The following is a 72,089-nucleotide window of genomic DNA, read 5'->3' as shown; positions in this document are numbered from 1 at the left end:
CAGTCCTAATGCCTGCTCTTGTGCTGCACAAACAAAAGCTTCAACTCTTAGCCAGATACCCAGCTCTAAGCCATTGCTACATTGCCCAGCTCTAAGCCACATCTGCTATATCCTGAAAGAACTTTCCATGCATTTTCTTCCCAGCCAGTTCCAATTCCCTTTCTCTGTCTATACGTTTACCATGCCCAGCTTTGGTCTCACATACTTCCACTTCATTGGCCACAACCTTGAGCATCCACTCCTCACCTCTAACCACATGCTCCTTCAACGACATCTCCTCAGCTCTAGTACAATCTTTTACATTTATCAATCCTCTCCCACCATATTTCCTCTTTTAATACAGCCTAGTTACACTACTTCTAATGTGGAATATACCAAACATTGCTAAAATATTTTGTTTTGATATCCATGGTATACAACTCCTTCCCAGACCATTCTAAAATTCCTGCACTGTATCTCAAAACACTGACTACCCATACATTCACTGTTTTCATCAGGTTTCCTACATACAATTTCAACTTCGTAATTACAAGGAAGAATATGACAGAATCCCACAAACATGAATAATTAAATGCCTGAGAATGTATAAAATACCAAGCAAGATTATAAATTTAATAGAAAATGCAATGAAAACATGGACACTTGAACTGACGGTTGATGGGCAATACATAACAGAGATTAGAATACAAAGTATCACCACTATTATTCATTAAAGCTATGATGCCCCTTAACAATGTACTAAGAAAATGCCAAGCCGGATACAAATTCATGAATATAGATGAAGGAATGAACTACCTAATGACATAGATGACCTGAAGGTATTTGAAAAAACTAAGAAGGAATTAGAGACACTAATAAACACAACCAAAATCTTCAGTTAGGATATCTGAACGGAATTCAGCATGGAAAAGTGTGTGCTCCTGATAATGAGAAGGGGAAAACTGGAAGCAATGGAAGGTATGATACTACCCAGTCGAATGAAGATGAGGACACTAGGTGAACATGATAGCAACAAATATGTGGGTGTTCTGGAAGCAGACACTATCAAAACAACAGAAATGAAAGAGAAAATTAATAAGGAATACCTAAGAAGAGCAAGGAAACTCCTCGAAACGAAACTATATAGTAGAAATCTAATTAAAGGTATAAACACATAGGCAGTGGCACTTGCAAGATACTCTGAACCATTGATAGGACGGATCAAAGAAGAACTGAGACAACTTGACAAAAAAACCCAGGAAACTCATGACAATGCACAATGCACTACACCCAAAGGATAATATTTACCAACACTATGTGAAAAGAAAAGATGGTGGAAGAGGGCTAGTTAGAATAGAGGTCTGCGTAAATGACACAACAAAAGAATTAGAAAAATACACTATGCAAAACACTGAAAGGATAATTATGGCAGCAATAGACACTGAAAAAAACAACAACAACAACAATAACAAAAAAACAGAAGAAATAAGGGATAAGACAAAAAAAGTAAAATGTTAAGAAAAATAGCTAGATGGACGATTCATAAGGATGACAAAAGATAAGACTAATGAAAACACTTGGACATGGCTACAAAAAGGAAACCTTAACAGAGAAACTGAATCTCTAATAACAGCTATACAAGGCAATGCGATTAGAACCAACCACATGAAAGCAAGGATCAACAAGACAAGGAAACAGCAATTGCAGACTCTGCGGATAAATACACAAAACAATAAACCACATAATAAGCGAATGCAACAAACTAGCCAAAACGAATATAAAAATAGAAATGATCAAGTGGGGAAGGCAGTACACTGACAATTATGCAGACAACTGAATCTTGGACATCCAGACAAATGCTACAAGCACAAAACGGCAGCAGTACTTGAAAATGAAAGTCACAAACTCCTATGGGATATGGATATACAAATGAATAAACCCATCCACGCAAGCCGACTAGATGTCATACTAGTTAACAAGAAGGAAAAGACTCGCCAGATTGTAGATTTTGTTGTCCCAGCAGACCATAGAGTGAAGGTCAAGGAGATGGCGAAGCAGAGCAAATTCACTATACTGGCCAGAGAGGTCAAAGGAATATGGAAGATGAAAAATGTCAGGATAGCATCACCAATAGTAGGAGCTCTAGCAACTATACCGAAAAACTTTGAAAAGAGAATGGGAGAGATCGGAATCAAAGGGATGGCTGATAAGATACAGTGGATAACAGTAATGAAAACTGCTGAAATATTAAGGAAAGGAAGTAATGAAATATTTGAATGCGGAGATGAATACACATGAACTACAGACACAAACTGGACATGCAGAAAATGCTACAAGTGTAAAACATAATCACATGGAATCACAAAAACTTGACTGTGTGTGTGTGTGTGTGTGTGTGTGTGTGTGTGTGTGTGTGTGTGTGTGAGAGAGAGAGAGAGAGAGAGAGAGAGAGAGAAGGTTAAGGAGGATGGTAAGACCGCAAAGAGAAAGTGCTATCCAGACCTCCACTGAACGAGTGCAAATTTGCCACCCAAACTCCAATGAAGACCAATGGTCATCACCAACGAGAAATCAATGGTAAGCGGCTGTTATGATAACACAAATCCATCTGCAATGGTTATCGACAGTGGTGAAGAGTACTAGAAATCTGGGGAGATTTGTTGTCACTCAGACTCAAGAGAATGCCACGAGTTTTTCTCAAAGAGAAATCTTTGATGTGACTACTCCTAGTGAGTAAATAATAAAAATATAATTAACATCCTGCCTTACTTAAAACAGGATGTGAACTTGCTTGAAAGAAGTTTGAAAAGACAATTGAGTGCGAAGAAGACAGAAAAACAACTGAATGAAAAGAACAGGGTGGAAAGAAATGGAATAAAAAGTGTGCTAGAGGAAATAAAGCAAAGAATTGTATCAAAACGTGCAAAGATGAAGAGATACGACGATAGAATTGAACAAACAGAGGTTGTTTGGTCTAGACAAAAAGAAGTTCTGAGAGAAACTTAATAAAAGGTGAAATTCCTTAATGGAAATACAAAATTCTGAAGAATGCACAAATTTATAGTGTTAAAATGGAAAATAGCGGAAGTGCATCGTGTTTAAAAGACTTAACCAATGAAATAGAAAGTAAGTTTAAGCAAACCCAAGACGTGATAAAAGTAAACAGGGAAAAAGTTCAAAACAATGTAGAATTTTTTCAAATTGGTAGGCCTAAAGGATATTGGATGCTGTTCAAGGATATTGGATGCTGTTCAAGGATATTGGATGCTGTTCAAGGATATTGGATAAAAAAAAAACTTACCTAGTTTCATGAAAGGATTACATCTGAGTATTTGAGGCAAAAAAAAAAAAATCCAAATGAAAACTATAAATTACTTTAAAAAAAAACAACAACTTTTTTAAAGGAAAATATACTTTTTTATAAAATATTTTATTTAAAAAAATCTGGAAGAAAGTTAAAATATTTGTTGCAAAAATTAAATAAGAAAACTCTTATAATTTCAAATGTAAATTTTACGTTATCTAAGAAGTAAATATTCATTAATCAGAAGAGATTTGTTTTTAGTTGACACAGGCTACAGGACCAATTTGTTACGCAGCATTAGGAAATAAAATTTTGAACAGAATGTTTTCAATCGATATTTATTCAATAATGCCCCAATTTTCCTACTTAGCAAAAATGGACGAATCTTTTTAATTCATAAAAACATATAATAATACATAATAAAAGTAGCGCTCAACAGAAAATTATGCCTTACGTTAGCTGACTATAACCAATAATTTATGTAAAATATAAACAAAAAATAATGAATGACAGTGTAAAAAATATTATTTCCGAAAGCAAATCCACTACTTATTTGATTATCCACCCCAACCAACTCTCAAATCAAAAGACAAAAAAAAAAAATCTTTAATTTCAAGCAAAAAAAAAAAAAAAAAAAAAAAATCCAACCATCTATCGGAATGGTTAATTTTGTAAAAGAAATTATTTGAAAGAAAAATTAGTAAAAGTTCTTGGGTTTGTATTACTGTACACATAGATTCGAAAAAGTTGTCACAAAACAAATATATAACAAGTAAATGTTATCAAAGGCAAGATAAGTTACTTTTCTACCTAACTGGATATATTTTTCGTGTTTTTATTCAATGTAACATGTTTATTAAGCTCGAAAAACATGCAGTGTTTACCGATGTATTGGAAAATTCAAAATGGCGCCCGACTGTCTCTTTAATACGGTAAGTTTGGGAAAAGATGTTATAAATAATAAACTAGACAAAATACTATTAAAAAACAACCGAATATATGTCAACTTATGTCACGGTAACATATATTGAGCGAATTTCTAACAGTATTTTGTCTAGTTTATTATTTATAATACCTTTTCCCAAACTTACCCTCTCCGAGAGAGAGTCGGGCGGGCGCCATTTTGAATTTTCCAATACATCGGTAAACACTGCATGTTTTTCGAGCTGAATAAACATGTTACACTGAATAAAAACACAAAAAATATATCCAGTTAGGTAGAAAAGTAACTTATCTTGCCTTTGATAACATTTATTTGTTATATATTTGTTTTTTGACAACTTTTTCGAATCTATATGTACAGTAATACAAATCCAAGTTCTTTTTTTCTCAATTTTCTTTAGCATCTATTTGGTTAATTATGTTTAACCAAAACAGGAAGTTTTTAATATCAGGAACCAAATCTGAATTAACACCGTGTAGGTGGCACTTTTAATTTTGCATTCTTCTAATTTACCGTTTTCTTTGATAAAAAAAGAAATAAAAATAATATTAAATTATTATTAAATAATAAATGAAGAAATTAATAAAGTAATTGGATGTTTAGTAAATTAAACATTCTAAAGTTAAATAGACACCTTTTTTGAAAGAAATGGAAGAGTCAACAAGGGAAATAATTCAATATGAAGTTGAGAAGAGAGATAATTCAGTATAAACTGGAAAGGGGAGATAATTCAGTATAAAGTCGAAGAAGTATACACTATTTTGAATTCAGAACAAAGGAAAGAAATTGTTTCAAAAGCCTGGCAAATTCTAGCGAATTCATATAAAATAACGTTTAGATCTATTTTTGTTCGTATTAAAAGGTGTTTTGAAGGTAAGTGAAAAATAGTACACATTGTTTTGATTTGAAGTTCACTTAAAATGTTTTATTAATAATTTATTTCGTTTTAACTACTTTATTCTTGTCAGCATTTTTTCCCCCGAAAGAGCGCATACATCTTGGATTCCAATTATTTCAAAGTCTTTTAAAGAGAAATTAAAATTTACCAAAATCAACAAAGATTTGTCATATTTTTTTAAAAACGTAATTTCTGTTTCGATTTTTGCCTGTTTATAAAATATGTGGGTCCTTATGCATTATAATGGAATTTGAAATTAATGCATTTTATGATAAAAAAAACACGGCACTAGTGCAGAGAGTGATCCGGACGTAAATAATAACGTGATTATTTAAAAAGCCATTCTTAACATGGGGAGGGGAGGGTTTTTGGTACCTATTCTATACTTCAACCTTACAGTTGAAGAAAAAAAACATATCATAAAACTTTAATTAAACTTGGAAATACGATTTTAAAAATAGCACGGATCACTCTCTGCACTAGCACCAAAAACACAATTATGTGCTTACGTGTCATGTCGAGATTAACAAAAATTATAATAAATGATTGCAAGTAAAAATAATTTGTTTTGAATTAAAGAATTGTGTGGCATTTCATGATGTTGAAAAGTTCTTAAAATCTGTGGAAAGGAATTGCAGTCTGTGAGTTTGACAAAATAATTGTGATCTGACATTTCAAAATAGAATAATATATATATATATATATATATATATATATATATATATATATATATATATATATATATATATATTACGCTAGAAAAATGCGAGCATGAAAGATGGTTAAGCTTAAACATGGAAAAATAAAGGATTAGTTGTTAAAACTGGAAAAGAGAAGGACAAGCTATTCTAGTAAAAAATATAATAAATTTATAACTTAAAATATTGCAGCATTAAGAATTTTTTAAAAATCAATTTATAACATTATATAATCAATTTTTGATACTGCAATATTTTAAGTTATAAATTTATTATATGTTATACTAGAATATCTTGTCCCTTTTCTTTTCCAGTTTTAACAACTAGTCCTTTACTTTTCCATGTTTAAGCTTAACCATATTACTTTTCATGCTCGCATTTTCTATTGTAATCCATGATTTTTCCAGGCTTCCAGTAAATTCACTTGTTCTTTGTTGAATTTCAGTCTTATATTTTGCCCCCATAAACATAGCATGCACATATGTAATAACAATGTATGACACTCGTCTGCTTTCAATAAAATCACCCATTATCTCCTTTTCGTTCTTTCATTCTCTCTGTTTCACTTGTTACTTCTCTTTTTTCAAGAGCGGTGAATCGGTAGCAACAGTAGTCGCTGAAACGACGTGGTTGCTACGGAAACTAGTCATAAAAAACGTTGCTCACCTCTTTACGACTTTTTACGATTTTGAACAACAATAAATTCATCATAACTTTTGTTTTATTGAACGAAAATTGAATTTTTTTTTCCACAATATAGCTGAGAAAGTGATCTATGAACTGGGTCGACCTAGACGAGAGTACCCAAAATGGCCGACCAGGACTGAGATATGACACGTGACCGGATGTAATGGAAGAAATATCTCATGTATTTAATTTAAGCCGTCGTTTCGTATCTTACAAGTACATTCAAGTGCCTATCAGGGTTGCCAGCTTGGCTTTTTTTTCAATTCTGATAATTTTATATAAATATTTATTAAATATAGATTATTAAAGAAAAAGTTACAATAAAGTATTTGTTGTATATGTTGTAAGATACGATGTTGTAAGATACGAAACGACGGCTTAAATTAAATACATGAGATATTTCTTCCATTACATCCGGTCACGTGTCATATCTCAGTCCTGGTCGGCCATTTTGGGTACTCTCGTCTAGGTCGACCATGAACTGTAATAATTTTTAAAAATTTGGTCAGAAAATGAGTGAGCGGTGAAGCTTAAAGCAGTTCTAAATGACTAATATTGCCACTGAACCATATATTCAAACGTTACCATGTTTGAATGATATTTTTAAGAAAGAGTTCTAGCAGATTTTCTACTTGATTATTTTTAGTAATATTTAAAAAAATTTTTAAAGTCAGTATGTAATATTGTTTTTACCTTAAACGCATTTATTTGAAATCTCACTATACTGCACACGCACCAATGTTTACTATTTAGGCTAAATTGAAGGGACACCTTTCCAATTTTGATCAGAACCTCTGGAGTCGGTAACAGAAGTGTTATAAAGTTCCGGTTGGATGTCGAGTAGAAGATTATATTCAAAATATTTTTAAATACTTTATTTTATTATCAATGTTTTAAAAAGTTTTTTTTTTACTACAATAAAAAATAAAACAATTTATTTAAAAAATACAAAATTTATTTTTTGAAACGAGATTACAAAAAAAACATTTTTTTTTAGCAAGATTTTCTTTTTAATGTGAGGTTGTTTTTTTTTCTAATAAAATTTTTCCGGCTTTAAGTAAGCCTTTTTTATGTTTGTAAAAGTAAAAGGCATTTTTATAATGTTTGATGAAAGAAAAAGATTTTTATGATAAAAAGAAGATATTTTTATGTTTATTTTTTATGTTTGTAAAATATATTTCTTATAATTCTTATATATCAATTTATCACGAAAAGGATTTTATGATAAAAAAAGATATTTTTATGTTTATTTTTGAAAAAATAAATATATTTTCAAAATAAAGACGTTTTTATTTAAACATCTTTGACAAACATAATAAAATTATATATGAACAAGTTTCTGATGAGCCGTTCCACTTAAGTTAACAAATTTACCAAACTTCCATTACTATCGATTACTATATTGTCCTTTTGACTACTCTACACTCTTTAACCCTTATCCTTGAGTGGCCTATCGGCCTTGATAAGTGGTGACGCCTATGTAAAAAAAAAAAAAAAAAAATTTTAAAGTTCAAATAACTCTCTACATCTAATCAGGACTTTATAACACTTCTGCCCATCCATACTTACTTGAGAAGCCAGCATCAAAATTGGAAAGGCGTCTCTTCAGTTTAATCATTATTTATTTACAATACAAATGAGAAAAGATGTACATTTTTCTATCGATTATTTAGTAATTAGGTATGTGCAAAATGAATGGCCGATGCCCAAAATATATCAACATTTTAACCTATCCCTTCACTTTTATATATATATATAAATACATTTCTCCACAATATATTTGTAATAATATGATAGAACCGTGCTCTTGCTGCATTATTATAAAAGATCGTAAATGAGTTAGGCAAACCCCAGTCTCTGACCATGAATATTGTCATTTTTAATATCTAACATAAGAAAACTGCTTATCAGTGATAATTCTGAAGTATCAGCTCTGTAACAAGTGTCATTGCTTGCTAACAACCTCAATTATTGTAATCACATCCATCCCATAGTGTAATTTTTTTCAGACACTTTTTATATGGAAAGTACAAGAGGGCGAACTTGGTGGATAATATTAGAAATATATCTCTGGTGTATTACATTCCACCATAAAAGAGGTGCCGATTGATGTTGTTTCTTGGGGCTATTAAGAACTAACATGAAATGGTTTGGATTTGTAGTTAAGACATGATTTATCCAAAGATTGTTGAATTCACTTTGCATAATATGCAAATTTACTGGGTATAATTTTCAGGGGTGGGAGAACTTCATAGTGCAAGTTCCAACAGTGGACCAAATTTTCCACATTCGATTTTTGTTTTTGTTCTTTTTCTAGGTTGTAACCTCGGAGATTAACAGATGCAATGAATTTCATAAACTTTTATCTATACAAGATTAATTTCCTTTTCCTGCCACATCAAGAAATCTTCCAATATTTTTGTTATGTGACCTTGGCTTTTGATCATCTATTGTTATTTTTTTTAATTAAACAATTTCAAAGCGGTTGATTCTAAGAAAACCTACATTTCTTTTGTATGAATGAACAGGTTGGATTATATTTTATTATCCTGTAATAAATATATATACCAAGACATATCTATGGTTAGAATGAAAAGGCAAAGAATGGTTTAAATTATTCACACCATAGAATATTCTATATCCTTAGAAAGTCACAATTCGCCCATTCATGGCGATATGTTGCATCATCTTTGCTGTTGCATCAACTATTAGTCTCTTATTTTTAGACAGGGTTCAAAAAAGTCTTAAATTTAATAGTTCCCAAACTATCGGCCAAGCCCTGTTGCATCTATGTACTTGTTTTTCCAGTACTTTAATGAAATGGGCTTTGATGAATGCATAACACTTGTCTCCTCAACATTATACTCTTGATCAAGTAAACAAGTAGCAAAATCCCACCTTTTCACTATCGAGGTCTCTAGCTGCAAGAAAGCCTTTTGTTCTAATAGTTTCTCACCTTGGGTTGCTAAACTTTTGTTCTAATAGTTTCTTACCATGGACTGCTAAACTTTTGTTCTAATAGTTTCTTACCTTGGGTTGCTAAACTTTTGTTCTAATAGTTTTTTACCATGGACTGCTAAACTTTTGTTCTAATAGTTTCTTACCTTGGGTTGCTAAACTTTTGTTCTAATAGTTTCTTACCATGGACTGCTAAACTTTTGTTCTAATAGTTTCTTACCTTGGGTTGCTAAACTTTTGTTCTAATAGTTTCTTACCGTGGACTGCTAAACTTTTGTTCTAATAGTTTCTTACCTTGGACTGCTAAACTTTTGTTCTAATAGTTTCTTACCTTGGACTGCTAAACTTTTGTTCTAATAGTTTCTTACCTAGGACTGCTAAACTTTTGTTCTAATAGTTTCTTACCTTGGGTTGCTAAACTTTTGTTCTAATAGTTTCTTACCATGGACTGCTAAACTTTTGTTCTAATAGTTTCTTACCTTGGGTTGCTAAACTTTTGTTCTAATAGTTTCTTACCTTGGACTGCTAAACTTTTGTTCTAATAGTTTCTTACCTTGGACTGCTAAACTTTTGTTCTAATAGTTTCTTACCGTGGACTGCTAAACTTTTGTTCTAATAGTTTCTTACCTTGGACTGCTAAACTTTTGTTCTAATAGTTTCTTACCTTGGACTGCTAAACTTTTGTTCTAATAGTTTCTTACCTTGGACTGCTAAACTTTTGTTCTAATAGTTTCTTACCGTGGACTGCTAAACTTTTGTTCTAATAGTTTCTTACCTTGGACTGCTAAACTTTTGTTCTAATAGTTTCTTACCTTGGACTGCTAAACTTTTGTTCTAATAGTTTCTTACCTTGGACTTCTAAACTTTTGTTCTAATAGTTTCTTACCTTAGACTGCTAAACTTTTGTTCTAATAGTTTCTTACCTTGGACTGCTAAACTTTTGTTCTAATAGTTTCTTACCTTGGACTGCTAAACTTTTGTTCTAATAGTTTCTTACCTTGGACTGCTAAACTTTTGTTCTAATAGTTTCTTACCTTGGGTTGCTAAACTTTTGTTCTAATAGTTTCTTACCATGGACTGCTAAACTTTTGTTCTAATAGTTTCTTACCTTGGACTGCTAAACTTTTGTTCTAATAGTTTCTTACCTTAGACTGCTAAACTTTTGTTCTAATAGTTTCTTACCATGGACTGCTAAACTTTTGTTCTAATAGTTTCTTACCTTGGACTGCTAAACGTTTGTTCTAATAGTTTCTTACCTTGGACTGCTAAACTTTTGTTCTAATAGTTTCTTACCTTGGACTGCTAAACTTTTGTTCTAATAGTTTCTTACCTTGGACTGCTAAACTTTTGATCTAATAGTTTCTTACCTTGGACTGCTAAACTTTTGTTCTAATAGTTTCTTACCTTGGACTGCTAAACTTTTGTTCTAATAGTTTCTTACCTTGGACTGCTAAACTTTTGTTCTAACAGTTTCTTACTTTGGACTGCTAAACTTTTGTTCTAATAGTTTCTTACCTTGGACTGCTAAACTTTTGTTCTAATAGTTTCTTACCGTGGACTGCTAAACATTTGTTCTAATAGTTTCTTACCTTGGACTGCTAAACTTTTGTTCTAATAGTTTCTTACCTTGGACTGCTAAACTTTTGTTCTAATAGTTTCTTACCGTGGACTGCTAAACTTTTGTTCTAATAGTTTCTTACCTTAGACTGCTAAACTTTTGTTCTAATAGTTTCTTACCTTGGGTTGCTAAACTTTTGTTCTAATAGTTTCTTACCTTGGACTGCTAAACTTTTGTTCTAATAGTTTCTTACCTTGGACTGCTAAACTTTTGTTCTAAAAGTTTCTTACCTTAGACTGCTAAACTTTTGTTCTAATAGTTTCTTACCTTGGACTGCTAAACTTTTGTTCTAATAGTTTCTTATCTTGGACTGCTAAACTTTTGTTCTAATAGTTTCTTACCCTGGACTGCTAAACTTTTGTTCTAATAGTTTCTTACCTTGGACTGCTAAACTTTTGTTCTAATAGTTTCTTACCTTGGACTGCTAGACTTTTGTTCTAATAGTTTCTTACCTTGGACTGCTAAACTTTTGTTCTAATAGTTTCTTACCTTAGACTGCTAAACTTTTGTTCTAATAGTTTCTTACCATAGACTGCTAAACTTTTGTTCTAATAGTTTCTGACCTTGGACTGCTAAACTTTTGTTCTAATAGTTTCTTACCTTGGACTGCTAAACTTTTGTTCTAATAGTTTCTTACCTTGGACTGCTAAACTTTTGTTCTAATAGTTTCTTACCTTGGACTGCTAAACTTTTGTTCTAATAGTTTCTTACCGTGGACTGCTAAACTTTTGTTCTAATAGTTTCTTACCTTGGACTGCTAAACTTTTGTTCTAATAGTTTCTTACCTTGGACTGCTAAACTTTTGTTCTAATAGTTTCTTACCGTGGACTGCTAAACTTTTGTTCTAATAGTTTCTTACCTTGGACTGCTAAACTTTTGTTCTAATAGTTTCTTACCTTGGGTTGCTAAACTTTTGTTCTAATAGTTTCTTACCTTGGACTGCTAAACTTTTGTTCTAATAGTTTCTTACCTTGGACTGCTAAACTTTTGTTCTAATAGTTTCTTACCTTGGACTGCTAAACTTTTGTTCTAATAGTTTCTTACCTTGGACTGCTAAACTTTTGTTCTAATAGTTTCTTACCTTGGACTGCTAAACTTTTGTTCTAATAGTTTCTTACCTTAGACTGCTAAACTTTTGTTCTAAAAGTTTCTTACCTTAGACTGCTAAACTTTTGTTCTAATAGTTTCTTACCTTGGACTGCTAAACTTTTGTTCTAATAGTTTCTTACCTTGGACTGCTAAACTTTTGTTCTAATAGTTTCTTACCTTGGACTGCTAAACTTTTGTTCTAATAGTTTCTTACCTTGGGTTGCTAAACTTTTGTTTCTAATAGTTTCTTACCTTAGACTGCTAAACTTTTGTTCTAATAGTTTCTTACCTTAGACTGCTAAACTTTTTTTCTAATAGTTTCTTACCTTGGACTGCTAAACTTTTGTTCTAATAGTTTCTTACCTTAGACTGCTAAACTTTTGTTCTAATAGTTTCTTACCTTGGACTGCTAAACTTTTGTTCTAATAGTTTCTTACCTTGGACTGCTAAACTTTGGAATTCCTTTCATTTCCTGCTTCCATGACTGTACTAACCTGCAGAAGTTTAAATGCAATGTGAACAGAGATCTCGCTGCTCAACTTCCCAAAGTTTTTTGTTAGACATGGTCCTAAATAGTAGTCCTTTATGTCCAAGTGATGATATGCCTTATTTGGGACGAAAAAAGATTTTTAAAATACAGAGGTTTAAGTTGCATAAAGTTTGAATTAAACGTCTGTATAGAGTTCAATTATAGATTTTCTTGAAAGTCAGTTTTTTAAAGACGTTAAACAATCGCCAGCATCTAATTAGAATATAATGTTGTGATGAACTCGCCCATGCACTTGATATGAACTCTTCTGAACTGTATGAATAGACCGAGAAGTACCAACTCCAATTATCACCTGTGTACTTTTGTAATGCGCTATCTAAACAGTATGTGCTATGACTGTTGCTCTGTATATTCTGTTTTGTTTTGATACAGATTACCTTTTCTAACCCATATCTGTATTCATGTTTTCTTTAGTGTCTCTTCTGTGCCTAAACAGATATATGTATAGAATAAATAAATTTCTACGATTCTAATCCCTTTTTTTTAAAGTTCATTTTATTCTAGGTTTGTAAGCATCAGTTATCCTCATCCGATATTTATACAACTCTTTATTCTTTTTTACATAAAAAATTAAAGCAGGAAGATTTGTGTATTATTTTCACTGAAATCATATGAAGTCATTTCACATGATTTGGTAATGGTGCATAAAAGGAGACACTAACTTTTAAATACACCGGAAGTTGGCACACACATCTCAGTTTAGGTATGGAAGCACAAAATCGATAAAATTTTCAATTATATTTTATGTTTATTTTTTCACCCCCCCTTATCATAAAAATGTATACACGCTTTTATCAATTATTTTTTATTCTTTAATCGCATATCTTTTATATATATATATATATATATATATATATATATATATATTTAAAATATCTAAATAGTTTGACAAAATATATAACACATTAACTTAAGCAAACATAGTAATTTGAAAAGATATGCGATTAAAAAATAAAAATAATTGATAAAAAAATATCGTAATATATTATGCAAGTTTAAATAAAAATAACTATATTTGCAAAACAAAGAATTATATATGTTTGAAAAATATATTAACAAAACCTTATAATAATAATATAAAATATATAAAAATGCATAAACTTTTATATCAATTGTTTTTTTTTTTTTAAATAACTATGTTTATTTAAGTAAATATGTTATATATATATATATATATATATATATATATATATATATATATATATATATATACATTGTTAATATATTTTTTCAAACATATTTAGTTTTTTTTTGCAAACAGTTATTTTTTTATTTAAACCTGCGTAATATATTACAATCTTTTTTTATCAGTTATTTTTTATTTTATAATCGCATATCTTTCTAAATTACTACGTTTATTTAAGTTATGTTATACATGTGTCAAACTATATATATATATATATATATATATATATATATATATATATATATATATATATAAATAAATATGCGATTAAAGAATAAAAAAATAATTGATAAAAAAGTATACATATTTTTATATATTTTTTATTATAAGGGGGTGAAAAAAATAAACATGAAATATAATTGAAAATTGTATTGATTCTGTGCTTCCATACCTAAATTGAGAGACACGTGTGCCAACTCCCGGTGTGTTTAAAAGTTAGTGTCTTCTTTTATGCATCTTTAATTTTCAGATGAAATAATTATTTTTTTAAATTGTGTAAAGTGCATTTATTTTCGTACATATCAAAGTGATTTTTTAGGATTAAAAATTTTTTGAATAATCTATCTTGTTTAATCACATATTAGATCTTACACATTTAAAAAATAAACATTGGTATTTTAAATGAATAAATACTTTTTATGAAGGCAAATAATTAAATCTAAAGTGCAAATAAAACGGTGATTGTCTTTTCAGAAAGAACAACAAAATGCCGAAATTTCATCCGAGGTAAACATTATTTCATGCTACACTAGTGCATCTTCTATGTTACAAAATAGAAAGAAAAATATGTTATTCAAATCTTTATTAATAAAATAGAATTTTCTCAATCTATTTTACAATGAAAATCAAGACACTTTCAAATGCAACTGTAGAATATGGAAAAATCTATTCTGAATCAAAAGCTGAAGCAATCTTTGGAAAAATTATGTGATACAAAAGTTTTTAATTTTGCATTATTCGTTTATTTTAATTGAGATCCACCACAGGCAGAAAAATAATATTGCAAATATATGTAGAATAAGCATACACAATATTCTAATCTTTTCTAAGTAATATCACCATATGTTACATTTGTGAGCATAGTTCTCAATCACATCATACTAGACTTCTTATTCAACTCTTTATTTCTCTATTAATCTGTGAATAAATATGAAAAGTTAAGCAAGTAAAAATGTGTATATTATAAAAATAGATGTTCATTATTACATGACATAATCATGTTGACACACTGATTCCCATTAAATCACCAAAGTTAAGCAACCTTCAGCCTGGTCAGTACTAATATGGGTGAGTATTAGGGATTTTTAGGTGCTGTATCTCCTCTCCACTTATCTCGGCATTGTTTCTGTTCATTTAGTATTTCTCTCTGGACTCAAGCATTACCAATTCAGGAGATATAAGTTGGAGATTGTCTAACCCTTGCCTTACAGTTACATGCACGGCTACCTTTATTGGGAGTATCCATTGTCTCTAGAGACTGAACAAAGGAAAATATTAAATTTTCATTTAATAACATAACTTCAATATATGCATGAAAAATGAAGCAGGTAGATTAATGCAATTTTTAAATTATTTTATATTAAATCTTTTTACATAAATGTTTAATTTGCTGAGTTTAAAGTTATTATCGGTTAATAAATGTTTAATTTGCTGAGTTTAAAGTTATTATCGGTTAATAAATGTTTAATTTGCTGAGTTTAAAGTTATTATCGGTTAATAAATGTTTAATTTGCTGAGTTTAAAGTCATTATCAGTTAATAAATGTTTAATTTGCTGAGTTTAAAGTTATTATCGGTTAATAAATGTTTAATTTGCTGAGTTTAAAGTTATTATCGGTTAATAAATGTTTAATTTGCTGAGTTTAAAGTTATTATCGGTTAATAAATGTTTAATTTGCTGAGTTTAAAGTTATTATCGGTTAATAAATGTTTAATTTGCTGTGTGTTTAAGTGCTTTTTTTCTATATGTTTTGATGCAAGATCTGTTTAATATTATTTTATGTTCCTTCTGCAGATAACAATTGTATTGGAAAATAAATGATAGTTATTTACTGATAAGTAGGGCTAGGACAACAGCATATTAATTTTATTGTTTTGACTCTCGGGTATGTATCCGTTGATATCTTCTTGGTTGATTAATTGTGTCTGTGTTGGATATATATTTGAGAGTCAAATCAATGAAAGCAATATGCTGTTATCATGGCTCTACCGATAAGAAAGCGTTATTATCAGACAGAAGAGGACCAGCATTTTCACAGTGTTTCCTTTCATAGAAACAAATACTAAAATCTCAGGATATGGATTTCAAGCACTGAGTAATTTGGCATGGAATTACCCATCAGTATTTTCATCTGATACTTCTACAACTCTTTCACCGTTTTTACTGTATACATAAATATTGAAGTGGAGAGGTTTGTGTAGTTTTTCACTGAATTCATATGAAATCATTTCAACATAAAATGTTTCTATTAATTTTCAGCTAAAATATAATATTAATTATTAACTAGCAAGACCTGTGCAAATTCAAAATTGGCATCTTTCATTTGCAATATATTGCTGCTGGGCATTCTGTGGATGTTCAGTATGAATGGAGACTCAATGATATTATTGTAGCCTTTTTATTTAAACTCTAAAAGTATTTATCAAAGTGATCTTAATGTAGTGCCAGAATATATCTGGTTATTACAGTTTATCTTCAATATCCTTATTGGAGTTGGTGACATATTTCGATTGTATGGATGCCCAGTGTGAATAAAAATCTCATGATTTCATTATACCATCTTTAGACAGAACAGATACTACACTTCGATCCTAGCCAAAAGACCAAGAGGTTTCACTACAAGTACAAAACTCACATCATTTTTTTTAATTAATTTTTTTTTACATTACGTCTTTGGTGATCGGAAGATCCTATTTATTAAAAAGGAGAATAGAAGATGATAATATAGTACAAACATTAAATTAGTTTCTTTATATGCTAATTTAATATTCGTAGTATATTATCACCTTCTGTTCTCCTATTTAATAAATAGGATATGTTGATCAAATAATTTATAATCTGGAAACTGTGAAACACATATATGCATGTGTTAAATGTACTACAGTAATAATATATAGATTTATGAATTTATTTTGTATGAAAGTTTTCTTTTGTAATTTAAGATTAGTTTAATAATCGACCTTATTTATTTGCAGATAATAGTCATATTGGAAAGTGCATGATATTCCATAGTGATCAGAAAACGTTACCATCAGACATAAAAGGACCAGTATTTTCACATCATTTCCTTAAAGAGCAGACATGGCAACCAGTGCAAAACGGAAGCCATATTCTTGTGAGGTATGCGAATTACCATTTGCGACGAGGTCAGATTTGAAACGGCACGTGCGCTCGCACACTGGCGAGAAACCTTATTCCTGTCAACTCTGTGGGTCTTCGTTCTCAGAAAATTCGTCATTAAAGGTTCACATGCGCATACACACTGGAGAGAAACCATTTTCGTGTCAAGTTTGTGGATCAACGTTCTCGGAGAATTCGAATCTAAAGCGACACCTGCGCATGCACACTGGCGAGCGGCCATTCACTTGTAAAATCTGCGACTCTGCATTCTCAGAGAATGGTCACTTGAAGATCCACATGCGGACACACACAGGAGAAAAACCATTTTCATGTGACGAATGTGAATCCGCTTTCTCGAGCCATTCATCTTTAAAACGACACATGCGAATCCACACTGGTGAGAAACCATATTCTTGTAATGTTTGTGGCTTTACGTCATCACAAGACTTTTCATTAAAGAATCACATGCGTCGACATACTGGTGAGAAGCCTTTTACTTGTCAAATATGTGGAACTGCATTCGCATGGATGTCGACTTTAAAAACACACATGAAAACACATCTTGCTGGAGAGTTTGATTGTCAGTTAGAAAGAGTTTGATTTAATAAATGTGATTGATCTGAAAACTTTATTATATTTTTCATTTAAATTGAGGATTATTATAAAATACTCTTTAAGCCAAGAAACTGTAATAAACTGGTAAGAAATATCAAATTTATATATATAATTCATATCTTTATAAATATAAACAAATTTACATGATTGCGACACTGGACATGCTAATGTTTTGGACAAATGGTCAGTTAAAACCGAAAGTCTTCAGGTTGGTTGGTTGTTTTTGTTTTACGGCATATCAACCCTTTTCAGGTTATTTAATGCCGAATCCAAAGATTTTGAAGAAAAATTTTTTAATAGAATATATTTGTTTTCAAGTCGGTTTCTATTTAACCCATAGTTGGAACCCTAACAGGTACTACCACTCCGGGTCAGAGTGGACTTGGGAGCAATGGTAATTAAAGGGTGGCTCCACACTCCCCAAAGCCCACAAGCTGGGGCCTCACCACTGGATATAGTTTAAGGTCATATCCAGGATCCCCATTGAGAGACTTTTACCCTCTGCAGGGGGGGCAATCTGTGTATTCTAATGCCCCACCGACAGGGCCGGAAAGTCTTCAGGTTACTTAATAAATGGTTGCTTTCCAAAGAAGAAACCAGTCCTCAGACCAGATTTGAGGACTGGTTTCTTCTGTAAGAAGCAACCATTAATTAAATCGATGAAGACTTCTGGTTTTAACTGACAATTTGTCTGGAACATTAACATGTCCAGTATCGCGACCATGTAAATTTGTTAACATCAATAAAAATATGTCTTGCTCCTCTTTTATTGAACTCTCTTAATAACCTTGTTAAATTCATTAGTTATCACTCGAGAATGCATTTAACCATGGAGTATATCATTTGTATATATAAGGAAAACATTTTTGGGGTGTAACATGAATAGATGAGACTAATTAATCTGGAGAAAAAAATACAATCTACCATGAGGATGCTCTTACTCCTGATCAAATACTTTAAATGAAATAGTATTAGCAGTTTAAATAAGGAATACATGTATACATACTGGCTTAAATAAGGACTGATTGATTTTCAGCTATTCATTGCACCGCAAGCAGCAACATTAAAGTGAATACTTCATCAGTATATATCATTCTCTTTTTCTTGGCTGAGATATTTTTATGCTTGTAAATTTGTTTCAAGAGATTTCATTTTATAACTTAATATTAGGTTGGTGCAAAGATAATGCTGTTTTTATATATATATAGTTGAACGTCAAAAAAAACATTATTCTTGCACCAACCTAATACTAAGAGTAATTTCTTAGTTAATAATTTGTCTGCTGAGAATTTTCTTTTATTTTATTGGAAATTTTTCCCAGTTAAATCTGCAACAATGAATAAATTGCAAACTCTCTGTATTATTCGTCCACATGATACTCTTTTTCATGTATGAAAGTTCTTGTAAATTCATATAATTTGCAAATGCTATTCGTAACCTCTTCTGTTAGTTTTTCTGTACTATATTAGAGATTTTAATTAAATGAACACATCCTTTGTTTCATCTTCTTTCTTCATTTTTTTTGTGATGCCATTTTTATCATTGTTTGTCATCAAAAGTTTAACGAAATTGCAACAATTCCTTTGTCTTTTTATTGTTCAACAAATAATTGATTTCAGATATTTAATGACAGATACTATATGTCGAGTCTGTTTAGCAATTATTCATTCTTTCCAGTTAACTTTAGGGTAATTCCATGTCAAATCATCCAGAAATTAAGGGTTTTGAAACTCATATCCCCATTATTTGTTGTAATTTGATCCACAGATGAACATCATAAAAACTAAGAAATACTGAAAATTTGAACATTAACTCAAAATGCTCTAAATGGGACACCACTTTGAGTTACATGCTCAAATTTTCAGTATTTCTTAGTTTTTAAGATGTCCATCACCTGAGCAAGTTGCAACAAATAAAGAGGATATCGGTTTCAAAACCCTAAATTCCATGAAATTTCGCTAAAGTTTACCAGAAATAATGTATAATTGCATAATGAAGCAACCCCTTTTGAAAAAAAAGTGAAAATATCAAAATTACAAGACGTGTGCAAATTGAAAAATGAAAAATTTCACATGAATAAAATAAATTCATACAGAAAAGTTGGTTATGAAATTGTATGAGCGCACAATATACTTTCACTTTATTTGAAATAATGTTTCAAATAAACATAAATAAAATATTGTTATTACAAAGAACATGTTAATGCATGATGTAAACTTCTCGGCCATAACAAAAGTATAGATGAGATTTATAGATTAAAAAGTAACACCTACATATGTGATATTGTTTCCTAATTTCATCAATGAATAACATCTGTAAAAGTTTCAATAATATCTTTGAATTAACAATAATCGGTGATAATATTACATATTACAGGAAAATCTTGACACTCAGCTACCCAAGAATATTATGGATGTTGTATATGTCGTCATGTCTAATATTAGTAATGCTTCAAACTGTCGCGATAGATAGCACTGGTTATGTGGGAAAGCCTTCAGTTGTGTCTGTGTGAATGCATTTATATTTCTCATTAAACACTGAGAATCTGCATAAAAGAGCTTGAGTATAAGAACAATTCTTGGCTTACTGGCATTTCACATATTCCTTTGTACAAGTTCTCACATAAAGTTTGATCTGTGATTGGAAGTATTTATCCGTTAGTGTACATATGCACGTATGTCTGCATAGATCTGCTGATGCATGGACGTAGCATGTTTGTCCTACTCTTACAAATAGTTTTTGCTGCCACTAGAGTTAGCGAATTTTATTAAATGCAATGAAATTGTATTACAATTGGAGAAGTTTTAGCAGATGCGCGCCTTTTTGCTTTCCTCTCAAAGTCTTGATGTTTATTGGTCACTCATCTCACTGGATGTATAGCAATAACATACTGAATATTCAAGAGTTTACAACAATTTTAACAATTTTAAAGCACCTCGTATATCCATTTTCATGAAATATTTATCATTTTGAGCATGTGCTATTATGCCCTTAATATATGATACAGATTACTAATCAGGTTTGGTAACAGGGTTCAGTGCTTTAGTCTCTACGTGTATTCTCTGAATTAGGGCTTTTGCTGATTGTTACATATTAGGGATCCTATGCCAGTAGCGATTAAGGGTCACACTGAGTGCATGATAACCTAGATCTGTAAAACAAAATCGTTCGTAGGGTTGAATGGAAGATGTGTGACAAAGTTGGGGCAGAGGGCAACAGGTCACACCATAGACAAAAATAGACTTGAATGATAACGAGTTTTTCATCATTGGCTATCAGCAAAAGTTAAACAAAATTGCAACAATGCATTTGTCTTTATTGTTCAACAAATAATCGATTTCACATATTTAATGATAGACACTATACATCCAGCTCGTTTAGCAATTGTGCATTATTACCAGTTACCGTTATCGTATTTCCGTGTTATTTATGGCAAATTTTAATTTAGGGTATTTCCACGCCATGTTTTCGAGTTGGAAAAAACAAGTTTTTGAATGGAAGCTGTGCGAATGAAATATTGCAAAATATATATAGGGTTTGCACAGGCTTGAAAAGGCTTTGAATCTTGACTTGAAAAGGCCTTATTTCTATCATTACCTTGAAAATTCCTTGAAAATATAAAAAATGTCTTGAAAATCATATTCTTTATGTCCAATAAAAATTTGTGTTGAAATATTAAAAATAAAATCGAAATAAACACTAAATTATTTTTTAAGTATTAAGAAAAAAATACTGTTAAAATATGTTTTAAATATTAAAAATAAAATCGAAATAGATTGTTCTGAAATTGCATGAGAATATTGTGGATGCATGAGTTACATCCCTTTATCACGAAACTGTCCGATATTTTCCATATAATGATACCAGGTAATTTCATGAAAAGGGGGCGTAACTCTTGTATCCACAATACTGGAAATTCAAAATTTAAAAGTAAAACAGACACAGCATAGACCAATGTACAATGTGGAAAATAATAACATTGAATCACGCTTGATTGGACAAATATAAGCGAATCAGGAAATGCAAATACGATTGTCAACAGGCAAATTGTTGTGCATGTAAAAAGGCATTTATTTTGAGAAAAATGGGTAAAAGTACCTGGAAATCGCACATGGCTGCACTAAACATAAAATGACTGAAAGCTGTAAAAAGTTGACTAGTTTTGTCGTGGGTTAGAGAACTTCATGTAAACTAGCGGGGGTACCGGGTGTTGCCCGGGTATGTGTGTTTAAATCAAAACAAAATGGAAAATAAAGAATAAGCGAACATAATAACTCTGTTTTAATACTGTAAAACAAAAAAAAAACAGCAAACGTGAAGGAAAAAAATGAACAAAAAAATGGCATAAATAACCCTGTTTCAATATTAAAACTTTAAAAATTGAAAAATAAAATCTGATATCTCTGCTCAAACATGCATCTTAAGATAACGACGCGGCTACTATAACGACTGGTCTATGATCACATGAGCAGAATTTGGTCATTTTTTTTATTTAAACTTATTCAAGAAAGAAGGTTTCCTGTGCATGCGTGTTTAGCTAAATTGTCAGGTAGGAACGATTTTTTACTACTCCTTATAGAAAAGTGCCCAGTTGAGGGTGAAGGAATTAATGTTTTTTAGCCATTTTTTTCAATATTTGTTGTCCGAAGTGTCGAGCTTCAAAATGATATTGATCTTGTGAAAATATGTCGCCTCTGTGAAAGTTTTTGCCAAGACATACAAACTCTAATTTTTGAAACGGCTCCATCAAATAACCAAACAGTGTGAGTATGACTAAATAGTGGAGGATAACCTTGTAGTCGACTTCTTTATATTCGGAATTTATCTAAAGTCTGCACAGAAATCCTAAATCAAAAAAGGAAATGATCTGAATATAGCGAGAGCACTACACATAGTAATGACAGAGGAGGCGACTTGCAAGTAAGTTTGAGCGATACACACCCCAGTGGAAGAGAGCAATACATATGCAATACAGGCAAAGAATAATAAAAAGCCGACACATTGTGGATATTGTGACAAAGGACATCCTCGAGGAGAGTGTCCAGCAAAAGAAAAATCATGCATGATATACACCAAAAAAGGGCACGTTGCCAACATTTGGCGCTCCAAGATGGAAAATAAAAAACAAGTCCAGAAAAGAATGATACAGGCACAGTGGCATAAAAACAGATGAATCCACATGGCAATGCAAGGCAAAATCAACATTAGTGGTTCATTTCCACACCATTCAACAGTTGCCATCATCCACTACCGAGGCATATGCTACATTAAAATTTGGCAATAGTCAGAGGCAAATAGACATTGATGCGAAGGTCTATATAGGTGCTATGAGCAACCTTTTATCTAATGAAACATACAATAACCTACATGCAGTCGAAACAACAGCGATATGGTTAATCGCATTCGGTGGAACAAATGACCAGGAAGGAACATGTTGGTTAGGGGTAAGATTCCGCAACAAATTTGTCGGTGTAAAATTCCATGTTGTGAATTCAAAATGTCCCATATTGATATAACTGCAGGCACCAAGGGAGTTAGAGCTAGTGACCCTAAACTTAGCTGTGAAGTCAGCCGACACAGACAGTTAAAAAAAATCATCAGGTGCAAACAAACGATGACCAAGCATCACACAAAAATACAAAGCCTGTTCCAATGCCAAGATAGAGTATCACCTAGGCCTAGCAAGCACCTTGAAGTAATTGACCTTAATATTCACAGTATGATGAACTACCTTAAGCTTTTGCCCATCAAAATAGAGAACATCAGGATTGAGTCGGGATTGCAAGTCGAAAAGAACTTGCAAATATGGAAAATCTCATTAGTATGCCCTGTATTTAAGAATTCAGGTGATCGCTCATCTCCCTCTCAATACAAGCCAATAAGTCTCCTGTGCGTCATGAGTAAGTTACTGGAATCTGTGTTAAATAGAGAAGTAATCAACCATCTCAGCAAAAATAACCTTCTTAGTGACACACAATATGGTTCCCATTCTGCTAGATCTACAGCAGATGTGCTTACAGTTATATCTCATAGGATTAGCGAATCTCTTGACAGAGGCAACCTTTCTAGGGCAATTGCTCTTGACATATCAAAGGCCTTTGATAGAGTATGGAACAAAGGTTTACTTCACAAGATCTCCAGCTATGGTATAGCTGGAAATGTCTTCTTAATTATTAAATCATTTCTCTCTGATAGGTTCATAAGAATCGTAGTTGATGGGCAAAAATCAGAAGCTCAGAGTATTAATGCTGAAGTCCCTCAGGGGCCCATCCTGGGTCCAACTCTTTTCCTGATCTACATTAATGATCTTCCAAATCACATTCTTACATCATTTGTAGACATTTATGCTGATGACACTACCATCTATGGTAGCACATCTAAGACCATAAACGACCAAGTTCTCTCCGATTCTCTCTCCTCTGATCTTGAGCATATGGTACAATGGGGAAAGGAGTGGCTGGTTACTTTTAATGCATTTAAAACTAAGCTTCTATCTTTACATCATCAACGTTCTGATCCACATCTGGCATCAATTAAAATGAATGGCTCTCGTCTTGAGGAGGCCACATGTTTTGACAAGCTTCTTGGCTTGACCTTTACTCCTGATCTTAAATGGAACATGTACATCAAATCTGTTGCCAAGGCCGCTGGAAAAATGGTGGGATCCTTCTATCGATCCAGTAGATATCTCACTGCTGATGCAATTCTCTATCTATATAAAAGCCAGGTACATCCAAGGATAGAGTACTGTTGCCACATCTGGCAGCAGCTGCTAGAAAGGACTTATCCTGCCTTGATAGAGTTAGAAATAGACTTCGTAGCCTCATAGGAGATGTCCTTTTCTCTTCCCTGCAACCTCTATCTCACAGAAGAGATGTTGCGAGTTTGTCTCTGCTTTATCATTATTTTCATGGCAAGTGGTCGACTGAGCTTCAATCTATGGTCCCCCCTCGCCAAACTTTCACAAGAAACACTCGTCTAGCTGAAAACATTATCAATAATTTTCCACACTCTTTATCTGTGCCTAAACCTAAACGTAGATTCCATGAACAAAGTTTCTTTCTTAGAACTGAACGCCTGTGAAATTGTTTTCCATTTTCCTGCTTTCCAGCTGACTACAATATGGTTGTCTTCAAGTCCAACATAAACAAGTTCTTGATGAGCCCTTCCACTTGTTTACAAATTTACCGAATTTCCATTACTACCGATTACTATATAGTCCAATTGACTACTGTACACTCTTAACCCTTATCTCAGGGCCTTGATAAGTGGTTATGCCTATGTTAAAAAAGAAAAATTTGGTAATGTCAGGCTGGCCTGCAAATCGAACTGACTGCGCAAGCTATCTCCTACTGTTTTAGAACTATAGAGATGAGATTGGAGTTCAAGATGGTATTTTGCTAAAAGGCAATAAAATCATAATACCAGCCATTCATACCACACACCTACTCCGCCTCAGTGGCAGCTGTCATCAAAGATATGAAGGCAATATTTGAGAAACAGTTTACAAGCAAGGAATTTACGTTTTTTTCCAAATCATCCAATTTTCTGCACAAGACATCATCTCCACACTTCCCGAAATCTAATGAATGATGGGAGAGGATGGTTGCAATATGCAAGAAAACACTGCTAAAGACAGGAGAAAGCAGACAAGACAGTTATCTTGCAATGATGGCATATAGAGCCACACCCATGTCTGCAAGCATCAAATCTCCAGTAGAATTACTCGATGGCCCACAAATATGGACACCACTAGTATCTAAGAAGCAACTTGGTGGTGAGCAGACAAGAACAGCACTGCAGCAATACAAGGAGGGATCACTATTATGACAAGCAGCATAACAGATAACACCCACTTCTACATGCTGGGCAGAAAGTCTATGTCCAGCACGATAAAACAAAGCTATCGGAGCTTGGAATCATTCAGCATCCTGCCGCGACACGAAGATCATACATAGTTGAGTCAAAAAATGATAAAATCTACAGAAGGAATAGACAATTCATCAGACCAGCTAAATGAAGCTTGATAGTTGAGGGCAGATCTGACCAACCACATATATCTGAAGTAAGTGCATCACAAAGGGAATCCCCACATCAGTAGCATCCCAACACCACACACACCTTAGAGCAGGTCATCTCCAAACCTTAGTCTAGCCAGAAGAAGGAGTCTGAGGGCCAAGCATCACCTACACATACAATGCAGTCGACTGAAGAATTACATGCTGATGGATCCTGTATATCTACTCTCGAGCCGAGAAGATCCTGCAAACATATAAATTCTTCACAGAGACTGAATCTATAGAGCCCATCACACTATTACACCATTAACATTATATTCTCCCATGAACAATAAATAATAATAATAATAATAATAATAATAATAAATAAATAAATAAATAAAATAATTAGATGAACTCATTCTCAATTGAAGAAGGGAGATGTATTAATTAAGTCCCTTAGACAAATCGGAAATTTAGAAGAGTTACTTCCCTTGTATATATGACTGTCATGAAGTCTTTTGTAAATAAAGTCTGTATTCTTTAGCTCTCGTTCCTTTTCTTATCCATTCTTTATCACAATCCTCCTATCGGATTACCCCCCCCCCAGCATGACGATTGGTGGTTTTGATATCTATCTAGATCTAGTCATTGTCCATCTATGAGTGTTGGAAAGTGTTGTAAGGGAGTTGTGTAGTTGTGGTGTTGGTCAATAGTTTTGCATTTGATTGGCTGTCAGCTCGCTTCAACTTTCTTGCATTGGTTATGCCATGATGTGGCAGCAATTTTCTCGGATGACTTTCTCACTAGTTTTCAAAAAGTAGGAGTGGAAGGTGGAGGTGGCATTGATTATGGTGCCTTCTGGGCCCTCGCCATTTTAATTCTTATCCATAATCTCACTCTTGTCTCGAGTATTGGAAACTTTTGCCTCGTGTCTTATGTGTGCATGGAAGATGGAAGATCTGTAAGTCAGCCATCCAAGGCTGATCAGGATTGGGTGGGGTGAAATGTTAATTCTTAGTCATTTTTCCATGAGCAGCTGGCTTGGGCTGAGACTACAGTTTATTAGTATTGTTCTGTATGTGAGCAATTAGAGGTATGGGTCTTCAGCTTTTATTAATGGGTCCTTTATAGTTTTTGCGCGGACCCCGGCTTCTCCATTGCTTTGTTGCATACTTTATTGGCTTTTAACAATGATCAGTTGCTTTGAGCATTGATTGGTGATGGGTAGCGAGTTCATTATGATATGGACAAATGCTGGGGAGTCTTTTTCAAGATCTCTTTCCTGTTTGGCTATTTACAGGGCATCGACTGTGTATAGTTCTTTGTCTGAGATATGGTGAATAGTATAGTTATCACACATTAGGCATATGTAGAATCTCTGTACTCTTGCTGGTAGTTCACTGATGTCTTTGCCTCTCAGTAGAGATACAAGAGGCTTATGGTCCGTTTTAACCATGCAAGTTTAGGCCAATGAGATAGTCTGCAAATCTATTACATGCTCATGCTATTGCTTCTTTTCAATTTGTGCGCAATTCTTTTCAGACTCTGATATGACCAGTGATGCATGCACGATTGGGTGCATTTTATTGTCATCCTGGATTTGTAAATGTACAGCTCCCAGATCATGAGAAGTTGTATCCACTTATATTGCGGTTCTTTTCCTCGGGTCGTATAATGACAGCATAGGGGCTGTGCACAGTGCTGACATGATTGAGCTGAATACATTGCTTTGTGACGCTTCCCATGTGTAAGCGTTTTTGTTTTTCGCTCACGATCATCTGGAGGTTTTATCATCTCTACCAAATTTGAAGGTTTTTATCATCTCTACCAAATTTGGGATGAAGTTGCCCATCTAGTTGACCCTTCACAGAAATCAGCAAATCTCAGGTATGTTTGAAACACCAGCAATACTTTCTAGATCTGATCATAGAGGATGTGTCCCAGGAATTTCAGTGATGATTTTAAGATTAAGTGTGATGCCCGCTGTTTTGATTCTTTTCAATGTTTCCCTCAGTCGGGTGTCATACTCACATTAGTTTCTGTTATATACAGATATGTAATTCTGCATGCATATGACGCCGTCTGTGTTGACTAGTATCTGTTGCATGCGTTTTTGGTAGACCTCACTGGCTGATGAGATCCTGAAAAATTGGTATCTTCCAAACAGGCTGATAAATGTAAGTGGGATTTGCCAGTACCCACTTATAGCACCCAATTTGCTCATTATTTTTTTCACCCAGTTGATCTAATAGGTGGTCAAACGTGGGTAATGCACGTTTTACACGTTTGTTCATTTTAGTGAAGTTGCTTTAAAGACTACAACCATGAGTGAACACCATTTAGTGTGCTTCTTTACTTTATTGTAAAACAAGTATGAATGATAAATAAGACACTAAAAAATGCCTTTCGAAAGCAACCAGCGGCCATTTTTAGCAATGTTAGCATTAAGAACTACTCCATTAAAAGAAAATCGTCGCCACTAGCCCAACAGTTAATGAAAAGGATTTTAGGACAAATTTCTCTAAGATTTTATACAACAAAATAATAAAAAAAGTGTGATACAGGCCAAAAATTTAACGGATCATTAAGTTTTAACAAAAATGACACTGTTTAGTGTTTATATACGATTTTATATAAAATGGAACCAGAAATGAATGGGAGTCAAAACATTGGAACAAACTCGTTCGTATTTAATAAAAACAGAAAACGCAATTGACATCATCTTCTAAAAACAAGAAAATCTCTTATATGTCATCACAACTACACAAGATGACTATGGAATTATATTTAATGAAGAAAATAGTCAAAGACAAAACTAGTCAGAAACACACACACACACACACACACACACACACACAACAACAACAACAACAACAACAATTAATCGAGTAAAGGAAAGCAAAACAATCAGGTTTCCAACTAGTGTAGGCAATGAACAAATATATTAAAAAAAAATATGTTTTGTAAAAAAAAGGAGATGTTAGATATTCATGAGTTATTCCCCTTTAACTGTGATTACTCACACTATTCTACTCACAACAACCTCCCACCACGTAAAAATGTCTCATGTACGCACGTTTTCTTTTATCTTTCAACAATACTAGCTCGTTACTAACATGCATTTGCATATAACCTACAAAGATATCAAGATAATATAAAAGTATGAAGTCAAGAACACAGTGTGAGTTTAGGTTGGGTTTGTTGATATATTCGATAACCGTGATTGGTTAAGTCTGGGAAAAATGTCATCTTCTTTGCCAACTGTTGCAAATGTTCAAGCATCGTTGGCATTTTCGTAATCTTTTCTGACAGCCATTTTACCTGTGTCTAGGCTGAATGTGGTTTTCTTCTTCTTTTTTATTTACAATCATTATTAACTTATTGTATAGATAGCAAAACAATGCAAATATGGTAATACGTTTTCTTATGAATTAGGAAATTTATGAATGTTTGAACATCAATCCTGATTTAATTAATTTCCTTATCTCGTACAATTACGACCCGTTAGCCTTGTATAAGGCATTTGACAACTCATCGTATGGTTATTCTTAAACTGGATGTTACTTGCAAATTGTGACTGTGTGTGCGAGTTTCTACTGATACCAGAATTTCAAGAATCAATTTCTCAAAATAGCCAACAATATTATTGATTAAAGTTTACCAAATTCAATAATATTCTGAAAATATTGATGAAATCATTTTATTAATGTTTTTCCTTAGAATTTGAAAGAACTTTTGTAAAATGCCTACCATGTCAATTTTACTTTATTTATTTACATGATGACTTGATTTATTCTTAAACGTGTCGTAATGTTGTATTTTACTAATAACTCATTCAGGGGACCTGCCAGTCGCCATCTTCATCACAACTCATACACACGTGTTTTGCTGTCCTTCAAGTTTACAAACACATTATGATGTCAGAAGCAAGATAAACGGCGAGACACCAAGACGTTTAAGGTCATAAGTACTTTTTTAAATAAAAGTAAAGGAGCATTTAAGTGAGAAAAAGTCAATTAAAACATTGATTGCTCTGACAATTTATTCATTGAAAAAAAAAAGCTAAAGCAATTATTTGTTAATAAGTACGCCCTTCTACACTATTGGGACAATATTTTGTAATTGAGTTTTCAGATAAAAAACAATGATTTTTAACTGATTTTTTTGTCAATTCTAAGTTACAATGATAGCTTCCAAATTATGCAGTCGAAATTACCTGAATATTACTGAATTATTAAAAAAGAAAAACAAATTGTGTTAGCAGGTGAAAAATTGCGGCTGTCTTGTTTAAATCGAAATGGAAAATTAACGTTCTTTTGAACTCTCCTGTGTCTTACAATCGTTGTCATCAAATTCGATTTTTTTATTTTCTTTAATAAATGATGTTCTATCTTATAGAAATGAGAGGACAACAAAAATGGAGTTTCATTCTATATTAATAAACAACTTTATTTGTTATTTTCGTTAGTAGCGTTAGTAGAAGTGAGAAACGTGTTAGTATGAATGTTCGTATGCGCACGTGTTTTCGTAATAGTTGTGAAGAGTCCCTTGTGTGGAGACGAAGATTAGATATCTGACAATGAAATATAGGTCAGGCCTGTTGAAGGAGAAAGAAAGAGACAGGTGTTCTTGGTGAAGATGTAGAATTGATATCATGCCGGCTGGTTGAAGAAGAGAACAGTTTAGTCCATACGTGTTTATAGTTAGTCGTCGTCGGGATGAACGAAGCCGCTTAAAGGAGAAAGAAAGGGCAAAGACTTCAGTGTGTTGACGTGTTGTTATGCGTGAGTGTGTTTTATGTTCTTTAGCATGACAAAGAATGTTCGTTTCAATACAATGTTCGTTTTGATACAATGTTCGTTTCGATACCGCACGTGGAAGTAAAGGTGAGTTGGAAGAGAGCCATAGCTCGTAGAACTCACGTCCAGCCTGGGGCTGAAGCCCCAAGCGATGTCTGCTCCCAGCCAGGGTCAGGTTGAAAAAGGGTTAATGGTTTCAGATTTCGCCTTTTATATACTCTGTCACGTGATTGAGAGCTGGCTTGTGATTGGAGGAGCCAGGAGGAAGTAGATTTCAAATCTTGAAGTTGTAAGAAGTAGCTTCTGCCTGTTTGTAGCGACTGTTATCGATTTTCGTAATTTTTTGATATAATCATCTTAAAAATACAAGGAATACGTAGATACAATTGTTTTCATGTGAAATCCAGTTTTACGATTTCCGAAATTTCGTTCTAATAGTGTTGAAGCGCCAATTATTAAATAGAATACAGCGGGGAGGGGGGGGCGAATCCTGTTTTTTTTTGTTTTTTTTCGTTTTGTTTTTGTTTTTACAATTTTGTACGTAAAAATTAATTATTAGTAGAAATAATCCCATTTTTTAAATTATTTTTTCTTGGCGATCCCCGATCCCAATTTTGAATTTAAAAAAAAAAAAATCAAGATTATAATTAAAATTTCTTACGCTGATGTTTACATGTTCATGCTTACATGGAAAATATATTACATTTGAAATTTTCACGAGAAGTTTTATCCCTAAAATCACATGAAACATTTTTCACTTATATTATTTTGTGAAAAGATTAGATAGACATTACTTAATTCAATGATAACATCGTTAGTTTGAGAAATTACACGGACATTTCGTAATATTCCTTTAATATTAAAAGAAAAAAAAAATCATTAATTGTTAACACCTACGATGCTTTCCTCGTTTAAGAATAACTACAACACATTTGGAAATTCCAAACTCCATATTTATGGTTTCATTTCACTGCTGTACAATTTGAACCAAACAATTTCAGATCGTCCATAAATAACATGTGGCGTATCTTTAGTCCCGTTCTCCTCGAGTTTGTAACCCATCTTTGTCTCTCTTAGTACATGTGTCAATGGTATGCTTGCTATTACGAATAGAAGTGGCGAAAAGAAGATACCATTCTTATGTTGACTGTTCCTAATAGTTTCCCATCAGAAAAAAAAAGGTTGGTTTTCTAACTGATTATATTTTCCCTGCGAAAGAGAGTATATTTTCAGCCACCCCTTCTTCTTCTTCTTCTTCTTTTTTTTTTTTTTTTTTCGTATGTAACTTTTTTGGGGGAAATTATAACACTTTATTTGAATATGTCTTCACCTAATATGAATCGTAAATAATCAATTATCAGAAGGAATCCTTTCTAGGTTAACACCGGGTACCTATTTGCTGCAGTTCAGTACTAAACCGTAACTTTAACTAAAACTATTAAACTGTCATTAAATGAATGAAAACATCAATTATTAAAATTTTAATGGTTTTTATCAAGCTATTCGTTATGCATTAAATAAAATTGATAAAATTGAGTTTTCATATTACACAGTTACGTACAAACATGATCATGCGAACACAAACATTTATTCTCAATTATACGTCATTAAAAAATATAGATTATCTCCCCTTATTGACTTCATCTTGAAATATCACCCTCCTTCTTTTCACGTTCTTCTTCGATGATCGCAAATATTTTTTTTATTGCGAAATTTAACTACTTTAATTAATATATGATTATTTCATTGATTTCCTTTTTTTGAAAAAGCGAAAGAAATACATAAAGGTAAGTTTAATTGTTACTGAAATTGTTTTCATTGCCTTCATTTTATTATTGAATGCTTAATTCTTGCTTTTAAAAAGCCGGCAAAACGACATATTATCTGATTCTAATCGCCAGAGACTTAGGATGGTGTGGAAGTAGACGGTGATAACATAATTATCGTCTCAATTTGTAATAATTCTAAGTTATTGTTTTTTATTTCTCGTGTGGTTAAATTTAAGATTAGTCCCCGCTCCCGTTTTTTCGAAACGATTTCTGCGGGCCTGTTAGCTAGCCGGTGAAGATCCTGGAAAAAATCCATTCTATTTTTATTAGTTTCTTTTCTTTCTTTCTTTTTTTTTTTTTTTTTTAAATATGAAAATGAAACTAAGTGATTTTAATAAAACGAAATGAGGTGGATTTTTTTTTACTACAAAATGAAAATGAGGTCAACTTGATCATATTTTTCTTTTAAAAAAATTCCAATAATTTTATGTTACAATATTTTTTATTCGTTTGTTTATTTAAAAATACAAGGTGAAAAAAGTCGTTAAAATCGTTACATTAAAAAAAAAATGAATGAAGATTTTTCTTTCATTTTAGTTTCGAACCACAGATATAACTTTACCGATCAAAATGATCCTATTATTCACACAAGGTAGCTGTAATCTTTGTAACGTTAAGTTCAAGGCCATGAGAGGGCTAGTGAACTTTATTTCATAAATACATTTGTATTATAAAAGTTCAAATAAAAACTCTTTTTAATGCAAAGTACTTCTTAAATATATTTTTGTTCGTTTGTTTATTTTAAAAATATTTTCAAGGAAAAAGTAAAATATATTTTTTATCATAAAATAAAATCTCATTTCATTTTACTGTTGGAAAAAACATGAAAAAACAGAAGGGTTTTTTCAGAGTCTTCATCGGTCAAATGACAGGCCCACAAAAAGTGATTGCCAACAATGTAGGGGACTAATCTTGAATTTAACCATTCACTTTGAGTATAATAAGAATACCCGTTTGCTTACTTTTATGAATTTATTTGTACACATCAATACCTTTAGATACTTTTTCAAATAAATGTGCTTATGTTTGCACAATTTTAAAAATATATTGTCTTCAGATATACTAAATAAGAGTATTCGTAACCTATTTTTTATCAATTCACATAAATATGTTTAGATCTTTACTTTTTATGGAGAAAGCTTGAGACACGGCATGAAGCCAGTTGATGTAAGGAGCTAACAATAACAAAAGCTGATTATTGCAAAGACAGATGTGTATTGGCCTTAGCCTTGAAAAGACCAAGGCTGTAGGTAGAAGGTAAACGATAAACAGGAAGAGAGCTTTACAATCTTGCAGTTTCTGGAAAGAAACTACTGAAATAGGAAGCTGTATTACAATGAAGTATCAAAACAGCGAATTGATGAGACCTCTAGACCAATGAGTCAAACAAGCTAGAACAAAGGAAGCAAGGAATAGATCAGACAATTTTTAAACACATGGCATAATAGTATTTGTAGAAGAGACTGAGACTAGAATCATTGCATCTATGAAAGAGATGTTGCAATGCAAAAGAAAGTATGGGACCAATCAAATCACAGATACGTTTCTGCAATATATCAAGAACCTTCAAATAGGGCACTGATTCACCGGGATGGCATGACAGTAGATTTGTGGAAATAGAAAATAACATTAGTTGTGAGAAAGTGTTTAGAGCAATAGAGAGAACTGATTTTATGAGAACAAGAAAGATTTAATATATGAACAAGAAAGATTTGATAAGAAAGAAAGGTGATATTATACACGTTTACCCACATCTTAAAATATAGACACCATTACAAGGAACATAAGACAAGGAATAACTCGATTCCCTTTTGTCTTTAGTGAAGCAATCAACATTTATTTACAGGTCTTTTCCTGCATAACATATGCATAACACATCTATCTCTGACATGCTCCCTGGTCTCTTGAATCTCTTTTAAATACCTTGAATCTCTTTTGAATACTGTTTTTCTCTCTCTGAAAACATTTTTCGTTTTATAATCTTTATCCTTCTTTCTTGCTGGGACATCATCTCATACTCAGTTTGATTATTTGCATACAGCTGCCATATGCGCTCTGTTACAGAAAAACCAAGAAGTTTTAGAGTCAATTTCTCATCAAGAGCAGAGCCATCCATAAGAATCTCGAGAAGAAAAGGGACATGCCTGCAAATGAAGGACAATAGTTAAGTCTTAACAGGATTAAATGAAAAAAGCCAGTTCTTTCTCCAGTTCATAATAGCATCCAAATCAGCTTCTAGATCAACTGCATATTTTAACTGATCCAAGAAAGATGGGTGAGAAGCAATACCAGAATAGAGAGGTGTAGCATAAATATTAATTTTCTTAATAATTTTCTCTGGAAGGTAATTTATATAGAGAAGAAACGGTGTTGGCCCTAAAATACAGCCCTGAGCAACACCAGCATTGATAGGAAAAGAAAATGAAGATACTCTATCAAGAGTTACTTGCAAGCTTCGATCAGAAAGAAACACCCTTACAATGTCTAGAACTTTACCACCAATACCATAACCTCAAAGTTTATGTAGAAGACCAGGATATCACACTTTGTCAAACACCTTTGAAATGTCAAGTACAATGAGCCTATCCTCGCCTGAATTATAAATGAACCAACAGATCCATTTAGTTAAAACAGTTAATAGATAAGCTGTTGAACAGAAATCATGAATGCCATACTGAACACAACTAAAGAGGCCCAGACTTTCCAGAAAATGAACAAGCCTACTGTTGACCAACTTCTCAAAACCTTTGCTAATAACAGAGAGAAGACTAAAAGGATAATATTTACTTGCATCAGATCAATCACCAGCAATTTTAAAGATAAGGACAACAGAGGACTCCTTCTAATTAGAAGGGAAACAAGGCTGAAACAAATAGGGATGAATAATTTTGAGGGGTTAAAAGAAAATTCAAGTGCACAATGTTTGAGAATAACACAGGAATCAAATCAGGACTAGAAGCATTAGATTGGTCAAGACGGGCAAGAATTCTAGCAACCATCTTAGGAATGATAATTACAGAATCAAGAGTCTGATCAGTTTTCGAAGGAAAATCCAGAAGAACAGCACCAGAATCATCAATAGAAGAATTGTCAGCAAAGAGACCAGTCTTATCCTGTAATGTGGCCGTTACACTTGAGCCATGTTCATTACAGTTCAAAGCTTTCTCAGATCCCCACACCATCCATCACTGTTGCGAAGGAACAAACAAACAAAAATAAATCCAACTTGTTTTTTTTCTGTTTTAACAAAAGGCATTTATTACCATTACTTTCCAAACAATGCCTGCTTCTTGTTTTTTGTTTTTTACTGTCGATTTTATCTTCCATGAGATTAACAAGTCCCCGCTGTCTTGACATCAGAGCTATACGTCTATCTCACCTGAAACATGTTTTTCTTTCTCCTTCAGCATCATTTCTCACCGACTTTACACATCCACCTTTTCCAGCATGCACTTTGCTTCTCTCCACATGTTGTCATTTTTTTTTCTGTGGCGCAAGGCCATGCACACTTGCTAATTTGCATATGTGCTTAAACACTGCTGCTGATAATACCTTCACTAGCCATCTATCCTTTGACTGCTGCTGATATTTTCACATGTGCTCTGTTATAATCCTTAGAAGATGAAATGACCAGGAGGTCATTAAAAAGAGAAGGAATAGAAGACTTGTCACTATTAATAACACTATTGCTCACGTGAGTTGCCTTTTGAGATGAGATAAAGATGTTGAATCTCTATGGTTTCAGGTGAGCATAGTCTGAAGATAGCTGTTTTAATCCTATCCAAGCAGGCCAGAGAATTAGTTGGCCAAAACGTGGTGAGACAGCAACTATGGAAGGCAGTAATTACTGGGGATATGGTTGCAAGACTCAGCAATCCTATTCCGTCGCAGTTAATTACCTGAAGAATGCCAGGTGATGAGTTGACTGGAACACGGTGAAACAGCAATTGATAAGGATAACCGTCTGAAAAAAAGAATGAATAAACAAATTACTTATCTCAAAGGATTCCAATAAAAACATATTTAATATTACGGTAAAGAATTGATCAATAAAACGTAGTGTTTCATTACTCACTTTCAAAAAAAACATCCCCAGGTATATGTTGTTGAACTTGAAAAATCTGCTTGGAAAACCCTTTATTTAATCCATTCGATAAGTTATGATCAAGTAGAAGTCTTAAGTAATTCACAATTGTATTCTGAGTATCACCTGCACTGAGGACTGAACTGTCACAATTAAATTTTATGAAATACTTTATTCATGTGGACATTTTTAGTACAAATTTTGGAAACCTGATTTACTAAACTATTGCTAAAATAAATGATTTCACTTGCAATAAGAAGTGTATGGTTTATATAAATTAATACACTTTATGTTAAATATCGAAAGACATTTAAAATTTTTCAAATGATACTGATTCAATTTGAACATTTTGGAATATCAAATTTAACAGGATTAGTTTTGACCAGCCATCTGTTTAAATAATAAGATGTTTTAGTTATTATATAAACATTGTTAAACATGTAACATTACTTTTTCTTTATCAGGTTGACAAGAAAGTTCTTGTGGTCTTTAACTTTTAAATTTAAATGAACATACTTTGGCTCAAACAAAAATTTATTGATCGAAATAAGCACCATCAGAATCAACAGACTCTGGCCAATGCAAAACAAGTATATTTATGCCAGTAACATAAAAAATCTTACATTCTGGTGGTGCTGAAGTCACTGAAGGCGTTTTTGATATTGCTTATGTTTTGAAGCATTTCTCATGCAGAAAGTTGTCAAGCCGAATTCGTTCAACTTCCGCAGGGTTGGTTTTGCAAAGTGTGTTGAGGTGGAAAATTGACCCTTTTCTAATGACTAATGGTGGGTGTTGTCAAAGTTTCTGATGCGTTTCATCCATCTTTTGACAGTACTTTTCTGCCATAATGGTTTCACCTGCATTCAAAAAATCTAACGGATGAGACTGGTCACAAACCACTAAACAGTCAGCATGATCTTCTTTTGGTGTAACTCTGGCTTCAGGAAGTGTTGTGGAGCTTCGTCGGCATTTAACCATTGGGCTGAGTGTCGCTTGTCACAAAAAACCCAGTTTTCATTACAATCACAACCTGGTTGAGAGACAGGTCATTCTTCTTGTACAAAAGAAGGGAAGGTGACACTTCATAACAACGTTTCTTTTGGTTGTCATTCAATTCATGAGACACCCATTTATTAAGTTTTTTGTCTTTCCAATCGTTCTCAAATGTATATGTTATGTCTAATTCAGAAACAAGTTCTCAAACAGATGTGCATAGATTAGCTTCGATTAAGTCTCTTAATTGATTAACATCCGATGGCTGACTATTATGCTCATCATGTTCAAGATACTTTTCACCATCACAAAATTTCTTAAACCACCATTGTACTGTGCATTCAGTAGCGAATCCTGGGACAAATTCTTTCTTGATATCGCAAGCTGTTTCAGCAGCTTTTTGGCCTAGCTTGAATTGAAATAAGAAAATTGTGCGAATTTGCTTTTTTTCCATCTTGTATTCAACGTTCTGTTTTTAAACGATTGTAATTTAAATGATTAGATGGAGCGAAAGACTCTCTTTAAAATGATATATAAAGTAAAGGTACTATGACAAAAACCTATTTGAAAATATATCAAGAAATCAAAATTGAAAATTCCACAAGAACTTTCTTCTCAACATATGAAATAAAAATATAAAACCAAGGTTATTACCCTGTCAAATAAATACTTATCAAAGATTTTTCTAGAAAAGATTATTTAAAAAATGTGTTGATGCTTTATGTTTATCAGTATATTAATAGATTAATAAGAAAATTCTTATTTATTTACAGGGAACTACAACAGTTGAGAAAAATGAAAACATATGGGATATAAAATTTAATGAAATGTGCCTATCTCTTATGCTACACATAGTCTATTCTGCCTTCAATCAGTGAAGGAGAAATTCTTTGAAGGGGTAATTTTAATTTTTGTTCCAATCCAAAATGACCAATTTTAGGGAACTGGATTTTCTCTACATTAAAAACCGACTTTGTATCTAACTTTGCTCTCATTGAGAGGCAACAGGAACAACAAAGCAATGTAAATAACAATGTGTCTTGGAAAACTGTGATGATCATTTAAGTTCTACAATATCTTATTTAAACTCAGAGATGAATAGACGCAGCGGAGAGAATGCTTATCCATGTGAAGTGTGTGGTTCATCACTTAAATACAAATCTACGTTTGAGATACACATGCGAACCCACACTGGAGAAAAGCCTTATTCGTGTGGAGTGTGTGTTGCATCATTTGCAACAAAAAGTCAGTTAAAGCGTCACACGCAAAGTCACACAGGCGCGAAACCTTATTCATGCCAAGTGTGCAGCTCATCATTCACAACGACGTCACATCTAAAGATACACACGCGAAGTCACACAGGGGAGAAACCTTATTCTTGTGAAGTATGTGACTCTTCCTTTACAAACACGTCAGATTTAAAGAAACATGTGCAAACACACACTGGGGAAAAGCCACATTCTTGTGAAGTGTGTGGCTCAGCATTTGCTAAAAAATCCAATCTAAAGACGCACATGCGCATTCACAGTGGTGAGAAACCATATTGCTGTCAGATTTGTGACTCTGCATTTACAGAGAAATCTTCCTTAAAGACACACATACGAACCCACACAGGAGAAAAACCTTATTCTTGTGAAGTGTGTGATGCCTCATTTACAACATCAGCTAATTTAAAGATACATATGCGATCTCACACTGGAGAAAAACCTTATTCTTGTGACTTGTGTGGCTCATCTTATACAATGCCGTCTAATTTAAAGATACATATGCGATCTCACAATCGAAGAAAGGGCCCCATTGATATGTAAGAGATACGTGAACTAAAATGGAAAATAGAAACCTTATTTCTGTATAGTGTGTGACTGATTATTAACGAAAAGGGTGCCATTGATTATTAAGAAATACTTGAACTAAAATGAGAAAAATAGTAATCTTAAAAGTGTCCAATTGATCCTTAAGAGATACTTGAACAAAAATGAAAAAAGGAACCTTATTCGTATGAAGTAATTCATCAATAACAATACTTTATTTTAATGATAAACATGCAGATCCAGACTTAAGAGAAACATAAAATGTGTGACTTAGCAAGCGTAAAAATTTATTTTAATGATGACGACTGCATATTTACACCAGAGGGAAAACTTATTATTATGAAGTGTGTGACGCATCATTTTCAACATTTCATTTCATACACAGTCTAACACTGGAGAGAAGCGCTGTTCTTGTAATGTGTATTTATGTAGCTTTCTTCTGCCATTCTTGTAAAATATGTAAGACTTTGAAAGTTTTCAATATCCTTGGTTATGTAAAATAAACCTGATTTTTTGGCTTCTGCTTTTTGTTTAGCTTTACTTTTCTGTTTAACAAAATTTAATAAAATTATGGTGCTTTTACAGACTTTATACCATCCAACTTTTTCCAAACTAAACCAAAAATTTAATTTAGGGTCAGTATATATACATTATTCTGGTTCATATTCTTTAGAAGTACCAAATAGTATTGCTACAGATGTTGGTGTGAATTAGTGTTTCTTTAACACTAACCTTTTTGCTTTAGTTCAGAAAATTTCATGCAAAAATCTTTAAAATATTTCTATAAATTCCACTTCGATGTATAAAAAATACTAAATTTCTAATTTAAGAATTGGTTATGTTAAATAAAATGATCTCATTTTGATTTTTACTTTCTGTTTATCAAAAGTTTTGTCGGTGTATCCTATGGAAAATTCCCTTTTGATTAATACTTAATTTCAGTTTAATATTAAAACTACATAAAATAGTCTTTACTGTAAAAGTTTTTTTTTTAAATATCTTGTTATAAAAATATATTTTTAATTTAAATGAAAAAAGCATATTTTTATGTAAACGTTAAAAGAAAATATTTTAATGTAAAGATTAAAAAAATATATTTGTATTACAAATTCTGGAAAAAAATTAAAAAGAAAGACGTTTTGATTATAGCATTTTATAAAAAAATTAAAACTATTTTGAAAAAGAAGCATTTCAAAGCAAAGATTGTTTTTTTTTTATAAAACTTTTGATAAAGGTTTAAAATTCTAGTATTAATCAGAAGGGATATTTTCTCGTTATAAACTGACAAGACTTCTGCTAAACAAAATAGTAATAGAAAATATTTTAATGTAAAGACTAAAAAAATATATTTGTATTACAACATATTTTTTTCAAAACTTTTACATGTAAATGTAAAAGTTTAAGATATTTTTATTATATAAAATCATTCTGGAAAAAAATTAAAAAGAAAGACGTTTTGATTATAGCATTTTATAAAAAAATTAAAACTATTTTGAAAAAGAAGCATTTCAAAGCAAAGATTGTTTTTTTTTATAAAACTTTTGATAAAGGTTTAAAATTCTAGTATTAATCGTTATACACTGACTTCTGCTAAACAAAATAGTACTAAAAAAGAAAACTGTTTGTTTAATATAACCATATCATTAAAATAATGTTTAGATTGAGCATCGTTCCAAAAAAAAGCTATTATTTAAGTCCAATAGTTGAGCTACACAGATGGGAGTAGGACCATTAAAACAAGTGACCTTTTGTGCTTCAGAATTTCTTTTTCTACATAGTTACCAGAATTTGCAATGCACTTTTGCCAGTGAGGAACGGAGCTGTGCATCCAGAGTACACTTTGTCATATGAGGGTTGCTCAAAAAGTAAACCCTCCTATTTTTTAATTCAAAAAGTTGAAGAGCTATGAAGACTGCAGGGATACCATTAAAACGAGCGACCTTTTTGTGGCCCAGAATTTATTTATCTACATAGTTACCACCATTCTCAGTGCACCTTTGCCAGGGATTCAATAACACATCACTGTTTCTGACGCACGTCGATGACATGGGGTTATTTTCTTAGTCTCATACCATCAATATCTCAAACAGCTGAAAGTTTTACATCGTGAATACATAAGTTCCATCATCATAACAATGCAATTTGCAATCTCTCTGATCAATTCAGGTGAAAAAAATTAGGAAACATTACTTTTGGAATGACTCTCCTATGTAGCGTAGAAAAAGCACATGCTAACAGCAAGAAAGGATTTGTTTACCTCTAATAGCTGAGCTAAAATGGAAAAAAAGATAGATCATTAAACTTTTTTGCATTTTCACCTCAAATAATGTAGAGCACCACTATCTGGGACATAATTTGCAGGGATAATATGTAGGGAGTTGAGCAGCAAGATGTCTGTTTATATTATACTTGAACTTCTGCAGTCAGAAGCAGGGACACAAAAGGTAATTCCAAAGTCAAGCCGCCCGAGAGAAGAGAAATTATTCGAGTAGAAGGCTTTTTGGCATCTGGAAATCTCTACTATACAGGGGTGGGATTTTGCTGCTTGTCAGGTTTGTCGCGAGTATTTACGTCAAGGGAGGGTACAAGGGCTGGTAGTTCATCAGAACACCTACCGTTAAAATATTTCTAAAACAGGCAGAGGGATGCGATATTTCATCGATGGGACAGAAGAAGCCTAGCTGACAGTGTAGGACCTATTAGGTTGGCAACACTGTTTTGAACCCTGTCTATAGTAGCATATGCACCAGCCTAAATGTGGCAACAATACTACATACATGGGCAAATGGTGGCCTTGGAGAAATACAGCTTACTCTCAGGCATAAGTAATATTCTAGCATGGTAGAGAGAGTTCATCTCCTTTGCAGCAGCCTTGACAATGCCCTCAATGTATTTTTCAATTCATGTTTCCTGTGAACGTTAAGCTGAGAAGTACTTTCAGGTAATGTATCACTAGCTATGGCTATTAGTGGTTGAGAAGGTCTTTTGTAATTGTTAAAGGAAAGATGCTTAGTCTTGGCAGCATTGAATGTTACAATCCATTTTTGTCCCCATTCCACTACAGACTGGAGGTCTTACTCTGCGGTTTCCACCATTGCCTTGGAAATATGTTCATTTGTTTTTCCCTCATGTCTGTTATCAAGTGTGGTGTCGTCAGCAAATACACCCATCTCAGAGACAATTTTATCGAGGAGGTCATTTATTCTTTACTTGAAAAAAAAGAGAACTCCTTTTGATCTCTGATAAATGACTGAACAAAAATAAAAGTATGAAAAATTAATATAGTATTTGAAACAATTTTAAGAAAGCCTTCCAATATTATTGTATATCATAAAGAAATAGTGTCAACTGAGGAGTCAAGTCATTGATCTCTGAGAATTAACCAAATGAAAAATAAATAGGAGCAGCCTTATCCTCGGTAAGCTTGTAACTCGTTACTATCAAAAGTCTAATTTAAGGAAACATGAATTCAAACTTAAAAGCCTACTAGACATTGCTCTCAAGTGTCTAAGGTCTCTCTTTATAGGAATTTATCAGGAGAATCTGGCATGAGGATATTTTTCCCTTGAAGTAAGCTCTGACCAAATACTCAAAATAAGATAGTATTTTCAACCTACAAAAGATTGTATCGGTATGGCTAACCACACTATTTTTTGCAAGGACTGGTGCATCTTTTCCATGTGATGTTACATCAACTAGCAACACAGAGCTAGATATTCCACCAGACTAGATCGAATTCCTTTTGACCAAGAGACCAAAAAAGAAAGATGTGCTATTAGGATGGTCCATTGGGGTGAGGAAACTTGTTCTCAACTTTTTTTTATTAACTCAGTGTTTGAGAGATAAAAAAACGTTAATAAAACATTCGAATATCTATGTATCTTGTAGAGATTTCAAGTGTTAATCTCAGGTAGGGAGGTTCCTTGATTTCTGAGAACCTCGACTGAAGGAAAATGAAACAAATACATTAGAATACTTCTTATATAAGGTAAGCAAAACTAATTATACTCAAAGAAATATCTAGAAAAAAACTAATTAATATTTTTTGCGTGACCTTCAAATAGAACGATACTGATACTTTAGTTAATAATTGAAAATTCTATTTTATCTGAAACTAGCCAGGGTGTTTGGAGGTGTGGGTTGAGAAGCAAAAAAAAGTGGTAGTAGGCAGGCTTAAACCTGTACCGCGAAGGAGTAAAAGAACATGAAAAAATAAAGTGGCATCTTTACTGTTACGTTCATCACCAAATCGGAAGCGGTGAAAGTTTAAATCAAGATTAGTCAATCAAAAAGAGGGGATGACTTTCAAAAATATCGACCCCTCCTTGTAGAAAAGTGCCCAGTTGAGAATGAAGGAATTAATGATTTTGACCAATTATTTTATATTTGTCGTCTGAATGGTCGAGCTTCAAAGTGATACCGATCTTGTGAAAATCCATTGCCCCTGTCAAACGTTTTAAACAGACAAACATACATACATACGTGATGTCAGTAAACTCATTCTCGAGTATAGCCATTGCCTTAATACATCTCTGGCTCAAATGAGGCAGACATGAGCGTCACTAGTAGCACGTGCCAGATGGTCACTTCTATGAACCTTCTACAGTCCTGCACATCTGTCGATGACTGGGTCCAAGCTGTGGTGCCCTGAACATCTGCCGGACCAGACCTTGGATGTTCCAGAGCCTTTATTTCCAATGACGCCCATATCCGCATCAGGCCTCATTGAGTGTCCGTTTGCCGTTTTAGGCTACAGCCAGCCTTTTTGTTATTGAGATACACACTGGTGGTAAAATGTGTATTCCATTCCATATCAAGTAATGCATGTATTTGAAGCTTTTTATAGTGAGGAAAGACTTTGCACCGAGACAATCCCACTCTCTGAACAACCACATTGAACCAAAAAGAAGAGCAAGTCAACATCATTAGATGCAGCAGTCGCTGTAGGTTTTATATCAGAGTTTTCCTTCTCCTAGAGAGGTTGCCTTCACCATGGTTTACAGAGCACTCTCCACCCATCATGCCATTTGATCCATGACTGGGACTTAGGTTGCTGGGCACCAGAGCATATTCCACACGCAGGTGGGTCAATTATGCCGCAGCTTACAGAGCCTAAGCTCCTCTGGAGGTTTCTGTCAGGGTTACCTCACCCTTAGCCTCATACATACATGCATAAATACATACATATATTCATTTAAACAGAGAGGTGAGCTTTATATTATAGACGACTGCGTAAGTTAATCAAAAACGTGTTATCAATAAGATGTTTTACTTCCTTTCACAGGACATTACAATATGTAAATGTCATAAAATAGAAAAGTAATTTTGTTCTATGACAAACACTTACAGGCGAGCAGATACATAAAAAGGAAAGCTACCAAACCAGATATTATCAATAAACCTGAAAAAAAAATGCTCTCATTACTGATGTAACCGTTCTAGATGAGTATGACATAAAGAGAGTCGAATGCGAGCAAATAACAAAGTATAAGGACCTAAAAAAATTACTTAAACACAACATGGTCGTTGAAAGAAATAAACCTTATGCCGGTTGTGGAAGGAACAATTGGTATAATATAAACAAAAATCTTAAAGATACTTAGACATAATTCCTAGAAAACCAAGCTCTTGTGAAGTCCATATAGCAATTCAGTGTATTTTTTCCTAATACTAGGGACAGCGTCTGTCTTTAAATAGTTATCAGATATAAATTTGACTCTACTGTTAGCTTCATGCGGAAACATTGTAATACGATGTTGATTTTAAGTTGTTTTTTTTTTATTAATACTCTTTTGACCAAACCTCTTCGTGACTTGACATAAAAAAGAAATGAATTCACATGGTCATCGCACGCAGCAACAAAAGGCATTTAAAGTCAACAAAGAAGAAATTAAAAAATACAACACTCCGATATTTTAACCCAAAGGAACCCATTGTGTGACAGGTGGATGCAACGACTGCAGGTATATGTGCAGCTGCAGCAGCTCTTCTGCAAACAAGGATACCAGTTGCATTCGCAAGCAAGACACTGTCAGGTGCAGAAACTCGATACTCAAACATCGAGAGAAAAATGGTAGCCATCATTTTCGGCTTGTAGAGATTTCACCATTATGTGTAGGGTCACAAAATAACGATCCACACAAATCATAAGCATTGGAATCGATAGTGCTAAAAGACGTACCCCCAAGACTTGCAAGAATGCTACTGGAAGTGGAAGGATACGATTTCGCTGTGGAAAACAATACTAATTGTGGACTGCCTATCGCGAGTATCACGTAGGCCTAGCAAGCACATTGAAAGAATTGACCTTAATGTCCACAGTATGGTAAACTACCTTAATTTTTCACCAACCAGAATAGAGAACATCGGGTTTGAGACATTGCAAGACCCATTACTAAAAAAACTTGCAAATATGGTAATGTCCAGCTGGCCTGCAAATCGAACTGACTGCCCAAGCTGCCTCTCGCCATTTTGAAGATGAGATTGGGGTTCAAGATGGTACTTTGCTAAAGAGCAATAAAATCATAATACACGCCTCCCTACAAAGAGGTACATTGGAATAACTTCATGCATCACATCAAGGAGTTCAGAAAACCAGACTAAGAGCCCAGTCAGTTATATACTGGGTAGAGATGAATAAAGACATTGAAGATAGAGTGCTTAATTGTCACACCTGCCAAAAAAACCAGGCAAGTATCCTTATTGAATCGATGCATCAGCATGAAACCCTTGGCAACATGTCAGCATATATTTGTTTTCTTTGGATGGAAAGGAATATCTACTTGCAGCCAACCAGTACAGTCGAAGTCCATTCATACGACACCTTCACTCCATCTCAGCAGCAGCCATCATCAAAACTATAAAAGCAATATTTGAGGAACAAGGTATACCAGGCATTTTATATTCAGGCAATGACCCACAGTTCACAAGCAAGGAATTTTCGGGGTTTTTTTTCCAAATCATACAACTTTCTGCACAAGACATCGTCTCCACACTACCTGAAATCTAACGGATTTGCGTAGAGGATGGTTGGAATATGCAAGAAAACACTGCTAAAGGCACGAGAAACCAGACAAGAAAATTATCTAGCAATGATGGCATATAGAGCCTGTATGAGCCTTTTTCAAGTCTCACACAAAAACACACATTCACATTTCAAGCTATGTCATATACATACGCGCACACAAACATACGCACCCACGTCCACACATGTACACATATTCACGTTCGCATACATACACTCACATTCACGGTATATACACACATGCTAACGCACACATATGTACTGACACACGCGCACACAAACGCACACATGGACGACGTCACTTCTGCTTTCTGGGGAAATATACACATGCGCAAAACACCACCGGAAACGAGTATAAAACAAAGAGACAAGCTGTTTCTAACCCTTTTTAGGACCAACTCTCGCGTCAACACCCCAGCGACTATGTATGGGGCATGAGCTAACAGACCGTATGTATACATTCTCACTCTTTCTCTCTCTATCTACTACTGGTCTCTGAGAACACCTGCGTAGCTGACTGCTGACATGGCGTACAGCTTAACCTCTATCCTCTTCTTTGTCTACACACTGGACTATCATCCTCATTTTCACTACAACACTCATTTCTCTTCCCACGCGTGAACAAACGATAGTGACCCGAACTTGAGATGAACACACATTTCCTATTTCTTCTACGATACCAGTCCCGCAACAAACATTGGTTACACTTGCGCGGACATGAACATGTGTTATATCTAAAACATTCTTTCAACAGTAAATAAACGACGTTTCTCATACCCATCAATTGAAGGAGTCTTTATTTCCATATGGTCCGTTACATTTTATGGTGATCTTGTTATTTTAAAATGAAATGGATGAGGTTGAACGAAGCACTCATACACACACAGACTCTCTCTCTATAACAATAAACCAGCTAACAACGAGAGACGCACATCAAAAAATACACTTTTCTTCTCACCAGTGAACAGCGAGAGATGCACGCAAAACTAACCACGTGTGGTACCCTTTTCTTTCACTTGTTTCTTTCATAAAACAAATTCCTGTTCGTTTAATTCAATTTAACACGTCGTTCGTTTCTTCCTCGAGACAATTCATTACCCCTATTCGCACAACCACCACAAAATGGTGACAACCGGACACGAGACGAACAAGCATTGCCTCCTATGCCACAAGTCCACAACAAACTGGCGCCCGACTGACGCGAAAACGAACAAGCATGGCGACCCTACCTTTTTATAAATTAATTGTTTTGAGTGAGATGCGCGTTTTATTTGATAAAGAAAAAAACGAACTTTTCAACAAAGAAAAAAAGTGACCTACTACCGACAAGTACCTCAACGAACAACAATGACGAAACCCTCGTCAGACTCGGCAGAAAACGAACACGGAGCTGTACACTTCTTACCGAATTTTAAAAACAAATTCGAGCTCGACAAACATTTTCACGGTTTCCTGACATTACCCTGCAACAAACGCGAGGAGCAAATCACATAGGCCTATGCAATTCTCTCCCGCACAGCAGACGCAACAACAAAGAAACAGGACATCCCTATTAACACATAGGAAGAAGTTGAATCAACAATATGAGTTGAGATGCACCACGCATGCTGATAAACTAAAAACTTGGAAGTTTTGTTGACAGCCGGCAACCATGAACGAATACACAACAAACGCCCGTACAGACAATGTACACACACTACCGCAGACGCACATGCGAAGACAACGGCAACCAACCCCGTTCAACAAGAACGAATGCGCGACTAGCACCCGTCCAAACGATGCACACATTACCGCAAACTTACATGCGACGATACCGTCAACTGGGCACACACGACACCGTCAACACGAAACAAAAATTTTCCTTCCAAACGAACAATTCACTTCTCTGTCCAAGCAACTCTTTACACATGTCAGCACACAACAAAAAACCAAACAAACAAATTTCAGCCTAAAAAAAGAGTAAACGCTTTTTCCACATGTAAGTAAATACTTTTATTTACGAACACGCTTCGTTTTTGACATTCCGTTCCTTTTGACGTTTTTCAAACAACTACACCAACAACAACAAAAAAAAGCAGGACGAAAAATCAATTGCCGAAAACATTACCTACACACACAAAAAAAAAAATATATATATATAAATATATATACATTGCATGTATTTTTTTTTCCTAGGAAGGGGAGTATTGTATGAGCCTTTTTCAAGTCTCACACAAAAACACACATTCACATTTCAAGCTATGTCATATACATACGTGCACACAAACATATGCACCCACGTCCACACATGTACGCATATTCACGTTCGTGTACATGCACTCACATTCACAGTATATACACACACGCTAATGCACACATATGTACTGACACACGCGCACACAAACGCACACATGGATGACATCACTTCCGCTTTCTGGGGAAATATACACATGCGCAAAACACCACCAGAAACGAGTATAAAACAAAGAGACAAGCTGTTTCTAACCCTTTTTAGGACCAACTCTCGACCAGAGAGGTTGGGCTAACCAGCCGCCTCCCTTTCGGGAGGCGCACGCTCGCGTGCGTCAACACCCCAGCAACTATGTATGGGGCATGAGCTAACAGACCATATGTATACATTCTCACTCTTTCTCTCTCTATCTACTACTGGTCCCTGAGAACACCACTGCGTAGCTTACTGCTAACATGGCGTACAGCTTAACCTCTATCCTCTTCTTTGTCTACACACTGGACTATCATTCTCATTTTCACTACAACACTCATTTCTCTTCCCACGTGCGAACAAACGATAGTGACCCGAACTTGAGATGAACACACATTTCCTATTCCTTCTACAATACCAGTCCCGCAACAAACATTGGTTACACTCGCGCGGACATGAACATGTGTTATATCTAAAACATTCTTTCAACAGCAAATAAACGACGTTTATCTTATCCATCAATTGAGTCTTTGTTTCCTTCAATTCCATTCGTTTCATTATTTTCTTGTGGCGAGCTAGGGTATTATACCCTGGTCTGTTACAAGCCACACCCATATCTACAAACATCAAATCTCCAGCAGAATTGCTCAATGGCTGACAAATACGAACACCACTAGTATCCAAGCAGCAACCTGGTGATGCGCAGACAAGAACAGCACTGCAGCAATACAAGGAGGGATAAAATAACTATTATGACAAGCAGCATAACAGACAACACCCACTTCTACATGCTGGGCAGAAAATCTATGTCCAACACGATAAAACAAAGCTATCGGAGCTTGGAATCATTCAATATCCTGCCGTTGTACCAAGATCATACATTGTCGAGTCTCAAAGTGGTAACATCTACCAAAGGAATAGACAAATCATCAAACCAGCCAAAACAAGCTCGATAGTTGAGTACAGACCTCACCAACCACCACATGCATCTAAAGTACCTATTTACAATGCCTCCCCACGGGACAGAGTTAGACACCAGGGTCGTTTTTTAATGTGGAGAAAAGGTACAAAAATAAAAATTGTCTCAGTCGTGAAGGATTTCTCCTCCACTGAAAGAGAATAAGAAATTGAAGTGCCGCATCTGAAGAACAGATGGTATTTATTTGCTCCCCCACCGAGCAAATTAGGCACAAGGCCGATTTTTAATGTGAGGAGTGAAGGGGAAATGGGGACCAACTCCCCGGGGAGTAGGGGAGCTGGATAGTGACAATTGGTATGAAAGGTTGCCCCTACATTGACCAAGGTCTTATATGTCGGGTCGCCCCCACATATGGTCTTTGCTTGCAGTATCTGCCAGAACAGATACTACACTTTGATCCCGACACGAAGGCCGAGTAGCATCTGAAGAACAGATGCTACACTTTGATCTCGGCCAAAAGGCCAAGTAGCACATGCATCTAAAGTAAATGCATCACAAAGGAAACCACACATCAACAGTATCTCAACATCACACACACCTCAGAGCAGGTCAACCCCAGACCTTAGTCAGAAGAAGAAGTCTGGGGGCCAGGCATCACCTACACATACAATGCAGCCGACTAGTGAATTACATGCCAATGGATTCTGTATATCTACCCTTGAGCCGAGAAGACCCGATATATAAAGGCTCCAAAGAGACTAGACCTATAGAGCCCACCACACTATTACACCAATAATACTATATTCTCTCATGAACTATAAATAATAATAAAAATAAATAAATAAAATAATTAGGTGAGCTCATTCTCACTTGAAGAAGGGAGATGTATTAGTTCAGTCTCTTGGACAAATCAGAAGTTATGAAGAGTTACTTCCCTTGTACATATGACTGTCATGGCGGCTTTTGTAACTAAAGCCGATATTCTTTAGCTCTCGTTCTTTCTTATCCATTTTTTTTTTATTACAGCCATCCTTTCGGATTAACCCCCCCCAACATGACACTCTTCATTTAATATTTTTCCTTTGGACAATGTACACGAGAAATGTATAGAAATATAAAGATATATTATTCCAATGTTGACTACTTACGAGTTTGTTTTATTGCATTGAACGCAAGTAAAAATATTTTAAAAGTGAATGTACGAGTATAAATGTCGACAGAAAAGAAAAAAAAACATAAGAATTCAACTCAAAATGATCTTACTGAAATAAAACATAGTGCGACAAAAAGAAATTTAAAATGTGTAATGGTGTTGATTGGAAACAATGAAAAACAATTCATTCGAAAAACAAACATTGTTCTTTCAAATTTGATGATACAACGCATTTATTGGATCTTGACTTTGTGAGCTTTTACAAAAGTAAAGTCACTTATTGTTGTGGTGTGAGGCTCCTCTACACTATTTCGTGACTATATATGGACTCTTCTCGACACTACGACAAAGTCTCAAAGTAGGCTCGGGCGATCTGCTTGTAACATCGTATTCTGCACTTCTATACAATCTTGTAAATATACCATTGTGTTGTCATAGTTATTATTGGTCCTTCAATTATAATTTTGTCAATCAGCTTTACAATTTTATGACAAAAGCAACGGTTTAAAAGATGATCTTGTAACATGTTCGATCTTAAATAAGTTGTTGTAGGACTACGACGAGTGGTAGTCATGCAAACTCAAAAAAATAAAAATGATAAATAAATGTGGGAAATGGAGTTGAACAATTAAGCAACATTTGACTGAGGCGGAAGATAAATTCAATGCAAACTTTATTTTTTCAAAATCGTTAATAAGTGAAAAGAGAAAACAAGAAACATTCTTCTTGATGGAGTCTCTTCCTGCGACTGAGGTAATAAAATGAAATGAAGTAGAAAAATTAAAAAAAAATAATCAGTTCTTTTTAGGAAGAATTAAACAACATAAAAGTCCATCGCTTACTTTAGCAAAGAGTTTGAAAAAGGTAAAAATCCATTAGGGTAAAAAAGTCCATCTCTATGTGGAGAATTCATTATCAGGCGCACACGTATTTAACGTCCCGTGGACAGAATCAATGTTGATGTTTAGGGCATGCTGGTTGAGGGTCGGCTGATTGATTTGAGCGCAAAATGCCCTTTTTATAGATTTCGACCGACTACACGAATACTGCTTATTTATTTGCTTCCCCACTGAGCAAATTAGGCACAAGGCCGTTTTTAATATGGGGAGGAAAAACCAGCTCCCCCAAGGGGGCACTCTGGCAGGGTCCAAATTTAGCAATTGTCTGATATGAAGGGTTTCCCCCACATTGATCAAACTAATTGACTTAAAAAGCAATTGTCCGATATGACGGGTTGCCCCCACATTGACCAGAACTGATTACTTCCTTTTCCGCTCCTGGCCCGAAGACCAAGAACAGTCTCTGCGCCTCCACGAATGCTATCAGAAAAAATATTTTTTAAATTTGTTTTCTTTGTAATCCGATTAGATCAAAAAAGCTACATCTTTATGATGTAAGGTGTTTTGTAAGATGTCCGCGCGAAAAGGCAGAATTTCGGTATTTATGCCCACAGAATTTGCGTGGGTGTAGAAAAGGGAAATGTGCGCATAACTGAAGTGATCTTTACACAGCTGTGTGCGCAACTAGGGTTTACAATTGGGGTTGCACGCCATTATTCTATTTGAGTAGATCTCACTGTGAGGGCGGCGAGGTTACGATAAAGTAATGTTTTGTTTTAAGAAACTTCTTTCTGCTATGGAAACAGAAACTCTAAGAGGCAAAAACAGCTGCAGAGCAATAATAATCTTACTGTTTTGACGCTTGCCACTGATGGATCCATATCAGCCGTTCAAGAGCCGATAATTCGGTCACCAGTGTTAGGCTTATAGCATTTCCATCCTCGAAAGCTGCTTCTAAAAAGTCCTTGTGTAGATATTTATATCTTTCCCACCACAGGAAGATGTGACTGAAAACTGCTAGGACCTTCACCCTCACTTTCTTTCTCACTTTGTGCCGGAACTTTCAGTAGGGAGGGACTTTCCTCTCCTCTCACCATTTTCTCTGCCTGAGCAAAAGCACAGTTGCCTTTCTGTCCGAGTTCGATCTTTTATTCCTCTCAAATTCCGAGAATTCTCACGATTAATCTCGCCCTCTTTCCCATAAAACCAACCACGCCTACCACTTTTCTTCTTCTCCCATTGACAGCAAACAGAACAGACTTTCTGCTTTTTGGAGGTGATTACATTAGAAGAATTACTACTACACCCCCCCCCCCCCGATCCTATAATCACACATGGAACACTTAGGGGGGGAGTCTTTTACGCCTTGTGTTTCTTTGTAGCAGCACAATCATTGTGTCTTCATCAGGAATAGTTCGAACACTTACTGTGCTTTCATCTGGAATGTCATCGACTAAGTCGTCATCTTCACCCACACTGGGTGTTCCCTCACCCAGTGTCCCATTGATGGTCATAAATCTCTCACTTCCACTTTCTGAAGGCGTGTTAGAGCAGGCCAATGGTGGGCCACGTCCGACTATAGGTCGCAGGTCTCTCACATGGCGTGGCATTCCATCAACTGATATATTTTGCATACTGATATTCCCAGTCACACATCCCACACCAGAAGGCAGTCAAACCCCAATGGTTTGCTGTCTACCATCAGTACGTCAGTCTTAAGAGGATTCCTATTGGCTAATGTTAATGTTATGCTGCCAACACAATGGCTTAACAGATACTTCCGTCTTGCCGCAAAATTATGGTAATTTGTGTTTTTAGTGATGTAAAATAGTCGTTGCTTTTTTTGTTTAATCAATAAATTTTGGGCTCCAACAGTAAAATATGGCGGTCAGTTTAAAATTGTTTAAAAGACAAGTGAAGAAAAAGATTACAAAAAAATTATTAGAAAGCGAAGTATGAATACTGTTAATCAATCCGTAATTCTGGTTAATCTATTGACGAGAATGTTATCTTCTAATTTAGACACTGACATTGTGACATTTCCTTATTATTTTCGCCAAACTTTTCGCTTTTTTTTGTGCAATCAGTCAACAATATATTTACATATTCTGGAATACTTATACAAGGAAAGTAAAAGCAATTATATTCAAACGATATTAATGTACAACTAATCAATGCTTTCTGCATAATGTCGAAACAGAACGACCATCGAACTGAATTTTTAATGGTAAACATTTAATTAAATTTAAATTTGTGAATTAAACTATGCAAGCACCTTATAACAGTAAAAAACATTTAAAAAATAAAAATAGAATGATAAGCGAAAAATTAGCAAGAAATGTGTTCCTATGGAGAATGGTGCACCTGAAAAAAAAATTAATGCAGTTGTTGAATATTGAGCCAGGGAGACGCCAGTAAAGTCGGAGGTGTGCCCACATACACATTTCGGATAATCTACATTTTGTGTCATAAAAATGACCGGAATTGCAATTATTAAGAAAACAAACAAAGGATTACATCCCAGACCTGGGAGTTAGAATTGTGAACACAAAATAAAGAATAATAAAATATTTTAAATATTTACATTCGAGGAGTGTCGGTTGATATCTTTATAAGACACAAATAACATAAACAACCATAGAGAGAAAGAAAAGGCCGACAGTTGTCGAGTGTAAGTGACAAGTTACGTTGTCTGCAACACACAAACGCACCCACACCCTTACCGCTAAACATAGTCGTTTCGGTTCCATCTTTCTCTCTTGTCATCAGTGAACTGTAAATAAACTTGTATATTGACAAAATTTGTTTGTGTTGATTTTGAGAACAAAAACAAAATAATTTATTAGGTATATAATTTCACTAATATGATAAGTGCAAACTAGAAAATTATGTATACCTTCAATAACAGAACACAATTATACAAGTGTTATTCAGTGGTTGTGTGCTGTTTTAAGATGCATTGCTACAAACACACAAATCAACACATATTATAAGAATAACACTATATCCTCTTTTATACTAGTGAGTTTTTTTCTAAATAAAATTACTCAAAATCAGATTCACATACGTAACAAAAAGTTTACCTTCAGTAGATGTTTGCTTTGAAATCAAATCAGCTTGCAAATTTTGATGTAAACTTTACAAAAAAAAAAGAATTGTGTGCGGTCGCATATGTATATATCTGTTAAAATAAGGATACATTATGAGAATAGGTTAAGAATTTTTTGTTTGTTTAAAAGTCATTTGGGGGTCACTTCTGCTGTATGCAGATGGCGGCTATTGTTAGGAGGCGATGACTCCAACTTCTTCTTGGTCTTATAATATAGCAAATAAACAAGATTTTTTTTTTAAATAGAAAAATATTTGAAAACTAAAATATTTATTGTATTAAAATGTATCAATATCTATATAATTGTAAAAACATTTATTTAAAATCTATGTAAAAAAATATAATTTGTGAGATATATCTTCACAGCAGTTTTGCTCTTGGTAGAATAAAAGAAAACCAACCAGAAATGACAATAGGCTCACCTTTTAAACTTCAAAGTGAATTTTATTAAAGTAAAAAAGATCCAAATTGCAAAAGATGTGTCATCTTTAGCTATCTGCCGAACTGGGCTGGTAACACCTGGAAAGGGTAATAGTTCATCTTCAGGTAATTCTGGATACAAAACTCTGCTGACGAAGAAAAGCTGCAACAAGTTGATGAGTTAAGTGATGCCTTCCAAGATGGATACTGCTAGTCCTGTAGTCCTCGTGGAGTTCACTGTGGATAACCTGCCGAATGGCGAACAAATGACAGATCAAATTGTAGACTTAATTTTGTCTCTGAGAGACATTATATTGTAATGATAAAAGTCAATTGATTCACTGAGCACAACAATGTGTGATAATATAATATTTCGCCCAACATAAGGGAATTAGAGTTTGCAAATAATAATATTTTACTCTACACTAGCGAATAAAACGTCTCAATGAGACAAGGTGATTTTGAGGCTACTAGCCTCAAGTGAGTTTCGTATGTCCATCTCAATCTGTTGATATATATATATAAACATTCACATTTTATAAAATGATTTTCTTTTTGTATTTTACTTTACTACTTCTATATATATTAATTTTGTTTTCATAAGACATGTTGTTCTATCACAATTATTATGTGTATTGTTTCAGCGACCAAACAGCGATACTAGATAATTCATATTTTTGTTTAAAACCTCTTTTCAATTATTTCATTTTACTTCAGTTGAAATTCTCATACATGAATATTCCATAACATTTCTTTTATCTCTCAACCGTTGAGTTAGTAATATTAACTTTCCTTTTATTCATTGATCAATTAACTATGTTACACTATATCTTTCTTTTAGTTTCTTGGTCTTACTGGACAAGTATTTATCTAGTCTGATGGAGTATCTATCATAGTGTTGTTACACTTAGAGAAGGTACCCCAATTTGTGTATAAGTCAGAGTAGGGTATCCATATCGAGGGAATTTTAATTGGTTTTCGAATACTGTGTTATTTTTAATATTTATTCAGGGTGTATTTGTAGGGGAAAGTATCCTCATGCCATGTTGTCCTGATAAGCCCTGTACAGATCGAGATCTTGGACACTCCAGAACAGTGTCTAATAGGTATTCAGTTTCTGTTCTTTCAAATAGGCATTAAAGTTTTTCAAGTAGGCATTCAAGTTCTCTGAAGACATTTAAATTCTCTCAAGTAGACATGCAAGTTTTCTTTTTTTTTATTTTTCTTCCTTTGAAGATTGTAATGCTGGGTATGGTGAAACCAAACCAGCTGCCAACATTGCCCCGCTTTTTTATTGAAACCAACCGAGAGCTCCTTTTAGTATCCTCGCTGTTCCCTTAAGCGCAATTGTCTGAATCTCTTTTGCACTTGGTTCACCAGGAATATTAGTTAGGTAGAACTTCAGGTTCTTCTTCATAAGTCCTGTGGCACCTATGATAACTGGTATGATCGATATCCCCTTTAGGTTCCAGTTTCTTTTCATATCATACATGAGACCTTGGTATTTGGTCCGTTTCTCTCTTTCAACTCTGTTAAGACCGCCATCATTAGGAACACTCACTTCAATCAAGGTTGCAACTCTCTCTGACTTATTCCATCCATGTGTATTTGCATGTGTACATTCAAATGACAATTCTGTGCAAATGATGTCCCACACACCTGACAAATATATGGTTTTTCACCAGTGTGTGTCCTCAAATGTCTCTCCAAAGCATGATTCACAGAGAATGCATTTCCACATACATTACAGATGTAAGGTCTTTCACCAGTGTGCGACCTTACATGTCTTTTTAAGCCAGAATTATCTGAGAATGCATTTCCACATATATAGCATGAATAAGGTTTCTCTCCCGTGTGAGTTCGCATGTGTACGTCGAAAGAAGCCCTCTGGGCGAATGCCATTTCGCATACTTCACAAACATATGGTTTTTCTCCAGTGTGTGTCCTAACATGTATTTTCAAAGTACAACTCATTGAAAATGAATTTCCACATATTTTACAAACGTAAGGTTTCTCACCAGTGTGTGATCTCATGTGGATTTTTAAAGCAGAATTATCTGAAAATGTATTTCCGCATGTTTTACATTGATAAGGTTTTTCTCCGGTGTGCGTTCGTGTGTGCAGGTTTAACTTCGACTTCTGTGAAAAAGACGTACCACATATTTTACAAATGTATGGTCTCTCCCCAGTGTGTGTCCGTAGGTGAACTTTCAACTGACAATTACTTGAAAATGCATTATTGCATACGTTACAAGAATAAGGTTTCTCTTTTGTGTGTGTTCTCCTGTGTATTTTTAACCCAGAATTATGTGGAAAAGCATTGCCACATATTTCACATGAATAAGGTTTCGCCCCAGTATGTGTTTGCATGTGTACGTTTAAGTTCGAGTTTTGTGAAAACGCCATCCCACATATCTGACAGACATATGGCTTTTCGCCAGTGTGTGTTCTCATGTGTCGTTCTAACGTAGAATTTACTAGAAACGCATTTCCACACACTTTGCAAACATAAGGTTTTTCTCCAGAATGTAATTTCTGGTGTCTTTTAAGACCAGAATTATGTGCATATCCCAATCCGCATATCTGACATGAATAACGTTTCACCCCAGGATGCGTCTGCATGTGGATGTTTAACAAAGACTTCTCTGGAAAGGCAGTTCCACATATCCGACATGAATAACGATTTTCTCCGTCATGTGTTTGTACATGTTCATTAAAATCTGAACCACATGCAAATCTTAATTTGCATATGCCACAAGAATAAGATTTCTCTTTATCACTCATCTCCATATCTATTATTAAAGAACTCAGCAAAAAATCTTTGGCGGTAATTATGAATTTGATTGATTCATGTATTTTCCACAAATGTTACCTGCAAATAAAGAAGAAATATTGCTTAACAGACATCACAAAGTCATATTTTAAACTTAATTTTTATAATATTCTGCACTGTATAACTATTCTCGTAATAGACAAGAAAAATGTATTTGTTCAAAGCATTTTTTTTTTAAATGGCAGCATAAATGAAGTCAGATAAGCTTTTCTAAGCAAAGAATTATTTCAGTTACGATCAGCAGAATGTAGTGGACTTCTCCTGTCAAGACAAAAGGTTATCACTGAAGAATTCAAAGAGATTTAGCATTTTTTATAAAACGATTTTGGCACCTGATTTGTTTGTTTTTATTACCCATGGATATAAACAGAATCGACCAAACCTTTGTGGCCATACTCTCACATTTTCATTGTTGGTGGGTGAGTCTCCTTGCTGCTTTGGTTGCTTTAGAGACTTGAGTAGGAAGTACCATTCAAGAATCCAATCTTGATCATCAGTCTGATAGGTGCCAGGCTAGGAACTGGCCCATTACATGTCAGACTGAAGTATGCTGCCTGATTATTACTTAAAAGGTTCGCTCATCCCAGGCCTTGCCACTTGGGTTTTGGGTGGGGCAAGTTAATTGCTTGTTGCCCGAAGCGCTCCTATTGAGGAATGCCGATGGAGATGCCCAGATGTGCTAGCTGGACATCCTCACTTTCTGACCTTGTATCACATCATGTTGAGGTAAGCAGCAGGTAAATATCTACCTCTTCTCATTATGCCAAAAATATTGCAACCCCCCCCCACCATTTTGAGATAATATAAGAGTCCTTTGAGTTTTAATTTCATTTTGTTTCAGTTTAAAAAAAAATTAAATATATAAATAAAATGTGTAACAAAAAAGAAAGAAGCAATTTTTGCTTTCAATTTTGGTGATGAGTAAAATGTAAAATAAAAGTAAAATGCGTTCAAGTAAAAAAAATGATGATAATAGAATTTAGCCACTTGGGTCATGTCTTATTTGATTGCTATGGAAAATTAACAAATATTACAACTTCTTTGCACGATTTCTAATACAATACTAAATATATATTTTAACGGCACTTCTGCATATCAGTGACATGAGGCAAATGTGTGTATTTTAGTTTCAAACCCCGCCAATAGATGACTCTTATCAGCCAAAGAACAGGGGCAATAACTCTTCCTTTTCTAAAAATGCGTGCAAACTAAAATTATATTTTGCTACATTATTATACAATATTTCTGTACAAGAAAAAAATATTCTTAAACCTTTATAAATGTTTCATGTTTTAAATATTGGATTATGATTTAAGAGTCACATTTTTGAGAAATGATGTCGTCATGTTTTGAAAATTAAATTACGATTTGTGAGTCACATTTTTGAGAAATGGTGTCGTCATGTTTGTAAAATTCATTTATGATTTAAGAGTCACATTTTTAAGAAATGGTGTCGTCATGTTTTGAAAATTAAATTACGATTTAAGAGTCACATTTTTGAAAAATGGTGTCGTCATGTTTTGGAAATTCAATTATGATTTGAGAGTCGAATTATTTGAGAAATGCTGTTGCTATGTTATGGAAGAGATTAAATTATAATTTGAGAGCTGCACTTTTTGAGAAATCCCGTTGTCATGTTTTGAAAATTAAATTACGATTTGAGTGTCGCATTTTTAATAAATGGTGTCGTCATGTTATGGAGAGGATTTATATACAATTGTACAGTCGCACTTTTTGGGAAATAGTGTTATCTTACTATGGAAAAAATTAAATTACGATTCGAGTCAGACTTTTTGAAAACCACTGTCATCATGCTATGGATAAGATGATATATTGATTTAAGTTTGACTTTTTTTTAACATTTGAGTCATTTTATAAAGAGAATTACGATTCGACTTGGATATTTTTATTTTTGAAAGGCAACAAGAATGTATTGAGTTCTAGCTGTGTCTGGTCATGTATCAAAGGCTATCAGTGTCTGGTTATGTGTGAAGCATTAGAAATGTAAGATCTATATGAAGTGAAATGATCTTTAAAGATCATAGGGGCGTGTGATTTCAAAATATAAATTGCATATGAGAGGAGTGGCTGCTATAAAGACAGATTGTCGAGGAGAATGAATTCAGTGTTTGGCGTGAAGAGAACACATCCTAATTAAAAAGTCGTATGTTTGGCGTGAAGAGAACACATCCTAATTAAAAAGTCGTATGTTTGGCATGAAGAGAACACATCCTAATTAAAAAGTCGTATGTTTGGCGTGAAGAGAACACATCCTGATTAAAAAGTCGTATGTTTGGCATGAAGAGAAAACATCCTAATTAAAAAGTCGTATGTTTGGCATGAAGAGAACACATCCTGATTAAAAAGTCGTATGTTTGGCATGAAGAGAACACATCCTGATTAAAAAGTCGTATGTTTGGCATGAAGAGAACACATCCTGATTAAAAAGTCGTATGTTTGGCGTGAAGAGAACACATCCTGATTAAAAAGTCGTATGTTTGGCATGAAGAGAACACATCCTGATTAAAAAGTCGTATGTTTGGCATGAAGAGAACACATCCTAATTAAAAAGTCGTATGTTTGGCGTGAAGAGAACACATCCTGATTAAAAAGTCGTATGTTTGGCATGAAGAGAACACATCCTGATTAAAAAGTCGTATGTTTGGCATGAAGAGAACACATCCTAATTAAAAAGTCGTATGTTTGGCATGAAGAGAACACATCCTGATTAAAAAGTCGTATGTTTGGCATGAAGAGAACACATCCTGATTAAAAAGTCGTATGTTTGGCGTGAAGAGAACACATCCTGATTAAAAAGTCGTATGTTTGGCATGAAGAGAACACATCCTGATTAAAAAGTCGTATGTTTGGCATGAAGAGAACACATCCTAATTAAAAAGTCGTATGTTTGGCATGAAGAGAACACATCCTGATTAAAAAGTCGTATGTTTGGCATGAAGAGAAAACATCCTAATTAAAAAGTCGTATGTTTGGCATGAAGAGAACACATCCTAATTAAAAAGTCGTATGTTTGGCATGAAGAGAACACATCCTAATTAAAAAGTCGTATGTTTGGCATGAAGAGAACACATCCTGATTAAAAAGTCGTATGTTTGGCATGAAGAGAACACATCCTGATTAAAAAGTCGTATGTTTGGCATGAAGAGAACACATCCTGATTAAAAAGTCGTATGTTTGGCGTGAAGAGAACACATCCTGATTAAAAAGTCGTATGTTTGGCATGAAGAGAACACATCCTGATTAAAAAGTCGTATGTTTGGCATGAAGAGAACACATCCTAATTAAAAAGTCGTATGTTTGGCATGAAGAGAACACATCCTGATTAAAAAGTCGTATGTTTGGCATGAAGAGAACACATCCTAATTAAAAAGTCGTATGTTTGGCGTGAAGAGAACACATCCTAATTAAAAAGTCGTATGTTTGGCATGAAGAGAACACATCCTAATTAAAAAGTCGTATGTTTGGCGTGAAGAGAACACATCCTAATTAAAAAGTCGTATGTTTGGCATGAAGAGAACACATCCTAATTAAAAAGTCGTATGTTTGGCGTGAAGAGAACACATCCTAATTAAAAAGTCGTATGTTTGGCGTGAAGAGAACACATCCTAATTAAAAAGTCGTATGTTTGGCATGAAGAGAACACATCCTAATTAAAAAGTCGTATGTTTGGCATGAAGAGAACACATCCTGATTAAAAAGTCGTATGTTTGGCATGAAGAGAACACATCCTGATTAAAAAGTCGTATGTTTGGCATGAAGAGAACACATCCTAATTAAAAAGTCGTATGTTTGGCATGAAGAGAACACATCCTAATTAAAAAGTCGTATGTTTGGCATGAAGAGAACACATCCTAATTAAAAAGTCGTATGTTTGGCGTGAAGAGAACACATCCTGATTAAAAAGTCGTATGTTTGGCATGAAGAGAAAACATCCTAATTAAAAAGTCGTATGTTTGGCATGAAGAGAACACATCCTGATTAAAAAGTCGTATGTTTGGCATGAAGAGAACACATCCTGATTAAAAAGTCGTATGTTTGGCATGAAGAGAACACATCCTAATTAAAAAGTCGTATGTTTGGCGTGAAGAGAACACATCCTGATTAAAAAGTCGTATGTTTGGCATGAAGAGAACACATCCTAATTAAAAAGTCGTATGTTTGGCATGAAGAGAACACATCCTAATTAAAAAGTCGTATGTTTGGCATGAAGAGAACACATCCTAATTAAAAAGTCGTATGTTTGGCATGAAGAGAAAACATCCTAATTAAAAAGTCGTATGTTTGGCGTGAAGAGAACACATCCTGATTAAAAAGTCGTATGTTTGGCATGAAGAGAACACATCCTAATTAAAAAGTCGTATGTTTGGCGTGAAGAGAACACATCCTAATTAAAAAGTCGTATGTTTGGCATGAAGAGAACACATCCTAATTAAAAAGTCGTATGTTTGGCGTGAAGAGAACACATCCTAATTAAAAAGTCGTATGTTTGGCATGAAGAGAACACATCCTGATTAAAAAGTCGTATGTTTGGCATGAAGAGAACACATCCTAATTAAAAAGTCGTATGTTTGGCGTGAAGAGAACACACCCTAATTAAAAAGTCGTATGTTTGGCGTGAAGAGAACACATCCTAATTAAAAAGTCGTATGTTTGGCGTGAAGAGAACACATCCTAATTAAAAAGTCGTATGTTTGGCGTGAAGAGAACACACCCTAATTAAAAAGTCGTATGTTTGGCGTGAAAAGAACACATCCTAATTAAAAAGTTGTATGTTTGGCGTAAAGAGAACACATCCTAATTAAAAAGTCGTATGTTTGGCGTGAAGAGAACACATCCTAATTAAAAAGTCGTATGTTTGGCGTGAAGAGAACACACCCTAATTAAAAAGTCGTATGTTTGGCGTGAAGAGAACACATCCTAATTAAAAAGTCGTATGTTTGGCATGAAGAGAACACATCCTAATTAAAAAGTCGTATGTTTGGCGTGAAGAGAACACATCCTAATTAAAAAGTCGTGCGAATAATGCAAATGTCAAGCGTGTGCTGGTAATTTTTTTGCCTTTTCAGATTACAGTTTAATTTTTTGATTTTTGAGTGATTATTAAGGCTCAACTCCATTACGGCTCTGATGAAATAACATTTTGCATGTTTCATTCTAATTAAACTGGTTTTGCACTACCTTTATTTTTTAATTAAACGCTTTAAAATAATTTAAAACAAAAAAATTCATCCATATCGTAAGAAGAGTAACTTAGCTTGCATTTAGTAACATTTATTTGTTATGTATTTAATTTTTTCGATCCGTTTTTCTTTTGTTACCTATTCTGGAAAACCTCCAACAATTTTATTTAAAAATTCGACTTAATATTATTTTTTTTTCGAACCATAATTTAACCTGCTGTCATGTAATTTTCAATAATGTATGTTTCATATATTTACTTACTAGCGGGTGGGTAGAAGTTTTTCCCAGTCATAAAATACACTTACATAATTCGCCCAGATTTCGTATATATTATTATAGTATGGTGATTTAATAAAAAATATTTAGGTTCCATCAGCTAGAATCGAAACCGAAAACAAAACTGTACCATTCCAAGCTGATGACATTACCACTATGTAAGTGCAAAATGAATGCCGATTCTTAAAATGTATAAACATTTTTACACCTCCCTTTACTTGAAAATTCACCAAAAATCAGGAAATTAACTAATTTTAATGAAATTTTCAGTATTTATCAAATAATTATTGCAGAATATAATGAACCCATTATTTTTATTTAAATCTGATTGGAAATGTATTATTTTGTTTAAACAAAAATTACTTTTACTAAAGTTATGGTTTTTAGTAGTAAAAAAAAAATCATGAATTTATTTTTATTTTTATGAAAATAAAGCATCGTTAATTGTAGCAATTACAAAAATTATTTAATTTTTACAAGAACATTACGAAAAAAGCCCCTAAAATCCACATTCATAAATTCAATATAACTTAAAGAAAAATTAATTTCTCAAACTACCAATATTATCATTGAATTAAGCATTGTTTATTTAATATGTTCACAAAAAATTATAATTACAAAATTTATAATTTTTATATGTAAGATTCTTGAATGAATGTGAAACTTTTGGCGTAACATAATTTTTATATAATCTTGAAAATAAATATTTGTTTTTAAATTTAAAAGCAGGAACATACAAAAAATGATTAAATTAAAAATGGTAAAAATTATACAAATGCTCATTATAGAAATGTACGCATGCGCAGCTTGGAAAAAAAAGAAAACAAGCACCCCTACTTTTTTTTTAACTATCCGACGTCATTTTCAGACAGCCTTTCGACTGAGCTTCCATTTAATATACGTTTACCAAACTTTCGTTTGTTGCGATTCTGCAAAGGGCAAAATATCTCGCTTTTGGGAGCGAATTAAGCTATTTTTTTTTATACAAACAAGGTGTTTTTTTTTAATTTAATTCAATATCTTAGGACTTAGGCACAGAAAACTAATATTTATCTTCCAAAAGTATTTTTACAATCAATTTATTTAACTTAAAAATTTAGCTTAAATTGTCAGCAGTGAAAACATTTTTCATTATATATATATATATATATATATATATATATATATATATATATATTATCTGAATTAGCTTACTGACGAGTAGGTGGGGGGAAGAAAAGACGTTTGAAGTCTTGCAATGAAATGTCGATGTTGCTTACAAGCAGTCTTTCCTTGTAAAAGTAACAGATGAGTAACGATGATCGAAGTGTAGTTTGTCTGAAAGACAACAACAGCCGTAGCGCGGCCACTCCTTTTATATACCCAAACTCTCTTCAACGAGATTCACGTGTGACTGGAATGTCTATTTAACTTGCAAGGAATAAGCACCCAGTTTCTTTACTTAACGGACCACCAGCCGTTGGTTACAGCTACCAGCATTCCTTTCTTCCCCACTGATCTATTAGGAGTCTCAGAATTCGCCATTAAAAAAAGGGTGATTAAATAGACTCCCTATCTTTCGAAGCTTATAACAATATGAATAATGTAATTTAAACCTGATCTTTTTTTCAAACTTTAAAATAATAACAGGTTTTATTGAAAAATATACAATATATTTTTTTAAATCGGTTTTCTTTGAGAAAGATTTCACGAAATTTAACTTAATCTAAAAATAATAAATATATATAAATTAAAAAAAATCACTTATATAAAATACTAATCAATGGATGCTTCCATTTTTCATTTATGAGAATTTGTCCATATTTATATTTTATATTCCATGTATTTGTTAAATAAAAGAATTTTTTTAAACAACTATTTGAAAAGGTCGCCATTACGTAAGCATTGTTACGGTGTTGGCGAAGTGGTGTTTCTTCCTATTTTGAAATACGGATGGATAGAAGGATGTAAAAATGACACATATGTGTTAGCCGTCTAGCCTTGTGCGTGAAGAAATATGTGTTGCCATAGGTGAAAAATAATCATATTTTATCAGTTTTTGCCTTAAAAAAAACATTTGAGGATTTTTTTTTTATTTTCTCAAAGAAATACATGTTTTTGATTTAATATATTTTATTTCTTCTTATTGGACTGGACTTTTTTATTTTAAATATCTAAAAAAAAAAAAAACATTGAATGAAATAGAAAAAGTATCGTAATTTTACGACATTTTCTGGACAATATAACAAGATTATAAGGTTTCACTTAAAAAAACAAAAAAATTCAATGTGGTTTTTAAAAAAAAGGTTTGAAACTTTGGACTTTACAGGTAAATTTGCAAATAACTGTTCTTTTTTTGTTGTTTTAAATTAGCTTATTTTATTTATTAATCTTTTATCTTCAATTTGTGATATATAAATTTGAGGTGGGAAAATTAATTATTTTCATTTGAATAGACATTTCATAATGGGGGGGGTGAATTTAAAAAAACGCTTGTCTAGAATATTATATTCGGTTTATTGAAAGAACATAAAATTTCATATTGAACCTGAAAATATCGTAAAAATTGAACCAATAGAAAAATTTTGATAGATTTCGAAAAAAAATTTAACTCGTAAAATTCAATTGATTTCATTACGTAAAAAACATGACTGCATGAAGGCAGGAAGGCACTTTGTAAACACTGTTTTTTTTTTTGTTTTTTTTTTTCAAATAAAAAATAATAGAAATGTTATTTTTTAAACAACTTTAATAGTTTATTTTGGAAGTATATTCCATAAAGAAAATTTACAACCCACTTTAAAAAGAGAAATTATGAGTTTTTTATATTTTATTCGCAGTTTTGTGTTAGGGATGTCAAAAATTCCCCAAAAATTCTGACACACTTTTCGATCTACCCTAGGTAAGTCAAACAATTTAAATTTCTCACAATATATATATATATATATTTTTTTTTTTCATGTGCAAAAAAAAAAAAAAAAAAAAATCGATCTATCGACTCTACCTAAAAAGTACCAACGTTTCTGTTCCGTGACGGACACATAAATCATAAAGATTTTTTTCTTTCTTTTTATATTTAGGTTGATTCGTGAGCTTGCACCAAAAAGTTAAATCATCAAGTGGTGATGTAGGTGTGTCAGAAATTTCGTGAAAAATATTGAATAATTCCACCCCGTCTTTCCAAGCTTATAACTTCTCGAAAAATGTAATTCAAGCCCTAATTTTTTTTTTTCAATTAAAGGAGCAAGGACCAAGGTTTCATTAAAAAAAAACAAAAAAAACAAAACGTGTTTTTTTTTTAAAGGTTTTAAACTTCGGACTTTACAGGTAAATTCCTAAAAAAACACTACTTTTTTTTGTTTTAAATTTGAATATATTATTTATTGATTTTTTATCTTCAATTTGTGATATATAAGACTTTGGTGAGTAAATTAATTATTTACTTTTTAATAGACATTTCAAAATGGGAGGCGTGAATTATTCGACCCCCCTGTCTTTTCAAGCTTATAACTACTCGAAAAATGTAATTCAAGCCCTAATTTTTTTTCCATTAAAGGAGCAAGGACCAAGGTGTCATTAAAAAAAAAAAAAGAAAAAACAAACAACATGGTTTTTTTAAAAAAAAAGGTTTTAAACTTCAAACTTTACAGGTAAATTTCTAAAAAACACTACTTCTTTTTTGTTTTAAATTTGAATATATTATTTATTGACCTTTTCTCTTCAATTTGTGATACATAAAACTTTGGTGAGTAAATTAATTATTTACTTTTTAATAGACACTTGAAAATGAGAGGGGGGGGCGTGAATTAAAAAAAAAAAAAACGTTTGTCCAAAATATTATATTCGGTTCATTGAAAAGAGCATAAAATTTCACATTGACCCTGAAAATATCGTAAAAATAGAATCAATAGAAAAATTTGGATAGATTTTTAAAGTTTAAAAATTGAAAAATATTGAGTTCGTAAAATTCATTAGTTTAAAAAAAAAAAAAAAAAAATATTTCTATTACTTTTAAAACAACTTTAATAGTTTATTTTGGAAGTATAATCCATAGAGAAAATAAACAACCCACTTTTAAAAGAGAAATTACGAGTTTTTTTATTTTTTATTTTATTCGCAGTTTCGTGTTAGGGGTGTCAAAAATTCCTACAAAAATTCTGCTTGGTGATGGTTCGACACAAAATTAGTTTTAAATGTGTGTGCAGGCAGGAGTGCAATCTGAATTGGGACAAAAATAAGTCAAACCAGAATGATAGATAAATAAATAGAGCCACTTTTATTTTAGCCTGAGCGTAAGGTAATTATGTGACCAGAGAAAACAAAATTTTTTCGTAAAAAATCCGTGGAATCAGTTACCTGATAGATTTCTTCTAATTTTGTGTCGTTGTTTTTCTTGAGATTTTTTTCTTTTTTATCTTAATAAATGATATTAACTCACCTTTCCATTAGTCTCCCTTTAATGCACTAACTTCGTTCAAAACATGGAAACGTCTTTACAAACACTAACAACAACAAACACACCAAGAAAATTAAAAAAAAAAAAAAAAAAAGAAAGAAATTTCAGCAACCGGTGTAAAAAGAAAGAATTTCCCCGTTTAAATAATGTATAAACGGTTATCGCACTTTAACTTGAATTAAAGCAAGAACCGTCGTAAAGTGGACCAGGACCACCACTGTTGAATGGTGCATTTTAGGTGGAATTGAGATAGGAAATGGGTTAAGGTTCAAAGGAGGAAATATAAACACGTGTGGTCGGATAGAGAGGAGAAAATTTATTATATGGCAAAAAGGGATTGTGGGATTTTTACAATAAAGGGGAGACAATCACAGGAAGAGTTCCAACACCCCCGCTTGTTCTTAGAATGTTATTGTGTTATATAAGAGCATCGTATTTAAAGTTCAAAAAGAAGTTCTTTGAATCTATCTAACTTTGCCCGGGCTGGGGGTTTCCGTCAAAATGTCCGCTAGCATGTCATTTGTAGGACAATAGATAATTTTTATGTCGCCGTTGTTTAGGGTGTCCCTGATGAAGTGGTATTTTATGTCTATATGCTTGCATCTCTTGCGGTACACAGGGTCCCTGGAAAGTGCTATTGCACTCTGGTTATCTTTGAATATCTTAATCGGTCCATAATTTTTGCATAGGTTCATTTCTGTGAGTAGCTGTAGGAGATACATACCTTCTTGAGCGGTCTTCGCTAATGCCACATACTCAGCTTTGCATGTGGATAATGCTACCATACTTTTTGATTTCCATGAAATGGGTGGGCCGTTTTTTGTCAAACTGAAGCAGTACTCAGACGTACTTCATCTGTCGCATTGATCTGACACCCAGTCGGCGTCGCTGTATGCAATTAGCTGAAGTTAGTCATTTGTTTTTGTATAGCATAATTGATATCACACAGTGGCCTTTATGTATCTCAGTACATGCTTGGTTGCGGTGCAGTGTTATTCACACGGCTTGGATAAATACTGGGATAATTTTCTGACAATGTAACTTATATCTGGTCGCGTACAGGTCATCAAATAAATTAAGCTACCGATGACTTCACAGTATTTTCTGGGGTTGATCGTGTTGTTGGAGTTATTATCGGTTAAATCCAACTTCTGCTCACATGGTGTTGTCCTGGGCTTACAGTCGAGCATGTCGAACCTTTCCAGTATTTTTGCCGCATAACGTTCCTGGCTCATTAATATATATTTTTCGGTTATATTGAAATCTATTCCTAGAAAATGCCGGAGTTTTCCAAGGTCTTTCATCTCAAATTCGGACATCAGCATCTGCTTAGTAGTGCTTAGTGAATCATTATTATCAGCTGCAATAATTAAATCATCGACCCATGAGATGACAATGACTCGTTCTTTACTGCTATGTCATATGTAGACGCAGTGATCCACTTTATTTTGAGTGAAGCCATTTTTGGTGAGCCTATTATGTAGGGTTTGGTTCCAGTTTCTACCCGATTGTTTTAGGCCGTATAAGGATTTGTTTAACATACAGACTGGTTTCTTGCCTGTTTTCCATTTTACCTCAAATCCTTCTGGTTGCTCCATGTAAATTTCATGATCATTAGGGACATGAATATATGCTGTTTTTACGTTCGTTTGATGTACGATGAGATCGTATTGGGTAGCCATTTGCATTAATATGCGGATTTATGTGATGTCGGCTGTCGGTGAGAAAGTTTCTGTATAATCTACCCCTTTGGTTTGATTATAGCCCCTTGCGACGAATCTTGCTTTGTATTTTGGAGTTCCGTCAGGGTTTTCTTTAATTTTGTATACCCATCTGCCACTGATTGTTGTTTTACCTTTCGGTAAAGATATTAGTTCATACACGTTATTTTCTTTTAGGGAATTGATTTCCTCCTGTATTGCTTTGATCCAGTGGTGTGCCGCTGAGGAGGTTGCAGCTTCTTTATAGGTGCGTGGTACAGTACACCATGTAACAGTAATCGACGTTGATTAGTGTGTTACTGCTCTCGTCTTGAACTGTTGTTACATAGTCCTCTAAGTAGCTGGGTATCTTGTGTTTCCACTCAGGGCATCTCTGTGTATGGATATCCTCTTCCATGGCGTTGGGTGGTTCATTAATACTAGATTTTTGGGGGTTTTCTGTCAAACGTCTCTCGAGAAAGTCTCCATCATCATCATTTTGTGGGGAGATTTGAGTGTGTTGTTCACTAGTGCTGTTGATAAATTTTACTTGTCTGTGTTTATACACTTTTCCGTTTTCTGGGTAGTAGATTAGGTATGCTGGGCTGTTTCTGTCATATCCGATAAATATTCCTCTCTGGCATTTTGGGTCAAGTTTTCCTCCTATTGTGTTAGAGTAGGCATAGCACACTGAGCTGAAAATGTGCATTTTTGAAAGGTCGGGTTTTCTGCCGGTTATCTCATAATGAGGAGTCTGTTTTAAGTAGTTGTTGAAGCATCTGTTACGTATAACTGCAGATGTCATAACAGTGGAAATCCATAAAGTTTTGGGCAAGCCGCTTTCTACGATCATGCATCTTGCCATTTCAAACAATTTCTTTCGGTCGTTCCATTCTGATGAGATGAGTACGGTGCCGAAATTTCATGTTTTATTTTATTTTATTTTTGCAGAGTAGTTTCTGGAAGTCATTTGATTTGAACTCCGAGCCATTGTCCAATCTTAATATTTTTATTTTGCCGTAGGGGGAAATGTCCGCGATGAACTTCTCGGGTGTAGTGTCACCTTTATTCTTAATGAAATATATGAATACCCGCTTAAATCTGCTGGGTCTGTTGGGCCGGCTAAGTCTTAATGTACTAAGTGTAGTATACCAGTTGCCCGTTCATCAGGTTGTTTATTTCTGCTTTGGGGGAATTTCCTTGAAGGCAAATGTCACAAGTTCTGTTGCTGGAGTTTTTGTTTTTTATTTTTATTCCGTTGACTACAACAGGTAGTTTTGCTACGTCATCGTAGTTACAGTGGCCGAGTATTCTGTGCCACGTGTGGATGTCGTAGCATTGATGGCAGCTATCTTCATCACTTTCATCCTCCACAGTCATTAGATAAATAATCTTTTGTGTACATATATTTTAAATTTGGTTCCATTTTTGTGCATTAGTTCATCTTCATTTTCTTTGAAGATGACCGTTGCTCCATTTTTTAGTGGCGGTTTTCATGGAGAAAATATCTTGTGGATAGGTGGGTATCAGTAACGCCATTTCCAGGGTTACTGTGACACTGTCTCCATTTTCGTCTAGTAGATGTATTTCGGCGTCTCCTCATTATAATGCTGTAACACTGGTTTTTGTTTCGTCCGCTAATTCCATGTAATGGTTCTCTGGTTGGAATGTAGCGTCAAAGTTTTTAAATTTCTTTTCATCTCTAATAATGTGGGAAGTTGCTCCCACATCGACTAGTAAGCCCATGGGGGATATTGCCTCTTGTCTGTAGTAGTCTTCCATTTTGAACACGAATGTGTTTTCTTTGGTGTTCGCTGCCTTTTTTATAGTATCCCTGCATTTATAGTGGCAGCACTCTCTCTTATGAGTAGGGCTTTTACAGTAGTTACACCACTGTTTTCGCCTGTTGTTGTTGGAACACTCTTTGTGTATGTATCCCTTCCCACCGCATGTAAAACACGAAGCGGCTCGCTTGTTGGTTTGCTCGTCACAGCTATCATCTCATAGTGGTTTTTGAAAAACAAGTTGCCAGTTTCATGACGTCGTCACTGCTAGACTGATCTCTGTGCCTTAGCGTTTCTTCGGAGCTGTGGAGCTCGGTTTTAAATATAGAGTACGTCAGTTCTTTGTTGCTGTGGGTTACATAGATAGAAAAAGGGTCGAACTGGCTCGGTAATCCCTTTAATATCATTGCGATGATTAAGGTATCATCTACTGTTTTCCAGCATTTCTGAGGGCTGTTAAAATGATTTCTGTTCTTATAATGTAGTCTGTAACGTTTTTGTCGGTTTGCTTTTTAAGAGATGTCAGTTGGGAATATAAAGAAATATAAAGAAATATAAAAAATATAAAGAAATATAAAGGATTATAAAAAATA

General features: G+C 33.8%; 2 protein-coding genes and 1 long non-coding RNA gene across 3 annotated transcripts; 2 read left to right on the top strand and 1 right to left on the bottom strand.

Annotated features, from left to right (window-relative positions):
• Nucleotides 1-4,958: 4,958 nt before the first annotated feature.
• On the top strand, nucleotides 4,959-17,997 carry LOC145242342 (uncharacterized). Its single transcript, XM_080105352.1, has 2 exons — nucleotides 4,959-5,099; nucleotides 17,105-17,997. The coding sequence occupies exon 2, from the start codon at nucleotides 17,211-17,213 to the stop codon at nucleotides 17,847-17,849; it is 639 nt and encodes a 212-aa protein (XP_079961478.1). The 5' UTR covers nucleotides 4,959-5,099; nucleotides 17,105-17,210; the 3' UTR covers nucleotides 17,850-17,997.
• Nucleotides 17,998-32,299: 14,302 nt separating this feature from the next.
• Nucleotides 32,300-39,901, top strand: LOC145242341 (uncharacterized). The gene is made up of 2 exons (XR_013862708.1): nucleotides 32,300-32,450; nucleotides 38,343-39,901. It is a non-coding gene; the product is annotated as an uncharacterized LOC145242341 (long non-coding RNA).
• Nucleotides 39,902-55,255: 15,354 nt separating this feature from the next.
• Nucleotides 55,256-68,111, bottom strand: LOC145242340 (uncharacterized). The gene is made up of 2 exons (XM_080105351.1): nucleotides 67,995-68,111; nucleotides 55,256-58,138 (listed from the first exon to the last, which is right to left on the bottom strand). The coding sequence occupies exon 2, from the start codon at nucleotides 58,054-58,056 to the stop codon at nucleotides 56,833-56,835; it is 1,224 nt and encodes a 407-aa protein (XP_079961477.1). The 5' UTR covers nucleotides 58,057-58,138; nucleotides 67,995-68,111; the 3' UTR covers nucleotides 55,256-56,832.
• Nucleotides 68,112-72,089: the final 3,978 nt, after the last annotated feature.

Source organism: Euprymna scolopes, chromosome 21 (genome assembly GCF_053919585.1).
Source record: "Euprymna scolopes isolate OS-2025 chromosome 21, ASM5391958v1, whole genome shotgun sequence".
NCBI classification, from domain to species: Eukaryota; Metazoa; Mollusca; class Cephalopoda; order Sepiida; family Sepiolidae; genus Euprymna; species Euprymna scolopes.
The sequence above is the reverse complement of the archived record's forward strand: the minus strand, read 5'-3'. Positions and strand labels throughout refer to the sequence as shown.

What these genes read in the sequence shown, in the direction of transcription:
- LOC145242342 (XM_080105352.1), top strand. Translation starts at nt 17,211, where the DNA reads ATGGCAACCAGTGCAAAACGGAAGCCATATTCTTGTGAGGTATGCGAA.
- LOC145242340 (XM_080105351.1), bottom strand. Translation starts at nt 58,056, where the DNA reads ATGGAGATGAGTGATAAAGAGAAATCTTATTCTTGTGGCATATGCAAA.